The sequence below is a fragment of the Crocodylus siamensis genome, chromosome 8 (genome assembly GCF_052110815.1).
Source record: "Crocodylus siamensis isolate JL-2025a chromosome 8, ASM5211081v1, whole genome shotgun sequence".
NCBI classification, from domain to species: Eukaryota; Metazoa; Chordata; order Crocodylia; family Crocodylidae; genus Crocodylus; species Crocodylus siamensis.
This window is the reverse complement of record NC_143402.1, coordinates 27,329,220-27,401,308: the sequence shown is the minus strand read 5'-3', so window position 1 is coordinate 27,401,308 and position 72,089 is coordinate 27,329,220. Positions and strand designations below refer to the sequence as shown.

Sequence of the window (72,089 nt, the reverse complement as noted above, 5' to 3'; positions counted from 1 at the left end):
ACAACACTCCCAACCTATTTTTTGCCTCTCTTGTTCCCACAATTTTGTTTTTTCATTTATCCATTAGCCCCCATACAATAGGGGACACTAGTTAGTTGGATGGGCCTTTGGGCCCATGGTAATTGAATGAGACAAATAGACAGCAGCCAGTTGGTATCTGGGGATACTAGCACTTGTGCCAGCTGGGCCGCTGAAGCAGCCATGACTTGGAGTGGCCCCTGCCCCCTCTACCCACTGCAGCAGTCTGGCAGTGGAGGCTGCTGCTTGGCTGTGACCTGATGCTACCCACAACAGCATCCATCCCCTTGGACCTGTGGCCCCATGGCTGCATGTCTGCCAGACCTGGATGGGGTGCCCCTGCTCTGCCATCTGGGCAGCTATTGCCCAGAGGATTTGCTTCTTGTGGCCTGATCTGAACTGTCCAAGTGTGTCCTTTTGGCCCCAAATGACCAACAGGTCAGCCACCTCATCTGCCCTCCAGCTGGGTCCCCAGTGCTGGCCCTGACCCTGGTCTGGGTCTCTTCATTTGTCTCACCAGCAGAGACCCTGGTGTTCCCTGTTTACATGTTGCAAATACTCTGATAAGAAACCCCAGTTGTCTCATTAAAATACCCCAAATAGTGTTCTTCTGCTATTAAAATGAAATACCGCTATATATAGAGAAACCAGTTGGGCAATGTTTTATTGATATGTTTACAAGTGTAAAGCAATTTTGAGGGGGGTGGTGCAGAGGGTTGGGGGAGTTTGTGGGTGAGTGTCGGGTTTGTGGGGGTGAGGTTTGGGGATATATTGCTTGCGCGGGGGTTTAAGGTTTGTGGCTGGTTATGTGGGTGAGGGGATTCTGGGGGTGGCTTGGGGATGGGGGTGTATTGTGGGGGGACTATGTAGGGGAGCTGCTCAGGAGGGATGGGTCCTCTGCCCCCCCCATAGGGTGCAGCACCTCCACACAGCACATGGACTGCCTCCCCGTTACAAGGTCACACCCCTGCCCCAACACAGGGCTACAGCTTCCCCCCACAGGGCCCAAACCCCTCCACTCAAGCTCCTCCACAAACCCACCCACAGACCATACCTCCCTCCTGCCCCTACTCCTCACAACCACCCACACCATAGTCCTTCCCCATGCCCACATCCACATCCTTACTTAAGCGTGAAAGCGCCCGGGTCCCAATCCTTGCTATGCTTCTGCTTGCCCCAGCACACTAAGGCATCATGCCTCACATGCTGGGGCAGCAGGAGCACCATGAAAATGTTTTTTGTTCTCAGCGTGCCTCTTGCTGCATCTCAAACTGCTTTGAAACACAACAAGAGGCATGTGCGGGCTCGTCTGGATGTGTCCTTGGATTCCAAGTTTCACACAATGGAGGCAGGAAGAAAAATGAAAAAATATATACCTAATTAGTATGTGCAATTACCATGTCTATCTGTAGAAAATTCACTAAAATATTCATATGCACTTGCAATTACTCAAGCTGAATGCAAATCTTAATATCTCCAAATGTGTGTGTACAAGTATATACCCATGTTTTATAAATTGTAGCAGTACTTTTTTTTACCAATCCCAAATCTTCTAGATTAAAGTGCCTTACATTTTTAATGTGCTTATTTTCAATAAATTGTAAATGAGCTAAATCCACCCAACAGCAAATATACTGAAGTCAATGGTTTGACACCAGTAATAAATTTGGCTCTAAACTTTTTCAAAATAATCTCTTTATAATGTTGTCTTGCAACACCTTAAATACCATGTGAAATATGTAACTGCTAGACTTTATTTTGGCCTTGAATAAAAGAATCACAGATATGCAGGGATGAAAGGAAGCAAAATGAAGAGTGCTGATTTGCTGATTTATTTATATATGCAGTAATCAGATCTAAGACGTAGGTGTAGAATGTTTAGCAGATGCCAGAGAAGACAGAGCAGCAATTTTAGGTGCCACACTGTTCATTAATGACATTATTAATTAGAACTTGAGAACAGCAGTTCTGTATTATGCATAGGACACATTCTGCAGTTGGCAAAGCTACCCAGTTTAATATATTTAGCCGAATGCCTTACTTGGGTAGCGCAGAACTCTTTCCACCTTTTTTTCTGGGCAGACTCCGAAGCCTTATTCCTTTTGTTTTGACTTTTTCCTTGCTCCTGCCCTTCTCTAGAAAAGCTGATTGAAGTGAAGACCTAGTTTCATGTTGATTTTTGTTGGATAATCTTATTAGTTGTAACTTTTGTACTAATGGATATGTTTCCTGAAGGAATTTGTGTCTCATTTTGGGTAACAGAGAGGAAAGATGTATTTGCTTAGGCTTTCCTAAAGCTAAAGAATGATTAACAGAAAAAAGCATTTAAGGGATTTTCAATGGCAAAATCAATAGCAGAATATAAAATAACAAAGTAGAGGGATTTTGAGAGGTGACATTGTGTTGAGTAGGTTCACAAAGATTCTGATAAAAATGTTAAGTCTTTGATTACTGCTTTGGAAATCTTATTTAAATGGCTCCTGTGACTTAATCAACATATCCTGAATCCTTGCTTCTTCTCTTTTCTGGGCATTATGAGCTGCTATTAGAGTATGCCTTACTTTTCCCAGTTATAAGTGTATTTCACAATAATAATCTACTATTATATTTAGACTTGCGTTCCAAAAATTAACTCTGATTCATATGTGCTTTCTGTAGCTTTTCATTCTCAAAATTGATTATGGATTAGTTTTGGATACTTTCTATATGTAAACTATATGTAACTGGAAGACCAGTTGTGTTTAATGTAGGAATAAATACAAAGTAAAATATGTTGGTCCTTCACTGCCTCACCCATTACTCTTTTTGTACAGGTATGCCATTGGTTGTTCTGTGGATGGCATCCTGTTTTTCAAACAATGGCTGTTTCAGATACAACTCTCTCTCATTTCAAAATTAATTTTTATAATACAAGATGCAATTTGCCAGACATTTCAAATATTCTGTAGCAAATTTTCCAAGGATTAACACCTGTAGTACTTGTTTATAGGCAGTAAGACATGAATGACTCTGTGTGCACTATGACAAAAAATATTAAACATCTTAAATGAAAATAGATGGAAAAGTCCTCCTCTGTTTTAAATCAGTGTCAAAATTAAATTTATTTAGTGGGAGTAAGATTAAGCTCCCAATTCTGAGAAAACTGTTCCACTTAAAAACATTTAACAAAAACCATATTTATCCTGAAGAACTTAATGAGCTGGAGCAATGCTGTTGAAATTTGCCCTACAGATGTGCTAAAGACAGTGATTAATTCATGTACTTGTATTTTCAAATGTAGTTGTGGTTTTTAATGGCTTTTAACAAGGGCATAAAATTCTCTCATCTTTTCTGACTTTTATCCAATGAAGAAAGTTGGCTATGGAAATATAAACCAGATCTTTTTCTCTGAGTGGAAGTGACTTTACAAGAATTTATTTTGGCTGGAGGGCCACTTAACAGGTTTTGGTGAATTGCCAAGATCTGCACATATAAAAACTTTCAGAAGATATAATTTTAAGACATTATAGATATAAAACCAATCATATACTAAACTTCAAACATCTACGATAACATTTTAGTTTTATTTAAAAAAATATTTTTTGTCCTGATTTATGTTTTCTGAGTTGTGTATATAGAGGTGATTGCATAACAGCCCGAAAATAAAGTCTTACTCTTGTATATTGTGTGGGTGTATGTGCATGTATATGGGGGGGGGCAGCCCAAGTGTGAGGTCCAGGGAGCTGGCCAGGGAGGGAGGGAGAAAATGAGGGGCAGGTGCAGCAGAGCTCGCCCAAGCTGTGCCATGCAGGTGCAGTTGCCTCCCAACTGGCTGTCCCTGCAGCACTCCATATGGGGCTGAACCCACCCATTTCCACCCGGGGAGCCCATGCCATGCTCCTACATAGACCTGCCTCATGCCCACTGACAGCCTCAGCCAGTGAGCACAGCTTTCTGGCGGGGCTGCTAATCCTGCTGCTGCAGCAGCCACCTGGATACTGCTTGGATCCCCTCGCCTCTGGCAGCTCCTCCTCCTCCCTGTCATCTGGAAAGCAGGTAGTATAAGGCAACACATGCCCAACCAGTCATCGGGGAAGTTGCAGCTGGGTCCTGGGTGGCTCCTGCCCCAGCACATGAGGCTCCAGCTCCAGGTTCTGGTCACCTTCCACCCACTTAGCCACCCAACACAATGAGCAGCCACCTGCAGGTTGCCAAGTGGGTGGAAGGCAGTCCTGCCCAGGAGCTTTGTGCACTGGCTGGGGCTGGGGCTGGGGCAGTGCCATCAGGTGCAGAGCGAGTCCAGGAAGAGGCATGGTGTGGGCTGCCCTGGGGGCAGGGTTCAGCCCCATGTTGAGCACCATGGGGGCAGCCACGGGCCAGATACCATCAAGTGGAAGGCCAAATCCAGCCTGCGGGCTGTATTTTGCCCACCCCTGTAAACCTGAAAAAACAAAACTGTTGCAAAGTCTTTCTTTCTTTTATTTAACTGGACTATCCTATTAATTCCAGGGCTGGGATATAACTGCAGTGACAGTTACCTCATTCATGCCAATATTTATCGTACACTTTATTACTGTTAAAAATGTGTACTGAGTGTTCAAAGAGACTATGAATTTCCAATGCTAATTACTGTAGAGAATCCTTTTTAAAAAAGGGGAATAGCCAAGTGAATCATACAAAGAAAATGCAAACACAGTATCTATCCAACACATTTTCAAACCTAACGTATTAAAGTTAGTAAGGTTTTTTGTTTATTATTACTTTCAGCAGGAACAGGATGCGAATAGAAAACTGGATTTTCTATTTTATCAATATAAACATTCTATAGATATATAAGACAAGTGAAGCATTTCTCTTAGAGCTGTGGTCCTGATCCTGTTCCCATTAAAATTATTTTTGTCTTTGTATTTTTAGAAATTAAATAGTTATTGTTGATAACATTGAGACTTATTTAGCAAGTTTCCTTTATTTGTACTATTTCCAGTTATTAGAAATTATATTTAATTTATAGAGTATATGTATAAATATACTTTTTTCTCATGTGGCTAAAAAATTAATTTTTCAGTACACTGAGGAAATGTTTAACATATTGATGCATATATCAATATCAGAAACAAGGAATATGTGAAAAGATACATACACTATGAACAGTTGTTCCTTTTGGCTTTAATTAGAGCAGTTCCCAACCAAACAATTCTAATTTTCAAATAATCCACGGCATATAACATTCAACTAATTTCTATTATTATTAAATGAGTATACAGAGTCATTTCTGTGCAAACTAAAAATTGGTTAAAGCAAAATTCACCATTTCACTTCTAATTGCAAAACTGTAAGGCATTACCCTCTACAAATGCATTTAACAATAGAGTCTAAACATAATTCATATTGTTATAAAAGACTGACATCTGCAAAAGTCAAACAACTTAAAGAATCAGGGAGAAAAGTTTTTCTATAACTGTTAATTAGCACACATAACATGGGGTTTCGAATTTACATAAATCATTCTAGATACTTTTGGCCACTTATTTGTACTTGCATAAATAGACTGGAATCTACATTCCTTTACTCACACAGAACTTCCATAAAGACCAATTGAGAATCTTTCTTGAATCTTTCATGATTAACATGAGGAGTTAATTCATAACTGCATACATTTGCACTTGATACATATTTTTAAAAATCTTTATTTAACAGTCAACTTAAAGGCACATGAGTTGTTTTAAAAAAATACAATAGCATGCTATTACTTCATCAGTTGTCATCAGTCTACTGTAAGAAATGCAGCAGAATAAATCTTCTTTTTTTGGTTGCTACAGATATTCAAACAAAGTTCAAAAATATATTGATCTTTTCAAGGCAAGTTGGTGTGTTGTTGTACTTGGGATAGTCAGAAAATTAATTACAGCCTATACCTGAAGAGGATCAGACTTTCAGGGCAATATTCCTAACTCCTCTGCTCCTAGCTTTCAATTATTCTCCAAACTTTGACTGGTCATCGTTAGAAACAATATTGCTGCTGATCAATACACATCAAGGAATGCAACCCTGCCTTAAGAATAGATATAAAACCTGTCAATGCATCTCCACTAACACTATCATAAAATCATAGAATCAATGAGTCGGAAGGGACCTAGACAGATCACCTAGTCCGACCCCCTGCCATGGGCAGGAAGGAGCACTTGGGGGTGGGAGAGGTCATAAGACCCCAGCCAGGTGCCTATCCAGTCTCCTCTTGAAGATTTCCAGGGAAGGTAAGAGCACCACCTCTCTGGGAAGCCTATTCCAGGCTCTGGCCACCCTTACAGGGAAATAGTTCTTCCTAATATCTAACCTAAACCTATCCTCCCTCAGCTTGTAGCCATTGTTCCTGGTGACTCCAAGGGGGGGCCCTGGTGAACAGACTTTCCCCGAGTCCCTGCTGGTGGCCCCTGATAAGGTTGTAGGCAGCCACAAGATCCTCCCTCAGTCTCCTCTTGCGGAGACTGAAGAGATTCAGGTCCCTCAGCCTCTCCTCATAGGGCTGGCCCCGGAGGCCCTCAACCATACTAGTGGCCTGTCCTCTGGACCCTCTCCAGGTTCTCCACGTCCTTCTTGACGTGTGGTGCCCAGAACTGGACACAGTACTCCAGCTGAGGCCTGACCAGCGCTGCATAGAGGGGGAACAAGACCTCTCTGGGCTTATTAGTGATGCCCCTGTTGATGTATGACAGGGTGTGGTTGGCTCTGCCTATTGCTTCATCGCGTTGGTGACTCATACTCATCCTGGAGTCAATCCTGACTCCAAGATCCCTCTCTGCCTCTGTGCTGCTGAGAGGGTCAGCCCCTAACCTATAACCATAATGCTGGTTCCCTCTCCCCACGTGCAGCACTCTGCACTTGTCCTTGTTGAACTGCATCCTGTTCAGATCTGCCCACTTCTCTAACCTATCCAGGTCTGCCTGCATGCAGTCCCTGCCTGCCGGTATATTCACTTTACCCCAGAGCTTGGTGTCATCAGCGAACTTGAACAGGGTGCACTCCACACCCTCATCCAGGTCACTAATGAAGATATTAAACAGCACCGGCCCAAGGACCGAGCCCTGGGGTACTCCGCTGCCCACACCCTCCCAGGTTGACATTGACCCGTCCACCACCACCCTCTGGGTGCACCCCTGGAGCCAGTTTGCCATCCATGTGACTGTGCATTCGTCAATGCCACAACCCCTCAGCTAGCCCACCAGAATTGGGTGGGACACTGTGTCAAAGGCCTTCTGCAAGTCCAAGAAGATGACATTGACTTCCTCCTTCCCATCTAAGCTCTTTGTTACCTGGTCACAGAAAGAGACCAGGTTAGTCAGGCAGGATCGGCCTTGCACGAACCCATGTTGGTTACTCCTCAACATCACTTCCCCTGCAGGGCTCTCACAAATGTGGCCCTTGATAATTTTTTCAAAGACCTTCCCCAGGATAGAAGTGAGGCTGACTATAGTTGCCAGGCTCTTCCTTCCTCCCCTTCTTGAAAATAGGGACCACATTGGCCCTTTTCCAGTCCTCAGGGACTTGGCCCGAGAACCAGGAGTCCTCAAACAGCCGTGCCAATGGCTCCACGATGACACCAGCCAATTCCCTCAGCACCCATGGATGAAGTTCATCTAGGCCTGCCAACTTGGACACATCGAAGCCCTCCAGGTAATCCTTAAGTAGGTCTGAACTAACAGTTGGGGGACTCGCATCCTTCCTGGGCCTCTCCATGCTATCACTTGAGAGCACCCCCTTGTGAGCAGACAGGAACACAGATGCAAAGAACTTGTTGAAGAGTTCTGCCTTCTCTCGTGCGTCCATCACCAACTGCCCTGCCCTGCCTTGTAGGGGTCCAATGTTACCCCGAGATTTCTTCTTGCTACCTATATACTTGAAAAAGAACGTTTTGTTATCCTTAATCCCAGAAGCTAATCTAAGCTCTAGTGCTGCTTTAGCCTTCCTCACCAAATCCCTACAAGCTCAGGTCAGGGAGGTGTACTCCTCCTTTGTCCCTGCCCCCTGCTTCCACCGCCAGTATGCTTTTTTCTTTGCCCTCAGGCCAGCCTGGATATCCATGCTCAGCCAAGGAGGTTTCTTGGACCCTTTTCCCGCCTTCCTGCGCAGAGGAATTGTGTCCTGCTGCACCCCAAGGATAGCCTCCTTGAGGAAGAACCACCTTTCCTGGACCCCCATACTAGCTACACCCTGGTGTCCGAGTGCCTCCCTGACTACTGCTCTGAGCACATTGAAGTTGGCTTTCCTAAAGTCAAGCATTTGCGCTGTGATAGTTACCCTCCCCACTTTTCTCTGAATAGCAAACTGGATCATTTCATGGTCACTGTCCCCTAGCCTCCCTTGTACTAGCACCTCCCCCACCAGGTTGTCCCCAGAGGCTAAGACCAGATCCAGTATGGCATTTTCCCTAGTGCGGATGAGTACCTCCTGCATGAGGTGTAGGTCCCGTATGCATGTCAGGAACCTTCATGAGTGGCTAGACCTGGCCGACTGCTCCTCCCAGTTGATGTCAGGGTAATTCATATCACCCATGACCACAACATCCTTTGCACGCACAGCCTCCCCCAGCTGCCTGGAGAATTCCAGATCCAGCTCTTCCTCCTGATGTGGTGGCCTGTAGTAAACACCTACCACTAGATCCCTCTCCCCCCGCCCTCCTTGAAGTTTGATCCACAGGGTCTCAGTTAAGCCTTCTTCTGGTCCCATTTGGAAGGTAGAACTGGTATACTGGTATACTACTATAATCAGCACTCCCCACAACAAAACTGTCAGAAATCTGTGGATCCTACCTGTCTGTCCTAGAATGGGTACACCTTATCTAACACCATAAATGCTCTCACAGAAACTACATGGGTGAAATGAAAAACTCTAGAGGGAGCTTTTCATTCATGCTCTAGAATGAATAATCACAGAAAAAGATAAAGGATGGAGACATTCAATCACCTGTGGGAGAACACTTTTCATAGGACATTCACTCCATTTTGGAACCTCACAATCTTTATACTTAAGGGAAATCTACAGAACACCTTCAGAAGATGAGCCTGAGAATAAAAAATCATAATTTTACTAAACTCTAAATACTCTGCAATAAATATAGACCAGTGATAGTCAAATGTTTAGCCCTGTGGGCCAGATAAGTAGTGCATGGGCTGCTCTGCAGGCTAGATTCTTTGCGAGGTCAGTGTGTGGCATTGGGTCCTGGACTATCTTGACCTGGCAGGAATGGGGAAGAAGAGGCCAAGACAATGGCAGCAGCAGGCAGGTCTCTCTGCTCAAAGAGCCACTTCTGCTCCACTCTAGATGGGGCCATTAGGAGTGCCTGCATAGAGAGTCAGGCTCAGCTGGGGACAGCAACAGTGGCAGGCAGGTTTCTCTGTTCCTGCACATGCTCCCAGGCTATCAGGGAACACCCAGGGGGACCTGGCAAAGTAGAGGGACTCCCTGTGCAGCCTGGATGGAGTGATGCCAGAGCAATTCTGGAGCCCCTTCTCTTCCACCTCTAGGTCAGCCAGGGAGCAAGGGAAGGCAGGGACTGGGAGAGGAGGGATATGCTGCTGAGCATGGAAGGGAAGGGATGGGATGTAGTGGAATTTTTACCTACTTTGGGACTTTAAAAAGTCTCCAGCTGCTGCTCCTCCAGTGATTTCTGAAAGCAGAATGTGATGATACCAGTGCACCCACCTGCTTTGTATCCATCCCTGTTCAATCAATAGCGTACATCTAACAAATGGTATCAAATCTGTACCTTATGCTGAAGTTTAATAATGTGGTTTAAATCAAGACTAAAATCTTTGAAATCTTATCCAGTGATTTCAAGGTGCCATACGAAGCTGGATAAGCATCAGTGTTGTTATTTTTGGTAGAAAGAGAGGTTAAACAATGTTGTTAAATGATTACTGAAACAATACGTGCTTGCAGCAGCTCAAATAGAAGCAGTGCAAATTTGAGCCAGGGCTCTTTGCCTCAGCGCACATGCTCAGACATGCACTTTGTTATGGAGCAAATTGTGCCACTTGGGGCAAAATAACCCTGTCCCAGATCTGCAGCCAGGGGGAGCTAGAGCCTGGGGCCAGCACCTGTGCTGACCTCAACAGTATAAAAAGCTGCCCTGTTCTGGCTCCTTCCATACAAAAAGCTGCCCTGACAAGTAGCTCAGGGCTACTTGCTCTCAGGAGCTTCTGAAGAAGAAGCCTCTAGGAGGAAGTTGTCCATGCCCCTTTCTGTTCCAGGCTGCTGCTGCTGTGGCTGGTTGCTGCATGCTTGGTCTCAGGAGCTTCTGGAGAGAAGATTGCCAGGCCCTTTCCTGTCTCTGGCTACTATTAGCTGCCGGCTTGGTCTCAGAGCTTTTGGAGTAAGTTGGCCACACCCTTTCCTACCTTGGGAAGCTGCTAGAAGAGCTGGGGACCAGGGCAATCCTTGGCTCCATCCCTCCTATATCCCCAATTGGCCCTGCTCCCCCAGCTTGAAACCCTGGGGAGAGTTATTTCCCCAGTGGTGTCCCTCTCACTGGGGTGCCAAGACCCTGGCCTCCGCCACTTGTGCTCTTTCTGTCATCAGGTCATGATCCAGCTGGCAGCAGGAGTGTGGCTGGAGGCTGAGTGGTGCCTGGTAATTCCTTATTAGGAGGCCCTGGTTAGGATTTTCTATACACTGGGGGATATGCGGTGCTTCTGGGGCCATGCCCCAGGGCACTCGCATCATGAGTGCGCCGTGGGCCAGGCGGGGAGGGAATCTTTGGGTCCCACTGGAAAAAGGAGTGCCCCACCCCCCTCAGGCCCCCTGGCACTCCAGTCACAACTATGAACCCACCTGTGAGCTAAAGGGACCCCACCCCCTAACCAAGTCTAGTGGAGTTCCAGGGAGGGCACCAGCAACTGGGGGGGAGAGAGAGAGCATGGCCCCCCTGCCCCTAATCATACCCCTGTCATGGCTGTCCCACCCCCACAACCCTCTCCTTCTCTTGCTGGAGCCTGCTCACACCATGACTGAGTGGGTGCAGGTCCCCTCTGGGCATAAAGGCAAGAAGAAGGCCTGTGTACAGCTGGAGCCCTCTGACGTGGAGGACTCCTCTCTCCCTGCCAAGACCACCACACAGGGGGAAGGAGCGGACCAGCCTCCAGGGGCCTCCCCAGCTGTCCCTGACACTTCACCCCTGGGAAAGATCAAACAGGTGATCCCCATAGAGGAGGTTTTGGGGCTGCTAGCCAGTCCCAAACAAGAACCTATTACAGAGGCCCTGGGGCTTACCTTGGTGAGTTCTGAGGGAGGAGGTCCCCTTTCCCGAGACCCTGAGGCAGATGCCAGAGCCATCCCAGTGCCTGATGGGTCTCTTCCCTCCCCCTCCCAGAAAACCTCACCTGCAGCCTGCCCCATAGTCTCGTATCAGAGGGCGGTCATGGTAGGGTCCCCTAATCAATGGGCTGCTCTCGTTGGGAGCCCTGCACAGACCCCCCAGGGCTCCAGCTCTACCCCACCCCCAGCTATGAGGTTAAGATCACAACCCTCAATGTCCACAGCTGCAGGAAAAGTCTCCGGAAGTGCCGGGTGCTCTTCTTCCTTCAGGAGGGAGAGGTACCCTATGGTATTCTTGCAGGAGACCCTGACGACTCCAGCCAATGAACCAAATTGGCGGCTGGAGTGGGGAGGCAGGGTCTTTTCTAGTCACCTCTCAGCCACCTCGTCTGTGTTGGCCACCCTGTTCTCCCTGGGCCTGGAGCTGAAGGTTCTCCAGGACATTGAGGTGGTGCCGGGCCCCCTGCTGCACCTCTGGGTCCAGGTGCAGGGGCTGGTCCTGTACCTTCTGAAAGTGTATGCCCTGGCAAAGAAACCAGAGTTGGCAGATTTCTTCTACCAGGCAGCCACATACATCTGCACCCTCAACCCTCTTGAGTGTCTGGTCCTTGGTGGGGATTTTAATGTCACCCTAGATGCACAAGACCAGTTAGGCAAGGTGCAGAACCAGGCTGCTGTGGGCATCCTCAGGGACAGCCTGATGGACCACACCCTGGTGGATGTCTGGTGTCCCTGACACCCCACTGAACCCCCTGCCTTCACTTATGTGAAGGTGGAGGAGAAGCAGGCATGCCACTCCCAGTTAGATCAGGTTTATATGTCTTTGCTGCATTTTCCCTGGGCCCACTCTTCTGACATCCAGCCAACCCCTTTCAGTGATCACCACCTTGTCTGGGCCCAGGCCATGCTGGAGCCTGAGCATCTGGGGTTGACCTACTGGCATTTCAGGAAGGCTTTCCAGGAGTTCTGGCTGGCCTGGCGGGAGCAATGGGTAGCTTTCCCCTCGGCTCAGAGATGGTGGGATGTGGGGAAAGTGCACATCTGGCTTTTTTGCTGCGGCTACACTTGGGGGCACACCTGGCAGAGGGAGGCGGTCCAGGAGCAGCTCGAGCGGGAAGTGCTAGAGGTGGAGAGATGCCTGGCTACTGACCCAACCAACCCGTTCCTCTGCAGAGGCGGGAAGAGCTTTGTGCTCTGGACAACCACTGCACCTGTGATGCACTTGTCCACTCGCGCATCCAGCTCCTTCAGCTTCTTCTATGTCCTGGAGAGGAGGTTGGGGGGGCAAGAATTACATAACTTGACATCTGGCTGGTGACAGTACCCCCCTCATGGCTCCAGGTGAGATGTGCCGGTGTGTGCGGACCTTCTACAAAGAGCTCTTCTCTCTGGATCTGACCAATGCCAAGGCCTGTCAGACCCTGTGGGAGGGACTCCCACAGGTAATCATGGGTGACCAGGACAGCCTGAAAGCTCCTCTCACTCTGGCTGAATTTTTGGCTGCCCTCTGCCTGATGCCTGGCAACAACACTCTGGGCATCAACAGGCTGACCTTGGAGTTCTACCGAACTTTCTGGGACGTCCTTGGCCTGGACCTTGCTGTGGTCTGGGCCAAATCTGAGGGAAGTGAGGAGCTCCCCCTATCATGTTGGAGGTCCCTGCTGACCCTCCTGCCAAAGAAAGAAGATTCCCATGACCTAAGGAATTGGTCCTGTGTCCCTCCTCTGCATGGACTACAAGGTGGTAGTGAAGGCCATCTCACTGTGCCTGCAGTCCATGCTGATGGACATGATCCATCCCAACCAGATGTACACTGGCTGCTCCTCAGCCTGTGGGGCTTCTCCCTGCAGGACCTGCGAGGTCTACCAGATTCCTACCAGGACCTTCTCTGGGCCTGGAGGCTGGTCTCCACCTCCAGGTCTCCTGCAACAGTCACCCAGGGTGCTAACCTGCTCGTCAAGCCCCTCCTCTGGAACCTCCAGCTGGAGGTGACAATGGCAGAGGCACCCTGGTTGACAGAGGTTGATCCTGACTGGTGTCACCCATATTGGAGACCTCCTGGACTATGATAGACAGGAGTAGGTGGACCACTCTGCACTGGCCCAGTGCATGGGTCTACCCATGACACGTCCAACATGCCATCTGGTCCAGGAGGTGAAATCTGCCCTATCTCCGCATGCCCTTGCCTTATATTGACCAGCTCCTGCGCAGCAGCGGTCCCTGCCTCCCCCTCATCCCCCCGTGTCCTCCGGCCCATTGGAATTTGTCATGGGGCTGGCGCCTCACCTACCTTCACAGCACTCCCCACTCCACCACCTGTGCCGGCTGGAGGACACCAGACTAGTCCGCTTTTCCACTGTCCATTGCTGTCACCTCTACACACTTGCGTGCCGTACTGTCCATCATGCTGCACTCATGTCCCACCCAGACACCAAGTGGCGGGACCTGCTTGGCGAGGGTGTGGCTGATGCACCACAGTGGCTGAGTGTGTATTCCACCCTCATCCCACAATCCACTGAGGACCTCAGCTGGTGGCTTCTCCATGGAGTCATTGCCATGGGTGTGTACATGGCGATCTTCATGGACACTCTGGTTTCCTGCTCCTTCTGCGGGCAGGGGGAGACTCTGGTGCACATGACCCTCAAGTGCACCAGGCTGCAGCCCCTTCACCTCCACCTCCACCTCCAGAGCCTCCTCTTGAGGTTCTGATTGAACTTAACCACCCCCCTTTTTGTTTTTGGTCACTCCATCCGCAGCCCCACCAAGTCACAGGACCTCCTGGTCAACCTCATGGCCCTGGCCAAGTTGGCCCTGTACTTGACCAGGAAGGAGGCTGTGGCCAGTAATGTGCCCCAAGACTGTGGGCCAGGCAATGTTACCTGGCCTCCCAGCAGCAAAATGCCCTGTTTATATTGGCAGCCCTGAATCCAAAATGACTGCCTTAATCAGGCACCTGCCAGCTGCTGTCTTCAGGCCCTTAAAGTGGCAGGCACAAAAAGTGCCCTGCCACAGAGCTGCATGGATCTGAGCTGGGTCCTCACCCCGCGCAGCCCTGGGGACACCCCTCCTGCCACCCCCACCCATGAATGCCACCCCCCACACTTACTTTGGACAGCGCCTGGGGCCAGGGGCAGCAGGAGCACCAAAGAGATGCTCTGGCCGAAACCAGAGTGTCTCTTTTGGAGAACCAACTCCCTGCTGGCTCTGGGCATGGTCTCGAACCATGCCTTGCTCTGCTGTATTGCAGAGCGGTTTTTTTAGACCCCTGGGTATCCAGAGGTCTAATTTTCTCCCCGTGCTGCAAACTTGTAACGTGGGGAACATTTTTTTGTTCCCGTACATGCCTCTTGCCCCACCTCAAAGGGGTTTGAGGCAGAGCAAGAGGCACGTGCAAGCTCGTCTGGATGTGCCCTATCAGTCCTAATAATAGAATGAGTTTCTCATAACTCCTGGTCCTGTGGTCTAACCACCAGATAATGCCTTCTTGAGTCAGATACTCCTGAGAGCAGTGAATATAAGCTGTGGAACATAATCTCTGTATATTGCGTATCATTTGCTCTGTTCAAGCTGCTCTCCTTGCTTAAGCCCCATAGACTTGTATACAGTGGAGCAATGTAACACTAAACAAAGTAAAACTATAAATACTTGAAAAGTGCTGCACATCATGTAAGTGATGAGTGTCTCCATCCTTTATCTTTTTTCTGTGATTATTCTTTCTAGAGCATGAATGAAAAACTCATTCTTGAGTTTTCCATTTCACCCATATAGTTTCTGTGAGAGCATTTATGGCATTTATTGGAAAAGGATGGACAGGTAGAAGCCACAGATTCTAACTGTTTTGTTTTGGGGAGTGTTGATTGTAGCATCAGTGGAGATCTGTTGACAGGTTTTATATCTATCCTTAAGGCAGTGTTGCATTCCTTGATATGTATTGATCAGCAGGAATTTTGTGTCTAATAATTTCATAGATTTCATAGACATTAGGGCTGGAAGGGACCTCGGGAGATCATCGAGTCCAGTCGTATGATGAGCAGTCATAACCTTTAAGTTTTAGCTATCTGACAGAATAGCTGACTTTAGACCTTCAGCTATGAAACAGTCAAGTGGGAATGTAGATAGTAGCTAATGCAGCTACTGTATTTACTTGAATCCAAGATTAATCTGAATTTAAAATGATTGTAGCACCAGTGGATGCTACACATCAGTGGATGCTCCCCCTCACACAATAATTAGATTCTATACATGGAAAATTCTTAATTTGTTTTAAAATTTCCATACATAGAATCTAATTATTGGAGGGTTATCTTAAATTATGCCCTTCCCCACCCCTACCGCACTGTGGCAAAAAAAGCAGTGGCTGAGGGAAAGGGATCAGATTCCTATCCCTTTCCCACCTTTCCTGCCCCACTCCACCCCATGCCTGTGGCTGCACTCCTGCAGCCTGTCCTTCCTGCCACTTGCCCCCAGCCCTGCCTATGTTTGCTCCCTGCTGCCTGTTCCTAGTGCTTGCCACCTTTCCCCCACTCCCCCACCTGTTCCATGCCTGACCTCCTGCCACGTGTTCTTACCTGGTGCCTGCCCCCTCCACTCCACAGCCAGTGCTGTAGCAAGTGAGGGGAAGGCAAGCAGGGTGACTCCCCCAGGTGCCAAAGTGAAGGGGTGTCAACAGGCGCTGCCCAGCCAGGGTGGGGCAGGGCATGGAATGGAGTCACAAGTGGCTCATTTTGGGAGACACAGGGATGGGGGAGGGCAGCTTCTGCCACTGTGTGTTCTCTTGGGCAAGAAAGGGTGGGGGCATGTCCCCCCCGGATCTGTGCACAGGATGAGGGTGGGCTGCCACTGTAGGCTTTGCCCTGGGTGCCAAAGTTCATTGCTATGGCACTGTCCACGACCATTTATATCTTGTGGTAGCTCTGGGGCAGTCAGTGGCCAGAGCCCAGCCCCGCCCAGTAGAAGCAGCAGCTCCAGGCTTGGCTGGGTTGAGGCCAGAGCTGAAGGTAACAGAGGGTAGAGAGTGGAGACTGAAGGGGTAGAGGGTGGTGGGGGAGGGGTCAGGTTGCACAGTCTCCCACACACTCCCCCCAAGCTGCAAACTGTGGGTCTCCCCCACACTCTCTCTCCACCATAAGCCCTCTGTCCTACTCGGCAGGCAGGTCAACTCCTCACAGAGGGTGGTTCAGCTCCAGCCACTGCCTACTAAGGCTGGGCAAAACTTCAGTCCCTGATTCGGTCTGGCAATGATTTTGCCTGATTCAGTGTCCGAATCTCTGAATCCAAATAGAATCAGAGGACCCTTTAATCTCTCCAAATCAAATTGGAACCTGCCAAATTGATTCAGAAAGATTCAGACATAGATACAGCTGTAATTGTTTTTTCTACATACCTATTGGTACCAGGTGCAGCTTGTGAATGCTGCGATGCTGGGGTGCATGGAGGATCCCACAGGAGTGCAGAGGGCTCCCCAGGGTGCTTGGCAGCAGACGCGGAAGTGAACCAGAAGCACTTCCAGTCCACTTCTGGGTCCACTGGGGAGTGTGCTGGGGGTCCCCCACATCCTCCAGCTTGGCGATTGGTGCCTCCTGGTTCTGGGGAGGGGCACCTGTGTTTTCCTCATTGCCAATTGCTAAGCTGACAGGGTGTGGGGGCTCTCCAGTAGACCTGGAGGTGAACTGGAAGTACTTCTAGTCCACTTCTGGTTTCACTGCCAAGCATATGAAAGCCCCCCCACACACACACTCCTAGTGGACACTCCATGTGCCCCAACATCACAGCGATCACAGACTGCGTTGGTACCTCAAGGTATGTAGAATAAACTTTTAAAGCTGTGTCTATGTCCAAATCACTGATTCTCTGAATCGGCATTGAGTCTTCAGATTTGGATTCGGCAAAATTGAATCGGGGCAGGGATCCGAATCAACGAATCGAATCACTGTCCCTGATGCAAGCCAAATCTGAATTGAATAGGGCCTGCTTCACACACCCCTACTGCCTACCCTAGGCTGGTACTCAGATCTAAGATGAGGTCCCTCATCACCCCCATGGTTTCATAGATTTCACAGACATTAGGGTTGGAAGGGATCTTGTAAGATCATCGGGTCCAGCTCCCTGCCCAAGGGGCAGGAAGTCAGCTGGGGTCAAATGATCCCAGCAAGATAGGTATCCAAATGTTTCTTGAAAGTGTCCAGAGTAGGTGCTTGCGTAGGTAGTAGGTCCAGAGTAGGTCTATTAAAGGCTCTGGGGATATAGACAGTAAAAAAGTGTTTTCTTATGTCCAACCTAAAATGGTCTTCTTGGAGTTTGTGACCGGTAGACCTTGTCTTCCCTTGGGGTGCCTTGGTGAACAGATGTTCTCCCAGTTCCTGATGCATACCCTTTACATACTTATAGGCATCCACAAAACCCACCCTAAGCCTACACTTCTCCAGGCTGAAGAGTCATAGATTCATAGACATTAGGGGCTGGAAGGGACCTCATGAGATCATCGGGTCCAGCCCCTCCCCGCCGCCATAGGCAGGAAGCCAGCTAGGATCAGGTGACCCCAGCAAGAAATAAATCCAGCTGTTTTCTGAAGGAGTCCAGAGCACCACCTCTGAGGGGAATTTGTTCCAGACCCTGGAATTTGTTCCACACCGTACAGAACTTTTTTCTTATTTCCAGTCTAAATCGGCCTTCCTGGAGTTTATACCCATTAAACCTTGCTATCCCTTGGGGAGCTCTGGTGAACAGATATTCTCCCAGGTCCTGATGTACCCCTCTTATGAAGTTGTAGGCTGCCACCATGTCCTCCCTGAGCCTTCTCTTCTCTAGATTGAAGAGTCCCAAGTCCCTCAGCTTCTCCTCATATGGCCCTCCCTCCAGGCCTTGGATCATACAAGTGGCTCTCCTCTGGACCCTCTCAAGCTTCTCCACATCCTTCCTGAAGTGGGGGGCCCAATACTGGATTGCAGTACTCCAGCTGAAGTCTCACCAGGGCTGAGTAAAGTGGGAGGATGACTACTCTGGTTTTGCTCGAGATGCATTGGTGGATGCTTTGCCTGCCACCGCATCACATTGGTGGCTCATATTCATATTGTGGTCAATCAAGACCCCCAAATCCCTTTCAGTCATGGTGCTAGCAAGAGTAGCACTGCCAACCCTGTAAGTATGCTGAGGGTTCTTCCTACCGAGGTGCAGCACCTTGCACTTCTCTGCATTGAAGACCATCCCTTTTTTGGTTGGCCCACCTTGACAGTGTGTCCAAGTCAGCCTGTATTCCCAGCCTGTCCTGGGGTGTGACTGCCCTCCCTCATAATTTGGTATCATCTGCGAACTTTGCCAATTCACACCTGACTCCTGAATCTAGATCGTTGATGAAAATGTTAAAGAGTACGGTCCTTGTTCTTTTTCCTACTTCCCACATATCTTAAGAAGGACTTTTTGTTGTCCTTGATCCCCACAGCTAAAGTTCAGTTTGTGCCTTAGCTTTTCTCAACCTCTCTCTGCATGTGCAGGCAAGTGCAGAGTAATCCTCTTTGGTAATGCTTCCTGCTTTCCAGCTGGTGTAGGCTACTCTTTTGAGCTTAATGAGGTTCAACCAATCCTTAATTCACCCATAGGGGCTTCCTTGCTCATTGATTGCATTTCTTGTGAGAAGGGATGGCTTTGCTCTGTGCTTCAAGGATTACGTTTTTGAGTAATGACCATTCCTCATGTACTCCCTTTTCTGGAGGGGGGCGGTATGGCCTCTGACTGCCTGACTGACCAGTTCCCTCAGTCTGCAGAAGTCAGCCTTCCCAAAGTCTTCCTCTTGTTTTGGGGGAGGGGGGTATCTACAGTAGACTCCTACAAGTAAGTCACCCTCCCCATGTTCTCCTTGTATCTTGACACAGAAGGTCTCAAGATGCTGTTCCTCGTTTGGAAACTCAATCTGCAGGGAGGTGAGCTGATCTTTGATGTAGAGAGCAACACCCCCACCCCTGTTCCCCACATGGTCTCTCCTATACAAGGTGTAACCCTCTACTGCCACCGACCAATCATAGGTGGAGTCCCACCAGGTCTCAATAATTCCTACAAGGTCATAGTCATTATTGCATAGGAGAAGGGCAAGTTCCTCGTGCTTGTTTCCCAAACTCCTGGCATTTGTGTACAAACAGTTAAATGTGCCTTGTGAAGCCCAATTCTTCCCTGAGGGGTTAAGAGGAACCCTTCCTTGGGCTGTCACCAGAATGGGACCCCTTAGGTTGCCCAAGTTATTGGTAGTGTGGCTGATATGACTTGGGCTAGAACTGTTAGTAGACCACCTGTTCCCCAGAAGTCTCAGTTTAAAGCCCTGTCAAGAAGGTCAGCCAGGGCCGGAGACCACCGTCATCCAAGCAACCCCAGGATGGACTTTGTGGTGGTTCTCAGGTTCCACCATTCCATCATGAGCCATCAGATGGAGAGCCTGAAAGTAAGAGTCCAGCTCTTGCTCCGCATCCCAAACGGAGTGCAGCTGCTGGACTGTTGCCTGGAGTTCCTTAATTTGGAACTCCAGGGCCTCCACCATTGAGCACACCCCACAAGGCAGAAGGGGGGGGGTATCAGTGCCCCCAAACCCAACTGCCCCCAGTCTTGCTAGGCAGCCTCCACAAGGAGCCAGGGGCTCTGTCTGAGTGGAGGCCGGGACCAAGGGTCCTGCCCAGGAGCGGGCAGGGACCACAGGCTCCTTCTGGGTATAGACCAGAACCGCGGGCTCCATTTGGGTTGAGACCCCAGTGGTGACAGATCAGGGGAGTCCAGGTGCAAGGGGGAGCCTCAAGGTGTGACGTGTCTCACCCACCATGGTCCTTGTAGTAGTTTGGCTACTACTGTGCAGACCTTTGTCTATGGCTCAGTGCCTGGAGCTTCGGCCCCACCTGCTCACCCTCCCATGTTAACGTCTGCGCTAACTCTTGTGCTAATTCCCATGCCTGGTAGACAAGTCTGCCTTTTTGTGTGTTCTGTTCATGTGGCTCCCTGGGGGGCTGGGAGAAGTAGGAGCTGGGGCAGGGCAAGACCCTTCTAAGCTCCTCTCAGCTGCCTCCCCACAGCTGTGCTAGCCCCCTCCCACTATGGGCCCTGCTGACCTCTGGATATGCTGGGGGTCAGTCAGGGATACACCTATGCATCTCACGCCACTCCAGAGCCCAACTGCAACTTCTTTCCCTTGGCAGGCGAGTCCCATACCTCTCAGGTAATTGGAGGGGAAAAAGCCTCATTTTGGATTCAAGTAAATACAGTAATAAGTCTTCCAGCTGCATCCCATACTTTGCCAGTCATTTTCAGATGAATTTCTAGTTTACCTTTTGCACTTAGAAAATTTCTGGAAGCCACTTACTCATCCAAATGCTGCCTATATAGATAATAGAATTCATTTCCTACTTCCATGATGGTTGCTAACACTGGGAGCATCTACATGAGACACTAGGTTGCCATAGTGATGAGCTATGGCAATGTAGTGCTGGTGGGCATGAACTGTGATCCCGTTGTTACTGCACAGTAGCAATGCTACTGCACAGTAGGGTTGGAAATGACTCATGTGGTGCTAGGACTGCGTAGTAATAGTGGTTAGTACTGTAAGTACTAAATTACTGCACGGTAACAACTGTGCAGTCAGGCGTACATGTAGAAACTCCCACTGAGCACTAACCAATGCTAAAGCTAAAAACTTGAAAGTAAATTACAAGAAAAAATTACATGAAGCCCAGTCTCAGAGAATGGAAATATATTTTTAGAGTGTCTGTCAGGGACTTACATATTCATTCAAGGAGAGGAGCTCATGGGTCACGCCCATGACAAAGACCAAACATAGAAAGAGGAAGTACTATCTTCCATTACTTGGGCAGATAAGTGTCTTGGGGTGTATCTACATGAGATGCTATGTTACCATAGCAACATGCTGTGACATAGCATGGGCAGGCACAAACCATGACACCCTGCTACATCACCATGGCAATGAGCTACCTGGCTATAGCAGATTGCTATGGAGACATAGCTGCTAAAAATAATTGTGTGCCGCTGGGATGGTGCAGTAATGATTTCATAGATTTCATAGACATTAGGGCTGGAAAGGACCTCAGAAGATCATCAAGTCCAGCTCCCCGCCCCAAGGGCAGGAAGTCAGCTGGGGTCATAGGATCTCAGCAAGATAAGCATCCAATTTGCTCTTGAAGGTGTTCAATGTAGGTGCTTGAACCACCTCCGATGGCAGGCTATTCCAGACCTTGGGGGCTTGGACAGTAAAGAAATTCTTATGTCCAGCCTGAAATGGTCTTGTAGTAGTGTATGACCATTCAACCTCGTCATCCCTATGACTGTTACTGTGCTGTCATTTAGTACTTCCTAAAGCAAGTACTAAATGATGGTGCAGTAACAACTGTGCCATGGGGGGCACATGTAATGCACCTAAAAATTCCTGGATAGGTATCTAGGATTCTTATGTTCCAAAGGGCCCTGTATGTACATCAACTGTAACACTGACATGAAAAATAAGGCATTTGGGGGTACCTCTGCATCCAGAGTACCTCCCTGTTAAATGATGTAAGTTTTCCAGTTGAAGAGTGGGTATAGCCTTTTCCAGGTTCTTGAGATATCACTGTTAATGTCTGTAAAGGAAATAATTCATGTGGGAATAGAATTGTCCACTTCTGGCTGTCTCCCAACATTTCTTAGCTGTTCCTGAGTCCCCTCTTTCGGCTACCTGCTTGTTCTTCATCCCCTGAATATTCCATAGCCAAACACTGTTCCATGCTGTGCCCTTACAGATAATAAGCAATACAAGTGTGTGCAGTTGTTGGATGTGTCATTTTACATGGCTAAACCCACTGGGAAGGCAAGAGGAAAATGTAAGACTCAAAAAGTTGTCTAACATCTCTGTACTTCACATTTAGTCCAGTCAAATATATCACTGAAAATACCCATGCTTTTCACATATTTCCTAGACCATCGTGGGTACAACACCACTCCAACCCTACTGAATGAAATGTGAAATGTATTTGTTTGAATGTCTTCAATGTTATCCCAGTTCCTGCATTGATTTAGGATCTCATCTTGAAACTCCTACTTATCCAAACTGTTAGCTGAAGTCAATAGGTATTTGGAGGAAAGAAATGCAAAAAATAGTCCTAAATGGGTTTCTTAACTTTAGAGAAACAGCATTCTGCAGTGTAGATAAAATTAAAATCTGTTATATGTTATTACCTTATACTATCAGAGCCCTTTATTTAATACAATGCTGCTGTAGGAACTTTATTAATGTTTTCTTGCATGGATATTAGGCATAAACATTTGTCAAGATGACTGGATTGACTTAAAATCTTCCTCTATCATTGGTCATCCAGCAGAGGCTGTCCTGTGAGTTCTACCACACTGATACTGTAAGAACAATTACTTTAACTTTTATATATTGCAATAAAATGTAAATGGGTTCTCTGTAAAGCATGATTCTCGCAAAATAGTCAGATTTTCTTCTCTCTATTAATTGGAGAATGTTCATCCTTTGTATTCTGTTTTTCCTTTTAATTTACACTATGTTTTATACTGTCAAACCCCTGTATTGATCTCCTGGTACAAGCAGCATAACTAAATATATTTCCAAGGGAAGTTCAGCAGCTTCAAAGACAATAAAATGGGTATTCTTTATGATGTGTAGATGGAAAGTTTTAGACGTTGACTACTAACAAGTCAATTTGCTGCATCTTTTCTTATATGTGACTGTCAACAGCTTGCTGGAATTTGTGAAGGGAATTCCCTTAGAACAATAAACTGAAATACCAGACAGATGAATCCATAACAAACATTTTACAAATAAATACCAGTGTGCATGCCTGGCACCTCCAAATCCAGCTTGTGTAATGCCTCTTAGCTACTTCTAATTACACTGAAGAGTAATCAAAAAAATAAGCATCAATAACATAGATCTTCTTCACACGACCCAAAAGTACTCAGCTAGGTTATAAGAAAATATTCAAGAGGCGACTGGGCACCAACTGCCACACGGCTCGGAGGTCCAAGAGCCCCCTTTCCAGTCTTGCACTGCTCTGAAACGTTTGATGTTGTGCAGCTACACTACTGTATGTGCTGACTTGCAAGACAGGACAGGCTGGTTGCTGCAAGGGAAAAAAAAGCCTGGAGAAAATATTTGTAGTTGAGAAATACGCTAGTACCTGTATAGGGGAGATCAGGCCCAGGTGTTGGGACAGGGACCCTGAAGAGGTGCAGAGAACTTGCTAGTGACTTGTCATAGACTCATAGATCAGTTGGGCTGGAAGGGACTTCCAGAGGTCATCTAGTCCAACCCCCTACCTGAGGCAGGAATATCCTGATCCAAAGCAGCCTATACAATTCATCGTCTAAACCAGGGCTTGGCAACCCCCTGCATGCATGCCAGTGTGCAGCAAGTGAACCCATTTTGCTTGGCTTGCCACAGCTGGGCTGGGCTCTGGGCAGGCCCCTGCCATCAGCCAGGGAGCCCAGGCTGGTAGTTGTTGGCGCCAGGTGCACACAGACCTCAGGGTGGGCAGTGGGACAGTGGGAAAGGGGCTGGGGCTGCGCTGCCACAAGGATTGGGCCCCTCTTCGCTTCCTCATCATCTGTCCCTGGAATAACATTTTACAAGTGGAGGCTGAGGGGGGTTTTGGCAAATGCCCACTGAGTTAGACGCTACATAAGACCCCCGTCATCCCTGGCACAGGTAAAGCAGGGGACCAGGCAGCCATGTCCTGCATCTATGGCATGGTGGGTGACAATATAGGCTCAAGAAATTAAGGTAGAGAGCTGTGCCCCGTGCTACTGAGGAAGACATGCCCCCTTCCCCATGTCTGTACCAACCTGGCCATGAGGTAAAAGTCCGTCCTCACCCAAGTCCCAGGACCGGTCCGACCCCGAGTGGAGGGGCAAGGCCCTCTAGCTCAGAGCAGCGGGCTTTGAGGCCACGTTGTCCCGACCCCTTCCCGGAGGCAGGGAGCCATTCTCCTCAGAGGCTGGGGCGTAGGGAGGGGGCTGCCAGGGGCCCCTGTTTCAGGGTCAGGCTTAGGATTGGTTTCAGGGGTGCTGGTCTAAGGACATAGGCAAGCACGGTTCTTCGAGTAAATTCGGTATCGTTCATTAGACCGACTCAAATCGTGGGACGAACTCTTTGCAAGCTTTCGGGAACGAGCACCCTTCTTCGGGCTGAGGATGCTGTAGCACGCAGGGGCGCCAGCTCGCTTCGCAGGCTAGAGCCGCCCTCACGGCCCGTACAGGCGGCTCGAGAGCCGGGCCGGCGGTAGGCGACAGACCGCCCCGTCTCCCGCGCCCGCGGCGGGAAAAGCCACCTTGCCCGACGCCGCCCGGCTCTTGGGCGCGGCTCCGGCGCGCCTACATATCCCCGCCCGCCGCCGCGCCTCCGCACTCGGCCGCCGCCATGTACGGGAGCCAGCAGCAGCTGCAGCCGCCGACGCTGCCGCCGCACCTCTGCCACCCGCCGTCCTGCCCCGAGCCGCTGCCGCTGCGCCGCTGCCCGTCGCCATGCCCCGAGCCGCTGCCGCTGCGCCGCTGCCCGTCGCCCTGCCCCGAGCCGCTGCCGCTGCCGCTGCGCCGCCGCTCGCCCTGCCCCGAGCCGCTGCCGCTCGCGCCCCCGCCGCCGGAGCGCACCTACGGGCCGGGCTGCCGCCGGCCGCTGCCGCAGGTGCTGGAGCCACCCGCCTGCTCCCCCTGCGCCCCCTCCCCGCCCGCCTGCACGCCCGGCTGCCAGCACGTCATCTCCAGCTGCGACCCGCCGCAGGTAGGCGCCGCGTCCCGGCACGGCGCGGGGCAGGGGCAGCTTGGCCCGAGCCGCCCTGTCGGCCCGGGGCTCGGCAGGTTTGGCGGCATCCACATGTGTAGGCAACTTGCCTCCGTTTTGCCAGACTTGTTTCTGGGGGGAGGGGGCTGGGAACAGGGAGAAAGGTCCAAGTGGTTTGTTCTGAGGCTTTCAAAACGGAGTGAGTTTTGTTTTCTTCCACATGACTTTACCTTTTGAAATGGCCGTCCCGTGGAAAGGGATGTATTTGGTAGCTGAGTTGGTCCGAGACAAAAAAGAAGTGCAAAACTCTAGCACTCTTGGTTCAGAGAGGATACCTTTATGAGACCAACTAAGAAATTGCAAAAAACCAACAACCTCCCTCCCAGCACACGCACACCTAATAATTGTTTGCAGTTTCTTAGTTGGTCTGATAAAAGGTATCATTTCTGAACCAAGAGCTCTAGAGTGCTGCGTTTCTTCCCTGGAAACACCTTTCAAAACCAAAACACCCTCCCTACCTGCCAGTTCACACTGATTATTCAACTGTTTGTTTGTAACAAAGCAGTTGGGTTTGCTTAGTCTGCATGTAAGAAAACAGTAGATAGTTCAGTTTGGTTGTTCAGTGAACCGTAACATCCACTATTTGCCAAGCTCTAACGCAAATATGAGGTATAGAACTGCTTTGTTGTCTGTCTTGGCGGTTTTTTTTCCTTCTCTCTAACAGATTATTTCTTTTATACACAGTAATTTCTTTTGGTCGGGTGAAAGGAATAAATGCTTGGGGGCTGTTAAGAGGGAGGCTACATTATGGAGGAGAAGGATAGGTGCACCTGAAAAGCTGGTGAAATCAAAACCAAGTAGTATTTTAAGTTATGTTTCTATGTTCTGGTAGTAATTTTTATTACAGTAGTTACACCATAATACATTAGAGATAAAGGTATAATATATTTAATCTTTAAAGTAGGGTGTAACTGAAAGAAGATGTAACTAGCATTTTTTATTAATGCATGAAGTTTTCTGTCACAATATTGGTTTTTCTTAATCCGGAGTGTGTGCTTTTTTATTATTATTATTATTATTATTATTATTATTATTATTATTATCTCTTACATGAACAACAATTTCTTTACTAATTCTAATCTATTACTGTATAAGGCTTAAATTGAAAACCAGCAAAACCCTGCAGATGATTCTACCCTGTTACAACATTTTCTCTCTGTTTCACATTGTCCCAGCAAACTTTTAAAATTCTGTCTGCATTTTTCTGTAAAAAAGAAAATGTTTCTGTAAGATACAGTTGAGCAGAGAGATGTCTGGGATATCAGGTTCAGAACCAGACTAGAGCTTCTTCAAGTACTGAATTTAAGTTTTGGTTAAAGCATATTGCTTCTAGTAAAAAGGAAAGAAAGAAAGAAAAAGAAATGCAAAAGGTGTCTTCTTATGTTTACCTGTCATTAAACTGTCCAGATATTACACAGGTGAGCTTAACTTCTAGCAACTGAGTAGTCCCTTGGATGTCAATAAAACAACCCACAGTTAAATCTAAGCATTATGTACATACATGTTTTGTGGATTCAGGGTATTGTGTGTGTAGGGCTCTGGTATCTTTATAAATTACTTCAAGCACACTTGCCACAGTGCGTTTCAGTCAAATAAGGATTTGAAGACTCACGAGTCCACCAAGGAATCTAAATTGAGATTGATGTACAGTAAGGTAAATAGTCCAGGGAGCAGAACATACAAAAGGAGCAACTGGGGTTAGAAATCAGAAGAAACCAATAGCAATATGCCTTCATCAGGACTCTGGCTGTAAAATCTGAATAAGCACTGCAAGATTTATTCTTGAATTAAGTTTTCCCTCTCATACCTAGACTCCCACTAATTTCAATGGAAGCAGACTAGGGACATGGCAGTCAGAAGGTGGGAAAGGTATGTGGAATTCTGTATTGCCTCTGCCCCTAGTCGTCTTTATTGTTGGGTACCTCTTTTATTGTCTTCTTGTTTGGGCCTTGTTTATTTTGATATGAACATTTTAATATTCAAGAAAGAATAGGGCAAAATACTGACTCCCCCCCGAACCAGTTTTAGTGCAGTTTTACAAGAAACATAGTTAAACTGGTATATAAATATAAGTTTAAGAAATTCTGCTTAGAGCTGAAAATCGTGCACCAGGATGTCACATTAGCCTGGTTTCTAGAAAGGGCAACTAAAACAGCAGCAGAACAGATGAAGAACAAAAAGTCTTAAATAAAGTCACAGGGCAGAGGAAAGATGTTGAATTAATATTGAGTTAAACCAATATAAGGGGGGGAGCGGGCAGCCTGCAGCACAGGTGTCACAAATGGTACCTGCAACCTCTGTGTGTGGTATAAGGCAGATCAGAGAGGGAGCAGGGAGTGGCAGATAGGGCAGGGAGCAGAAGGAAAATAACAGATTGGGAAAGAAATACAGGGAAGGAAGCAGAAAGAGCAGAAGATCAGGCAGGGAACACAGCCTGATAATGAAATAACCAAGTTTCATTGTTTAGCTGTGGTGCTTTTATGTTACTGAAAGTAAAATGTTCACAATAATGGAGTTATTCTGTCTAACTTATAATTGTTTTGTTTTGTCCTCATGCAACTCCACTTGCACTGGCATAAAATGGCTGTCCTAGCCCGTCCTCGCTCTCGAAACAGGGCTCATCAAAACTGTGGAAAGCAGAGTGCATTATGAACAGTGGCATGAATTTATACATGATGCCACATACCCGTAGCTCGCATTTTTGCTGTGCAAGGCTCATAGTATTTGATTTTAAATATGTTTTCGGACATCCTCTTGTTTAGGAAGTTTGACATGGGACACATCTTTAATTGTCCAAGTTAAAACATAAATCTGTACTTTTTTTTTTAATTCTATGGGATTGATTTTACTAGTTTTCCTCGGGCACTCTAACTTCACTGGAATTTTTCTGGGAAAGTGCTGTAGATTTCAGCCCTGTGTCAGTCTTTGCATGAGCGAGTATCAAATGTCATGATTTTCTAGCATGTACTTGTGTGTGTGTGTATATATATACTCGTGCGTTATGGTGTGTTTTTCTACAGAATTCTGCCTCATTTTGATTTAGTTATGGGTAGAAATTACATATGTGTTTTTAAAAAAGAAAAAGTATGATAAAAAAGGATTCTAGCATTTCAGGGGTAAATGTTTAATTTTGCTTGTCTTTTTCTGGTCAGAATCTGTGTTTCTATGGAATTTAATAGCTGACAAATATTTTTATTTGGAGTACAAGATAAACCTACACAGAAGTAAAAGGAGACCCTTTTTGTACTTTACCTGATCATTGACAGGTATCCCACACAATATTAAATGGGTGTTCTGAAGAACGGACAGATTTCAGCTGCCTCACCACATACATAATCTACAGTGCTTTTAATATGGACTAATTCCAGAGGTAACCTGGTCTTTAGTAAAGTCTTCACTGGAGCCAGTTTGTTACAGGCTCTTCTTATGCCAGTCTTCTGAAGGTTTCTTTATAGCTGTTTGTACAGTGTTAGCTTTGTTATTGATATGTCCATAAATACTGGAGATAAATTGGATGGAATATTGTTATTGTTTTTTACATGTCGAAGCATGTAAACTCTCATTTTTTTTTGTACCAAATCTTTTAATATAGAGGCTAATTAAACGTATGTTAGAGTCCAGTGTTAGGACATAACTGCCGTGGGACTACTTTCATGAGTAAAGATACCTGTATACATTGGCATTTACAGAACCTGTTTGCAAACATTAAGGAATTTTCCTTTGCTTGTTACACTGCTAATTATTTATTTCAAAAAATATGTCCCTGAAGAAATACAGACCAGCTCTATTTTTAGTGTTTAATTTTTGCCTGGCTATCTGGAAGAAGCATCAGTTAAAGTTGAAGTTGCATGCAGTGGACTGGTCAAGGGGGCATGCTGAATGCAGTGTCTGTGCCAGATTAGTTTTGCATGCCAGATCTGGTAGCAGTTCAAATTGGGTCCACAGATAAACCCCATGGGCTTGATCTAGCACTCGGAGCCAGTGTGGCATGAGTGCTGCATGCAGCGTGTGCCCTGGACCAACCCTGACTGCTGCATGCAGCAAGTGGGGCTGGGGCCAGTATAGGTTGCATGTGGCGCGTGGGGCTGAAGTAGGCACATGCGCTTCATGCAGCCCTATATGTTGGATCCAACATGTGGGGCCAATCTGTGGGCCTGATTTGGCCTGTAGACCAGCCCTATACCTCTCATCTGACCTGCAAAGCCAGATGAGTTTAATACCCCCTCAGATATATTAACAAGTTTGTTGAATATTTAACCATTCTTTTTAGATTTGGATTATTGATAATATGCATGCATGATGCAAGCTGGTATAATAAATCTTATAAAAATAAAGGGAAAAGTATCTACATGTACAGCACATTCATTTAAGCCTTGTTATTTAGACTTTTAAATTCTTTATTCAATTTCTACTTGGAAGATGTCACTTTTGTATAGTGAAGACATAAAAGGTATGTCCCGATGAGCGGACACATGTGGCATGCAGCATCACAGACCCATTTGCAGTGCCACATGCCACACATGCAGGCATTCCCTGTGCTGCTACTTTGCAGTGCAGGGTTTTTTTTTGATCCTGGGGCTGAGTAGTACTATCGAAGGATTATATTAAAAATAATAATAATCCCTGATGTCATCCTAGAACATCTTAAAGGGAAAGAGGGGAAAACTGCATAACCTTTTTACCTGGTAATTCACATTTTGAAGTGGCTTTTGAACAAATCTGCTCTTCGTTGCATTCTTGCAAGTCCAGAGAGCTCAGTTACACCAGTGAAATCCATGCAAGCATTGCATCAACCCTGCTAACCTCTACTTCTCTATGAAAGTAACTCAGTTACCTCCACTGCAGCATATTCCTCCTCTTCAATATTGCAGAAGTTGCTCTAGCAGGGGCAACAACCTACAGCCCATGGGCTATCTGGCCCAGGGAAACATAGGGGATCAGGTGCTATGCAACTTCACTCTACTGCCCATTCCATCAGCAGTGTGTTCCTTTATAGCCCTCTGCTGCTCTGGTTCCTGTGCTTATTCTTGCTGCAGAGTGGCTGGGGATTGGTGGTGATGGTAAGTGCAGGCAGCTTGAGCTCTCCAGGAGGTGGAGATTTGTGGTCCATGGCAGGGGGCTGGGTCATAAACTTCTGCCCATGCTGACAAAATGCTACCAGCCCCTTCCCCTCCCCCCACATCCGTTGGATTAGGATCTTATTGATTAGGTTTAGGACCTGTGCAGTAGAAAGGAGGATTGTCTCTGAATCAGGCATCAAACTGAGATTAAGGTGAAAACATAGTATTAGCTGTAACTCTGTTGCATTCCTGTAAACTCATTTTCCTACCTTGGACAGGGCATATCCATTAGAGTTGGAAAGGCATGTAGCAAGACGGTGCTGATGGGGAGTTACAGGATTTTTGTATAGAGGGTCCTGGCTTCTGGTCTGTCTCCTAGATGTTTGTGATGCCTAGCTGTACTGCAAGTTTGCCCTACTGGGGAAAAGGGCAGAGAGATCCTGCCTCTGGCACAACTATTAGGAAAAAATCTCAATGAGAAACTACAGAAATTTTCTCCTATTTTGTCCCTTTCACAGGGCTTTTGAGAGAGTGACCAGGGCTAGCACCACTACATTTAAATTAATAGCATTGTTATGAATTTAAAGTACTGTAACTGGGCTCAGCATTTGTGAAAAAGCTTTTTCATATCTTAGGATATGGATGCTGGTGTATTTGGAGCCGTTTTAAAAGGCGAGTGCTTCTAAAGAGCAGTAGATGTTGCAGTCTAACTCGTTGCGTGTGGAGTAATGAGCCAGGAATGATGTAAATGTACATTGTTACATTCATATTATTCTTGGCTTGTTCACACACAACAGTTGGAAGGCAACAGCTTCTGCCTCTTTGGAATGTTCCCTTCTTGAAACGGCTCCAAAAGTATGTGTCTATACCCTTAAAGAGAAATACTCATATTATTATTATTATTATTATTATTATTATTAAAACATTTTCCCAGACTTCTAAGTATCCAGTTCTACATAGGATCTAAAATCTGTCCATATAAGTCTTTGATTAGAGAGGGTTTTCATCTTATTCTACAGCCTTCTCAGAAATGAATTTATGTTTATGAGAGCATATTAGTATTTGACTAAATTATTTTGTATGTTTCTCTCCCAGAGTTAGGTAGCTGTAAGTAGTGTGAGTCACCTGTCCCAAAGGGCAGCAGGAGTTAGTTTAAGCAGGTTTGTACTGCTCTTCAGAAGATTTACTTTTATAAGCCAGCCTGTTAAAAGAATACATTTTTCAATGTACACAGGCGGTTTCAGAAACTAATGGCAATTTCAAAATAAAACTATTTTATGGGCAACAATCATTTACTGTACCACATTGCTTCACTCCTCTATGTAGTCGTGACTGATGGGTGTGTTTGGCAATGCTGCAATCAGCGTTCCGCGCTGCTGTATAGTTTCCCATTTGGTTATAGCTTGGGCAGATTTTTTACCATTAGTTTTTGAAACACTGTCATATCATGCTCCAGTACTGTTCTCTGGATCAAGAGATACCTATCTTCTGTCACTGTTAATCATCCACTATGGTTAATATTATACTTGGCCTACTAGCCCCACTTATGCACCAGAATCCTATTGGGCTAAGCACAACACAGAAAGAAAGTCCTTGACCCAAAGGGTAGCAGCTAAGTAACTATTTTGAATCCAAGAAATACTGAGAGATAGTCTGTATAAAGAAAATGTTCACTAGCATATCAATTTGTAGGCGTTTAGTTTGAAGTCCAGGTAATTTTGAAACTGGGTTATGGTATATGGATTTCTATAATCTTTTTTTTTGCTTTTGTTTTGCAAAGAATCTTACTGACTTACTTGCATGGTTACAACTTGCAGGATCTGACTCAAATTATGTAAAAATTCAACCAAAAAAATCTAGCCAATGACAAGTGTTTCACTCTTAAATTCCCTAATTACTATAATTGATGCTTAGTCAGATTACTTCTTTTTTATTTTGGTTTATTTTTCCTGAGGGTAATTTATGATTCATCTTTTTTCTGCAAGAGCATTGAAAACCTTTTGTAGGCTTCTTACATCACAACAAAGATGTGTCCATTCGAGAGTGGAGATCTGATATAGTTTGCAGTGGCTCTTATCCAGTGCTGAATGCTCTCTACGGTTAATAACTGCAACAAAAACCTGCTAGTGTTGCTGAGAGGTTAGGTGAGGAAATGCCTGTGCTTGGTCTCCAAATTTTAAAATTGCAGTATAGTACGATTGTAGATTACAACAGAATGCAGTCTGCAGATTGCACCTTTTGTGGTAGAGTAATAGGAACAGTCTTCAAACTGATTTCTTTGGGAATTTTGCATGTTGGGGAAAGTAGTGCTGGTCTCAGTGGGCACTTTTTTGATAACATTAATGTTGCAGGCCCATGCATGGAATGTTAAGGGTTCATTAGGGGGTGCAGTGCTTGAAAAAGAAATATTTGCCGAAAGAAAGTGAACATAAAAAAATAAACAACTGAAAGGAAAAGTTAAACTTCCTTTGTTGGCATCTTGATTCATAATTGAAAGTTACAAGTTTTATGCCATCTTGTGAAGGAATTTACAATAAGATATGGGGCCAGATGGTCTGAGAGTGACCATCTAGTATGGGATTTTTATGTTGCTGTCATTTTGCTGTTTAAGCAAAGTATAGATTTTTATCTACATTTTATCACAGAAGTGAGGTATTGAAAAAATAAAAGCACTTTAATTAATAAGAAAATAATTTATGAACTATGCCCTCAGCTAGTTAAAACTGGTGTAGCTCTGACTTCGTTGTAGTTACACTGATTGACAATACATGAGGAACTACCTCAATAAATTACCACTTACTGCAATTTCTATTCCCATTTTGCACATGGGCACATAGGCTAAGGGATATCTCCATCATTTTGTTGGGTACAGATGAAATAATAGAGAAAAATGAAATTATTATTCAAATTTAACTCAGCAACTACATAACTAAATTTAACTCTGCAACATACATACCATGCAGTAAGAGGTAATTTATTGAGGTAGTTCCTCATGTATTGCCAAGAATGTCTTATGTAGTGTGTAGGAAAACGTGCAGGTGGTCTAAAATGCTAATGAACTGCATGAAAATGAGCTCTGGTGGTCAAGATGAGTGGAAACATGATGTGGGGTAACAGCAGGACAGAAGTGTTTTAGTACAATACATACAGTAAGTATATCTTTGTTTTAGGATACTTGTGCAGTTGCCCTGAAGTACTGGTTAATTTAATTGTGTGGAAGACCTGAGTTTTAGGTTGAAGTGAAAATGGAGGCCTCCCTGAATGCCTGCCCCCAGTCTTAGAATATACTCGGTATTGTTTGTGTTTATTATCTGTATTTTCACAGATGAAATAGTATCTCTTGCAGCCAGCTCTTCAAAATATGCCGGGGAAATTATTGTAGCTAGCCCTAAAGCCCGGGGCCCCTCTGTGTATTTATTATTGCTAGATCTGAAAATGGATTCCACATTTGAAAGTCTGGCTCTTCATCTCTTGACTGCAAAGAAAAAAAATAGTTCTGTGATGATAAATTCTTTAATGAAGATGAGGATAGGTACTCTGGTGTTGAGCATTGTAGGAAACTTATGCAGTAAATTAATTTTAAAAGCACTGTGCTTAGCAGAAATGGTATGTTGCATGAGTGTCCAGTGGATTAGTTTTGCTAACTTTGGGTTGGCAACATGTCCATATCATATAGTCCCTGCCAGACTCTAAGTGATGTCAGAGTGGCATGTATAGTGCCAAAGTCTGTACACAAAATAGGTACACTTTAAGTATAAGTTTTTTAACTCTGTGTGTGTGTGCACGCGTGCACATGTGCATGAATGCCTAAGAGGGCACATCTATATGTTCATTAATGCACTATGGTTATTGTGCATTAAGTTTAGTACCTTTAATAACAGGTCCTAACTGAATGAGCAGTAACCAGCACTACTGCACAGTAGCACCAGCACAGAGTTTTTTGTGATGCTAACGTGCAGTAAAATAATTTTACTAAGCATTAGTGCATTAGCACAGCTTTTGCCCTGACATGCTGATGCGCAGTAGAATTAGTTTACTGAGCATTTAGCATCTTGTGTAGACACACCCAAAGTGACTTTTAGCATTTTTTAGCGTCTGTGTGTGTTTGTGCAACCAAATCTTCAGCCATGGCATTATTAAACTACAAAACCCATTCACTGATCAAATATTAATTATATTAACCATAGTCTGTGTTTAGCTGCTTAACAAATGTTTCTTGTTTACATACTTCCTGTTGCCTATTTTTAAATAAATTGCTTATTTTTTACTATTGTGGAGTTTATTTAACCAATGCATTAATTTGTCAAGATGAAGTACTATAAACTCATTTATTTTGAAGTTTGCCTCTTAAAAAAAACCCCAGAACAACCCCCCCCAAAGCATAAACCCCCCCCCCCCAAGCCTTGGGAGAATCTAATAACAATAATAATAATAATTATTACTATTATAAATATCATGCTCCATAACATTAAAAAGTATGGACCTGCATTTCCAAAAGTAACTTTAGGTGTTTCAGTTTTTAGCTGTTTAATTTGAGATGCTTTAAAGAGGCTTTAAGTTCTTAGTTTTGGAACATCAAAATGAAGATACAGTATAACCTCATAAATCCAGCACGCTTGGAACCGAGCACCTGGCAGAAATTTGAAAATTCCAGATTTTTGAAACCAGAGTGTGGGATGGGGAGCAGCAACACAGGGTGGTACACGAAGGCACCCGCTGTATGCAAGCTTCCCCCTCTGCTGCTCTGGGACTGGCCACCGTTACTCCCTGCTGTAATGTATTTTTAAAAAGTGCTGGATTTTCAAGAATTCTGGATTTTTGGTATCCGGATTTATGAGGTTATAGTGTACAACCAATTCTAGCAATTTTTTAAAGCAGGGGTGTCAAGCTTACAGCCTCAGTTCTCCTAGGAAAGCTGAGAAATTGAGGTTGGGATGAGTTGGGGCAAGGCCTGCTGCCAGAGTCCAGGGTACCAAACACCAGTGGGAATATGTGTTCTGGCAGGGGGTAAGCAATGACTACATTAACCCCCTCCCCTCCTGGTCCCTGATTCAAGGGCCCCACTGACCTGGTTGGGTCTGGATCCAGCCACAAGGAGCTCTGCAGTCTGTATCTGGCCCAGGAAGCCAGATGAGTTTGACACCCTTCTTTTAAAGTTTAGGCAATGACTTAAAGTATTTCTAAAGATTTCTTCTTTTCATTTCATAATACATTTATAGCTGATTTTTAGTACACATCTTTCTGTGTAAATTTGGCAATGTTTAAAAATTGGGGTATTTAGGATCATACCAAAGACCTTAGAGTAAATAGTAGTAATTGCTGATTCTTTTTATTTTCTTCTTTCTTATAGGAAATCCAGTCTCCAAACATAAAAATATCTCCCTGTTCACAGGGTACTGTTCGGAGGATTATAATAGAGAATCCTGACCAGGTAGGAGAATTGCATAAAAACTGGAATGGTCTTTTTTCATGTTTCTCACTCTCCAAATGCCTGGTCTTCTGAAATGTTGAGTAACTCCTTGTTATGTTTCGAGCATCTTAAATTCTCATGGCCTTGGGCATGATTCTGTAAATTTAGATGTAAATATTGAAAACTGAAATCAACAGGAATTGGAGGTACTAAGCACCTCCCAGGATCTGTCTCTATAGTCAGATCTATTTAAGGTAGTGTAAACATTGCTGCTGTTAGGGATAAGTTCTTGACTATGGTTGTATAAAAGGACATTATCTAGGATTAGGGACAGCTGCTTTGCTCCCAACTACAGGAGGGCAGTTGTATACAAAAGGTTTTGAAAACATATCTGTCCAAGTTAATCTTCTATGACACAATCCTTGGTAAAAACTTTTTAGGTTAAAACATTTAAAACTGACAATATGAAACTTGATTCTTATCTTCCATGATATGTTCTATTCATGGTAATTCTATTTATTATTGTTATTGGAACATGTATTGTTCACTTATGGAACTTGTAACATGCGGTTTAGAATATCATGGAAATATTTGGACCTTGACACACAGATCTTACATTTTCTCATATACTTAGATTTCTAGAACAGTTTTATGGCTTGTCATCATCTTCACTTACTTGTCCTGTCTAAATGAGGTTGCTGTTGTGGATCCTGGCTTTCCACTGACTTTGGTCATGCATATCTTCTTTCAACTACTCCTCTCATGTCCCGCTCCACTATATCTCTCCATCTCTTCCTTTTCCCTTCGCCCTGGTAATGTCATTCTGATAACTTCTTTTCCCATGTATTCTTCCAGACTCCTTTGAACATGACCATACCATGCCAGTCTTCTCTTCTGTACTTTTCTTAGATGCCTCCACTACCTTCACCGGTCCTCAGATGTAAGCATTCCTTACTTTATCCCTCTTCATTGCTCCACACATCCATTGGAGCATTCTTGTCTGTCACATTCCATTTCCTTTCGTGAGTTTTCTTCAGGGGCCATGTCTCCGCTCCGTACAATAGTGAAGAATGTACACGTCTTGCTGACTTTTCCCTTCATCTTCACTTATACTCTCCTGTTGCATAATACAGGGTCTTCATAAAGTCCTTGTACACAACCTAAGTTATTAAAGTTTAAAAGTGCACAAGGACTTTATGAAGACCCTGTATTCCTGTCACCTATATCCAGTTTGTCCACCCTGCTGTTATTTGATGGCTCATGTTATTCGATGGATCATGATGCAGATCCAAGTTTTATGGCTTGTAAAGCTATTAAAATTAGCAGGAGGTGTGGGGAGAGGGTGTGGGGGAGAAATGTTGCTGACTTTAGCCTAAGCTTCAGAACTATATAACTATAGAATCTTTATTTGGGCAGTTAAGCTGGGATTTGATGTGAATGCCAAGAGATGCAGGTAAAATGTTCTTGCTTTCTGTATCAGTTTATGAAACATGTTTTGTAAACAGGAAGAACTTTGCACAGATAGTATATTTAAAGTTGCAAAACATGCAAGATACTTTCTTAGCACTAAGATTTTTAAGCTATTTTACGCAGCTGTTCTGCTAGACTTATTGAAAGGTACAATTCTTCTGTTCAACAGGCCTACCTCAAAGGAAAATAAATTATTTGTCCTAGGTGAGGAAGCAATAGATATTGTAAGTTTGAACTCTGGTAACCTTTTAAATGTATTTGAATACTGCATTATGATTTGTACACTCAAGGAAACTTCAGTGTCCAGTGTGTACATGGACCCTCTGAGACGTTTGATCTCTTCCCCCTCCTTTCCCTTTGATGCCATTAATGCTTATGAGACAATAAAAAAGAAATGAAATAAGATTTTCTTATGCAGAGACAGCATCTTACCATGTTGTATATAATTTCCTTTCTCCAGCATATTTTTGCTCTGTTTGAATAACTGACTTGTTAATCTTGTTGTAGGTCTGTCTCTGTCCTCTGGAATTGATCAAGCAGTTCAGATTGCTTGTATTCTGATGCACAATTTATATTATAACAATAATAAAATAGAGAACTTGGTGTATTGGGACAGGGCTTGATCCATTGAAATTAATGAGTCTTCAATTTCAGTGAAACCGAGCTGCTTTCGTGAATTCAATCTATCTTGGTGTGGAACTCAAATTTAACATTATTTCCTCTTTTGTTTAATTATATGAAGATGGGGATAATCCCAGAGAGTCTTCACATGAAAGTTCCCTGGATTTAGATCTTGAATTGTTGTGGTATAAACATACCTGTGGTATAATATGAGATCCTTAGTTCTATGTGAGGAATAGATAGTATTCAACCTAGATTACCTTTTGCAAATGAAGCAGACCAAACTGCCCGGAGTTTGAAGTGTACTTATTAACTGTTTTGGCTAACCAGTAAAGGGGCAGATAGTATTTTCCCACTCAGATTCTTAAGGTATAACTAAAGTATTCCTAGCAATAGGAGAGCTGGTCCTAGGTTGGCATATGAATTTAGTTGGATCTCTGATGTACCACACCACATTTGTCAATGGTAATAACCTTTTTATTTCTATCACGTTGTAAATAAGGGTGAAGAGGGCTCAAAGGCTCTTATAATGGATGTCAGCACATTGTTTTTCACCCAGAAAAATTAGCAGGTCTCTATAGACACACCTGAAATTCCTGGAAAAGCTGAGTACTCAGTTTTGCGTAAACCAATGTATGCACCTAGTGATATGTTTCTCAAAACCTCATGCATCCAGGATGGAAGTACTGCTCCATATCTGAATGCAAGACTTGACTTGGCTTACTCCTTTTTAAGGGACAAAACTAGTTGGGTCGGGCGTCAGCAACCTACAGTTTGCAGGCCAGATCCAGCCCGTGAAGCCAGTTGGTTCAGCACATAGACATGGGGGGGCTTCAGTGGCATTTGGCCTTGTGTGGCTTTGGCAGCAGTTGCCTTCCTGTGCCACAGCCATGTGGAAGAATGTGCAGTGTCCACTTTCCCCCGGTCACCATATAGTAAAACACTGTCAGTGGCTGGGTTCTAGCACCCACCCACTTATTATCCGAACTGGGTCCATCCAAGCCACAGCCCGAAAGGTCACTGGCTGATGTAGGTAATTTCCTTAGCCCTTTGTGGACCAGATAAAGGGTAAACAGTTTCCACCTACAGCCTTTGATTTCCAGACTGTGAGAACAGGCTTTGCAAATAATCTAGTCTAGTTGAGTGTACTTCACTAGAGCTCCAAGTAAGCTTCAAGGCATGACTGAAAAATGTATCCATCACAGAAATTTTATGAAGTGGCTGCCTGAAATTCCCTTCACAAATTCACAAGAAGTTGTATAGTTTCTAAAGTTTCCAGATCACTTTTTTTTTTTTTGATAGAACAGTGTCTCAAATCACTGTTCTTTGGTGAGACTGAGATTTTGTTTCCAAATGGACTGGTCTTTTCTTTAGGGTTGTCCACGGTGGAATGTGTCTGTGGTCACTTAGGCAAAGGAAACAGAGAAATTACTTTGAGAACTAATGTCCACATGCTCATTTTGCAGTCTACTTTTCATTCTTCCTTTCTCATGCTGTGGGTCTGCAGTTGAGGAATATGGCATGGTAGATGGGACCTGCCCTTTATGTCCACAGTGCATATGCACTGTCTATCTATAGCGCTTATACACATTTTGGAGCTACTGCTGATCAGAAATGCTCAAGCTCTTGAGTTTTCTTGCTAGTATATCTTATTTATTCAATGTACGTAGTCCTGTGTCATACCTAAATAAAACCTTTTTTCAGTCTGCAGGGTACTAATTCATAATGGGCCAAATGTATGTGTGGCATAGCCAGGAAGATGGTATATTAATGTTTTGTGGTCGTTTGTTTTTTTTTCTTACCTACTGTACAGGAGCCATTGTCTCCATTTCTGAGAGGAGGAAGCTTTTGCCCAGGAAATAATGTTATTTATGAAAAGACCATAAGAAAATATGAATTGTTAAATCCCCAAAAGGTAGGCAATTTTTTGTTTTGTTTGTTTATACTTAGCTGTTTTGCAATAAAATTGTTAAGTTCTACAGTTGTCTCAAGATTTTGCTTTTTATGGCATTAATGTCCAATCTGATAGGGTTTTTTGTATAAAATCAGGTTAAAAACTTGAAGTTGATGGAGGTATTTTTATGAGTGAGATGAGCAGGATTCAGCATGTTTAACTGTGTTTTTGCCCTAAAACTCCCTTTTTAAAATTCACCTTAGTAAACACACATTTGTAGTGATAGACCCCTCTAGCTTGTCTGTAATTGGAAAATGAGGATAGTCAAACATTGGAACACATTACTGCAGTCTGAGGGAGTGGCATGGGTAGTGTTACCCAAGTCTGAGCTCCCCCAGCACAGGTGATGGTGTGGGCATAGGCTCCCTAGAGGTTGCTATTCTGACATTGCCTCTGAATCTGTACCCAAATTACTCTGTTGTCGCCTAGAAAAGCTGTGGGATCTTCATCCTTCAATGTTTTAAGAACGGGTTAGATGAGCTCTTGTATGGGATGATTTGGATATGAATAATCTTGCCTCAGAGCAGGGGTTGGATTAGATCAAGGGTTCCCAAAATGTATACCCACAGGGGTACGCAAGACATCTCTGGGGGGGGTACAAGAGAGAAATTGTGTAATGACAAATTTTAATTTTCATTATAATAATAATAATTGACATTTTAAGGGGTTAAGATACAAATTTTATCTGGTAGGGGTACACAGGCCGCTGGTAAATTTGGAAGGGGGTATGCAATAAGAAAGAAATTTGGGAACCTTTGGACAAAGTGGCTTTTTGGAGTATTTTCCAGCCTACTTTTCTGCTTCTGTGAGTTCTAATTTTTGAAACTCTGCAGTGTAGAAGGAGGTGAGGAGCAAACTTTTCCCCCTCTCATTGGCCACTCATGGCCTAGGAGGAAAACAAGAAAAAAGAGGTCGAGGAAAGGGCACTTGCGAGAACAGACTGAACTGAGAGAACAGACCCTTGAAATGTGTAGCAGGGAAAAAAAATCAAAAACCCCCAAAATTCCAATCTATGTATAGTCCATGTTGAGAGCAGCAAAACAATTGCTAAAAATTGTATTTCTCATTTCAGTTGAGCCTTTTTTGTTTGTTTAAATATGTTTATAAAGGCACATTTGTCAGTGTAATTCAACTATTTGAAAAGGCAGTAGTCAATATAAACTATGATTTTTAGGTCTTTCTATGTAAAATATATATTTTATTTATGTGTACAGTACTTCTATACTGAGTAGAGGGTGGTTCTTGGTGTAAAGTAATTTTGAATTCTTGTTCTTTTTTTTATATACCAGGTTTCCTACCAAATTCCTCTGCAATCTAACCAGTGCCATGTTCCCCAGACGTGCCAGCAAACTGAACAGTCACAAATCACTCAGCAGTGCCAACAAACCCAAACTGGTAGTCCCTGTGAAATAATCCCAATCCCTGTGTGTGGTGATAGTAGAGAAAGGAGCAGGGTAACTGTCCAGACATGTGAACCGGTAAGAAAAGCTTCTACTAAGTATTTTTCTTTTCATAATATATTGTTATGACCTTGAGAGTGGTTTCAAAAAGGTTAAGATACCTTGCTACATTTCTAGATTCAAAAGTTCGAACAGCAGCTTCAGAACTGTGCCACAGGCCACCCCCAGTTGTCCCTGCTGTAAATGGGTCATTCAGGCTGCAGAAGGTAGGACAGTTGGACATGATGCTGACCATGTCATGTCTTCTATGCCATTGGCTATAGAAACTGCTCTAGCCCCATGGGCTACTAGGCTCCAGAGGACCTTTTGTCTTATCTTATCTTATAGGATAGTGCTTTACAGAGAAGCTGTGTTCTAAGTTGTTCCTCCTTGAAGTGCTCTATCTAAATAATGTGATGTGGTGACTTTAAGTTCCTCACCTCCTTTTGGAAAATGCACAAAATAAATAAACAAAATGTGTATGTATGTGTTTTACTGCTGAACAATGACAACTTTCTCTCTTTTGCAATCTCAGCATAGTGTGATTCTTTTGTGATTTGTTCAGAGTTGTCAAAGCGCACACTTATGGGCTTATTGAGCCAGCTGTATATATTTTAAGGGGCCTAAGTGGAAGGAGATTTTTTGACTGGAGTGCAGACAAAATACATTTCAAAATTACTCGGTAGCTTTATGATCATGTCACTGGCAGATAGAGACGATGATTTTACCTGTTTTCCCTATATCCTGTTTATGGCATTTTGAGGGTAATTTTAAACCAAAACCCATGCTGTCCAAAACTGTGTGTTTGACCATTGCACTTGTCAAATTGATAGTTACTCTAGAAACACATTTACTAAGCAGTAGTTGGAAATTTGACTCTTAGGCCTATTCCATCTAAAATAGAAAAGACTAGAAAACTTATCCTGTCTTAGAAGATTACTTTGTTTTCAGAACGTGTGGTACATAGGCTTATTCATGCCTCCTTTTACATTTTGTGGGAATTTACTACCTTTTTCTCAGAAGTAAGATGTTTGTGTATGATCTTCCTGTTGCAGTACTCTCATAAGCATGCCACACTTCGCTAATCTGTTTACCTGTATGTAGTCTTAGCAGCACACAATATCCTCTAAGGTGGCTTTTTTGGCTGTTATCCGTTAGTGTGTGATGTCAAGCCAGTCTTTTTAGCACTATCTATTTCCATTTTTTTTTATTATCTAAGGGGCAGATTTTTAATTGTCTTGGGGCATGTTTGGCACTTGTGTACAAGTAGGAATTTCATTTCTTGACTATGTAACTCTGCATGCTGAGAAGACTATGTATGCACATGTCAGAGATCAAGTCTTGGAAATAAAATGATAGAGGAGAAGGGCACTCCTGTATGTTTAACCCCAGTAGCTGAGTGATCGAGACACTTGTCCAGAAAGCTGGAGACATAGGTTCCAGGTGACCCCTGATCGAAGAGAGTTAAAACCTCTATCTTTCTGATATCTCATCACAGTACTCTAATGACCATTTTAGATATGTGTCTCCCCAGTGTTTCTTTTGAGGATAAGCCATTGTGCCTTGCATTGAATAGTTAATGGAAAAGGTGGACAGAAAGCAGTTTTTGCCTCACTGGGAGCGGGCTCTAGGCTGAAATCCATGGCTTGTGCTGTCTTGTTGAGTTACACTTCCTCTAGCTTGCTTTCTTCCACTTGTACCCAAATCTTTCTCTCTTGGTTGCCTGGGGAGAGGGGTGGAAGTAGTATCAAAGAAAAACTCTTGTAAAAGTAGATGGGTAAGGCTTGATCTGTGGTGTGGTTAGAGTGCTGTGCTGGGAAGTCAGAGAGATGCAAGTTCAAGCACACTGTGGGAAAAGGGCCTAGAAACTGGGCACATATAGATGTGCCCTGGGAAGTAGAGGTGGCACTGTATTTAGCTGAGCTCCAAGAGCCACACTAAATAAGTGTCACATATATCAGGATTCCCATGCTGAAAAATGGTGGTGGGGCACTTATCAAACCAGCTTTGATTTTAAAGTACCCCACCACCATTTTCAGTGTGGGGATGCTAATGCATGTGGCACTGGAGTCTGCTGGAGCTTGGTAATTGCCATGCTCCAAGAGGCTCAATTAATCAAGTCTGCTCCAACACGCTGTAATTACAACACATTGGGGCAGCCTTCCTGCACATATATAGGAGCCCTGTGTTTCTGGAGGAGTGCCCTCACTCAGCTAAAATTTGGTAAAGTGGTCTTCCCTCCTCTCTCCCATCATAGTTTTGGGCTGCCTACACTTTTGGACTTTAGCTATCAGCATGCTTCACAAGCATGTACAGTGCCTATAGCCACTTATGTCTCCTGAACACACTAATTCTGTGCACAAACTGTGTATGCCCATACGTTTCTCACACTGCCAGGAAACAGAATCTGCCACTTAGACCATCAGAGGGAAATACAGAATGCCACCCTTAGTGTGACAGTAATTTCCTCAAACTTTGTAACAGAATTCCTTACATTATACTGTAGATACTTCTGCTAATATGATTTTGCTTGGAGAAGTGCAAAGAAAGAGATTTCCTTTCTTGTGTCTAATTTCTCCCTATTCCTTCCACAAATTCTGTACTGGTGGACTTCCCTGCTTAATTTAAAAACACTTCATATATCAGTCTTGCTGCTCTGTTCTTAATTTTTTTTTCTCTCTATCTCCTCTCCAGTTCCTTCCCTGAGATTTCCTTGAGACTTCTCTTGTCTCGTAGTGCTCTAACTTCATGCTTTTTTCCAGACCATCTGGAAAAAAACTCCAAAACTTCCAAACTGCTTGGAAAAATTTCTCCACCCTTTGTCTCTGGGACTGTAGTCAGGTATGCACATACATAGTCTTGTATGAATGCACAGTTATGTGCCCAAGAAATGAAATGCATATCTGTGAGTAAGTGCCAAATATATCACTTATGGCACAAAGACTGAATTGGAGAGAAGGTAAGTCTGAAACAGAGCACCTAACATTTTGCTTCAGCTATGACAGGAGAAGTGTGTGTTTTGCATTTCATAAGTTATCACAAAGATGGAGCTCATGGGAGAGGGAGTCTTTTAATTTGTTTATACCAGAATTATACATCTGATGCTCTTCGTAGTGCTACACATGAATGTCTAGCCTAGCCCGATATACTTGCAGATGCATGTAGGAGCACAGAGAAGCAATGACGACACAGTAATATGTGCATAGCTTTGCAGTGGGGAATCTCATGCTTACGCCAGGCCAACCTGGGTGCCACCCCTGTGGATTAACTGTGAAGACAAAGCCACAGGGATGTGTGCTGTTCATTAAATATATTTAAAAAGAGAGCTTAATTCCCAATTCTTAGCACCTTCCTTTCTGGAACAGTGACCACACTGGTACAGTAGAAAGATGTTTTCAGTGAGAAGTCTTTGGAATAAGGTTAGTATAATGAGACTGATTTTGCTTCTTTATTTTATCGTTGTGGTATAGTAAAGGAATTACTTGGCTTTTACAGCACTTTATTGAAAAAATGATGAAATAGATGGTGTAGTATTACTGTAGCCAGGGTGGTCCAAGGTATACATGAAAGCAAGATTTGTTTGGTGCTTTTTTTTTTTTTTTTTTTTTTTTTTTTTTTTTTTTTTTTTTGCAATCATTGCCTGAAGTGCATAATTGGGAGAGACATTGGATGAGCTTTTGGACTTGAAGGGTATTTTGTGTCCAAAGAGTTATCTAACATACCTCTTCAAGTTATACAGTAGGTTCGGTAAAAGATTATTACCAAAACAAGTCTTGCTTTTTTCAAAATACAAAAACTTTTGTAAATAATAAGAGCAAACAAATAATAATGCGTATCATAAACCTTCCGAAATTCAGTCATCGCTTTTTTTTTAAGGTAAAAATGTTCATATTATTTTTTCATATTAATCGGGATATTGGTTTGCCTTTCTCACCCCTGCCCCACTTCTAGGTGCCATGTCCTCAGCAATGTGTGCCATGTCCTCAGCAATGTGTGCCATGTCCTCAGCAATGTAACGACCAGCTGGACTGCCGATATTTTGGAGAACTGCTTGCTGAACTGAACTGCAAGAGTAATGACCTGTACAGCTGTTTACTGCAGCATGTGGACAAGCTAGGAAGCAGGTACTACAGGAATAGCTGTCCCATCCTTCTGGTATTCTAAAAATCTTAGGATTGCATACCATAGTTATACCATGCCTGAGCAACCCGATTGCCTTTTATGATGAGATAACTGGCTCTGTGGCTGCAGGGAGAGAAGTAGCTTATACCTTGAGTCTAGCAAAGCTTTTGATTTAGTTTCCTACAACATTCATGCAAGAGTAATCAATGGCTTGAGGTCTAGTTGGCAGCCAGTATCAAGTGGAGTGCCTCAGGGGTCAGTCCTGGGGCTGGTTTTCTTCAGTACCTTCATCAATGATCTGGAATATAAGAAGGAGTGCACCCTTAGCAAATTTGCCAATGACACCGATCTGTGGGGAGTAGTAGATATCCTGGAGGGTATGGCTGGGATTTGGAGAGATCTTGCCAACTGGAAGACTGGACCAAAAGAAATTTCATGAGGTTCAGTAAGGACAAGTGTGAAGTCCTACACTTAGGATGGAACAATCCCATGCACTGGGTACTGGCTGGGAACTGACTGGCCAAATAACAGATCTGTAGAAAAGCACCTGGGGTTTACAGTGAACAATAAGTTGAATATGAACCAACAGTGTGCCCTTGTTGCCAAGAAGGCTAATGGCATACTGGGCTGCATTAGTAGGAGTGTTGCCAGCAGATTGAAGGAAGTGATTATTCCTCTCTATTTGGCATTGGTGAGGCCACATTTGGAGTACTGTGTCCAGTTTTGGGGCCCTGCACCACAGAAAAGACATAGACAAATTGGATAGAGTCCAGAAGAGGGTAACAAAAATGGTTAGATGACTGGGGAACATGACTTCTGAGGAAAAGCTGAGGGAACTGGTCTTATTTAGTCTGGAGAAGAGGAGACTGAGGTGAGGGGGGATTATTTTCAGCCTTCAGCTACCTGAAGGTTGGTTCCAAAGAGGATGGAACTAGACTGTTTTCAGTCATGGCAGATGAGAGAGCAAGGAACAATGGTCTCAAGTTGCAGCAATAGAAGTTTCAGTTAGATGTTAGGAAAAACTTTCTCGCTAGAAGGATGTTCACAGATTATGCACTCAGTGACTTGCATACAGATACGAGAGATGGCCATAACCACGCAACTTTATTGAATCCAGTATATTTCGCATTGTCTGTGATTAAATGCTCAAAGCACTTAAGAGTTACATATTTTCACTCTTGTTGAGATATTTAGACAGCATAAGAAGTATACTGCAGTGTGTGAGCAGCATGCTGTGACATGTTGCTCAAAGAAACAATTACATTACTCAACTGGAAGTGTTAAGAAAAATTACCTTTATGTTAACATTGTAGCTTTATTCCTTATATTACGGCATATTTTGGATTATGAGATCAGCTTCATGCATTGTAATGTACAGCACCTAAATGAAAATTAAGCTGCATGGATTAATAGTATTTGAAAGATTTATATGGTACCTAATCTCGCCAGGTTGCATTTATTTTTCAAAATAAACTTTTCAACTCTTTTAAAACTATTGTTCCTTCCCTCCCCACCGTGTTTTTTCTTGCTCTCACTCACCCATGTTTATTTTTCCCTAAAGCAGTAAAGGTACTCATCAATTTTAGTGACTATTTAATAATTTTCTGTTGCAAGAAATCAGAATTAACTATGAATTAACTTATTCTGGTAACTGTTGAAGTGTTGGTAATGCTTTGAAATGTTTTAATAGTTCCCAAATGTTGCCTTTCATAAAGGAAAAGTCTGTGCTGGGGTTAACCCTCCTTTGCTTCTGGTACAAAGTTTTTAAAAGGTGGGAGAGAACAAAGGCTTGCCTTGTACCATTTTTGAGTATTGGGTCAGTTTTTCTATTCTGCATTAAAATCAGCAGGAAGTACTCTCTCTCAATCTGTCATTATGTGTATCTTACAGGAAACCCAACATTGAATATCGTAGTGAAGTAAGTGTCCAGTGCAATCCAGTCTGGTCTGTCACTGACTTCCATTGGTGATGGGAATGAAATGGACCCTCTGTTTTGAATGCAGTGAAGCTATATGAACTTTCATCAGCTGAAGATCTGGAGCAGCCTACTGAATCTATGATAATAGAAGATTCTTAGTTATTAATAGGGTTCTGAATCTACAGCTGTAGAGTTGTAAATATGATGTTGATAAAGGCCTTAATTTTTTTAAGGCTTTTGGGTCAGAAGGTCAAGTAATACTTCCATAGTAAGCAGCAGAAAAGAGGGCCACTTATTGAAATACTTGTAGTGCTTTTTTCAGCTTGTTGGTCTTTCTGGTGCCTATAACTCTGTCTATACTTAGCAATGGAAATTTGATCAGATTCTCTTACAAACTGATAGTGACAATTTTAATATAACTTTTTTATTTCTCCGTAACAGGAGGCTAATTAACCATTTGGGTCTCTTTAAATGCAAGACCCACTTTAATGCTAAAAAATGTTTTTAGCATATTCATCAATCAAAAGTTTAAATAATGTAACTTAATTTAGTGTTATATAGAGTGTAAAACACAGATTTCTGGATGGGGTGTGATCTATTCACATTCCATTTGTTATATCACAGTAACCATGTTTCTTCATAGTGATGTGTAATTAATGAAGAGATATTATGAAACTTCTCAGTTTTTTAAAGATAACCAATTGTATTTGGTTTGACTTTTTATTCCCTTCATTCCACTTCTAGATTGAAGACATTGAATGTTTGATTCCTAAAGGATTATCAGAATCGACAAAGCAGTTAATTCGCTATATCCTTCAGGTATGCAAATAAAATAAACCACTAAAAGAGATGGGGATAAGGGGAAAAGTTAAGTTGAAGCAGCTAGTAATTGCCTTGATTTCCTGAAACACATGTGAACATACGCATTAGATATTTTATTTTATCCTAATGCCTTATACTTCTTAGAATCTTACTATGGGCTTAGTCTCAATGGTATGCCATCACAGTTGTTTCAGCAGACTACTTACTTTTTACACAATGCACTTTTTTCTCTTTAAAATATTTAATTCTGTCTTTCAATTTTGCTGGAAACTATTTTTAGTTTTATACGGAAAGATTAAATAGCACCTGCTTTACGTCTTTAGACCTTTTGTTAGTAGTTCTTTGTATTAAGATTCTAACTGTAAAGGTTTAAAAAGTCATTAATGGTTTTAACAAATGTCTAATTGTCATACTTCGACAAGTCCCTTAATTTCTTACAACCATTCAACTCCTGTTGATATGCTAAGAACCATCTATGACACCCAGCATGCATGTCTGTTTTATACTGATGATGTTATCTTAGTCATTTTACAATTTTATAAGCTTTATAACTTTTCATGTAAAAGTGTGCCCTGTTGCTTTATATCTCTGTATTCTCTTGATCTTCTCCTAACAAGTGCAGTCTCTCCTCAGCCAGGTTTGCACATTTTTAGATCGGAGGTGATCAGAAAAAGAAAAAAAAGAAGCCTCAAAATGAAGCAGGCTGGGTCATCTAATGGCCTCATAATAGTTACATTATTACTTTTCTTACCATCTTTTGATGCATATTAGTATGGTATTCTCATTTTATAAAGTGTCTTGATACCAGCTACTGAAAAGTGCTATATTAGAGAAAGGGGCCAGATTCAGAACAGGATATGTAGCCCTCAGTGGCATCTAGAACCCTAATTTAGGTGCTTAGACTCTCTTCATGGACTGTATAAAGAGCACTTCTCAGCAGCTAATATCAAGACAACTCAAAATGGTAACGAAGATGGCTGTCTAAGCCAGCCAATAGGTATTGCAGATTACCAGGGTGAATTTTAGATCCTGTCCCTCTCTCTAAATCTCACACACTGCAATCTAGTTGGCATCCACAGCCTGGAATCCTCTCTTTAGGGTAGAGTCTGAGGCCTACAACTATTCTTTAAAAGAACTGAATAGGAATCAGTCTCTTCTTTTTAAAGTTAAAGCATTTGCCCAGAAAATCAGGGACCTGCATTTAATTCCACCTTCTGATTTATAAGGGGTCCAAACCTGCATCTTACAACACCCAGGAAACTGCCCTAACAATACCTCCCTCTCCACCCAGTGTAATACAAGAAAACAGTCACAATTGTATTTATTTTGTCAACATATGCTCAATATAGTTAAAAACAGCTTTCTCCCCAGGGGACTTTGAGAGAAGAAAGTCTGTTTTCCAGATCCTGGTTGAACTTGGGCAAGAGTTAAATGCCAGGCACCAAGGTGCTCATAGGGGCATGTGCAAATATATCTTTATGTGTATAGGGAATAAAGTAAAATAAAAAAAAAATACTAGTATAGTCAATACAGGCCCCTGGCAGACTTGTGTTAATTGCATGATAAATGGCAACATGCCACACGTGCAAGAAATTTATGAAGTGAGTAAAATGCCAAATCAGTGACAGAGATGTTCCTCTTTTAAATTGATAAAAGTGAACTGGTTTACATCATGCTGTAATTTGAACATGTGGCTTGCTGGCATGTTCAAAGGGTAGCAGGTGCAGCTGGGCTATATCCATGGTTTTTAAAGGTCCCAGGGCGCCAGATATCCAACATCAGGGAGAAGGTTCTTGGTGTCGGACTCCCAGTACCCCAAGCTTTTAAAAACCCAACAGTCATTAAGGATCAGATGACACTTATGACAGATCCCCAAAATCAGACTTCCTGCCTTGCAAGTATGGCATAGTAGGATGCACAGGTTTTGGGAGCTAGTGTAAAATTTGTCAGATCGTATAACTAAATTTAGCATCTGCCAGTGACCGCTGGGTTAGGCAGTCAAGTTTCTTTCTAGTCAATGCAGCTTCAGAACAAGGGTTAGCAAGTGAGCATTTAAAAAAAAATTTTTTTTTGGATTTCAATTTTGGACTCGGGTACCCAAATGCTTTATAAGTTCTTTATTGAAAATCTCTTGGTGTAGATGTTTTGTTTACCTTTTTGGCCATACCTGTGAAATATCTTAAGTTAAAACTGGAATTCTATCATATTCTACCTTAATTAAAAATGAGAAATTCTAATTTCTAACTAAAATCTAATTCTGTTTTCTAATAGAAATTTACCTTCCATAGCTTTAGAATTGCATTTTTGAAGGCCCAGGTACAGATGGTGTAAAAATGGAGCACTTGTGTGTATTCATAAATACAAAATGGTATTTTGATACTTGTAATTCCAGCCAGTTCTGACTTTAGTGTAAAATACATTATTTAATACTAATAATGTAAACTGAAATGCATCTTGTATGTTATAAAAGTGCTTTGGTTTTTAACTGACTAACATTGTAAGTCCTGCAAAAGAAGGTTTCAACAGTATTGTGTGTTGGTAATTTATATCCTATTAATATAATCCATACAAATATGGAAACAGACAATTTTATAGTAGATAATGTAGCCCTGTTCTTTTTATATTTAGATTAGTGATAAGCAGTTGTTTATCATCTCAGGATCTATAGCACTTATCTGTAGCTGTTCTTATATTTGGCAAAAAAAACCTTGATGCTCCTTCCCAGGATTTTAAGTTGGGTCATACAATACTGCAACAAAAAATCACTTTAATATAAACTGACACACAGCTGTTTGAATGTATTAATGATGGAGGTGGGGGGGAATGAAAATGGGTACAGTTGCATCTACCAGCACTACTGGTTTTATTTAATGTTCAGTTAAATCCTTTTAATCTTTTTGGTTTTGTACTTTGAAGGGAGGAGCTGGTTTTTTGGGTTTTGTTTTGTTTTGTTTAATGGCTTTGTCCTTGGGCTAAAGGCTTAGTTTCACAAACCTCAGAGATGAATCACTGCCATGTAGTTTCCTAGGAGTGGTGGTTATTAAATTGCTATAAACTCAAAAAGCACTAAACTTGCAAACTAGCTGAAAATATTAAATACTAGCATATTTATTTATTTCATTAAGTTCATGCTTCCAGTTCCTCTTTATTCCTCTTGCTCTTTATTAATCTGAATATATGTTTTGTCCTGTGAGGCAAGAACTAATAACTGTAATTTGCAGTGAGCATAAATCTCACATTTGTAGACAGTGATTGAAGTTTCAGAGCTGAATGATGTGAGCAGCGCTTTTTAGCTAGCTACAGAGTGAGTTTATTTTCCTCTTTACTGCCATTATTAAGTCACTAAGTATATTTCAAACAAAATATGTACCATTTAAGCTAGAATAAAAATGGTTTTATTACTGATATTGACTCTCTCTAATTGTGGTAAGAGATTATATTCCACAAAATACTGAAAATTGATCCTTTTCTTCCCAGATGAGAGTGACATCAGATAAATCACTGAGACTCGTGCTTTCTACTTTCAGCGGTTTGCGAGAGGAACTTTGCCATCTACAAAGTGATTTCGGGGTAGGTCATTGCCTTTTCTTTCCTTTTTTTTTTTTTTTTTTAGTTTTCATTGGCTTATCTGAATTATTTGTAACAATGCAGGTGTAACTTTTGATCACTGAGTCTATTTTCTTACACAAATCAGGCCTCTGGTATGTGCCTCTCACTGCTTTAAATGTCTGCAAGAAGTTGAGATATTGGCTTTAATCTTAAGGAAACTGTAGTTGCAGATAGACAGTATATTTGCTATGGAGTACATTGACACTTAATGTACAGCCTTATTCTAGTGTAAGCCACTCTGCTTCAGGGTAAACTTACCGCTCAGTGGGTGCAGACACGGAGCAAGTGAGCTATTCTAACATTTCACTGATCGGGAACCAATCTGTAAAGGTTGCAGGACAGGGTACAGACGCATAACAATTGAAGCATTCTCATATGTCGCTGATTGAGAACCAGTTCAAAATTGTGCACCCCAACACAAGGGAGTGGGAGGGAGCACCCAGCCCAGCATGCCTTACAGTTGTATGTGCTTGCACTGATGCTTTAGAGGCTCCAGGGACTGGGTGACCTGTGGCTGAGGGCTCTTTCACTTTTCTGCTTTCCCTTCTCTCCTAAAACCCTTCAATAGTCTGCAGTTGACTGAAGTCTGCTGTGTACTTCACTGACTTGTGGGGGGGAGTGCTTGGACCCATATTGTTTGGGTCCCAGAGGCTGGGAGGCATAATATGGGGTTCCAGTTCAGGAGCAAGGACTCAACTGATTTACTGAACCAGCAACTTGTTGATTTAAAAACTGGAGGGGCAGTAGTGACCTGTCTGTGTACCAGAGCACCCAGTTGCAGCAGTGGGGGAAAATTGAGGGGTGAGAAATGATGCAGTGGGAGATGCCTGGGAGACCAACTAGTTCTGTCATGAAATCCTTTGTGTCCACCCTTCACACTGAACCATTTCTCAGTGCACTGGTTCAAAATAGTTCTTGATTTTCCAGGTAGAATTTTTGACCATTCCATGCATCTTTAAATCAGCTTGACAGACTTGTATGTCTGTCTGCTTGTGGCTTAAACTGCATTTAAACCATTCTAGGTGTTATGTATGTCCATGTCGAGTGAGGAGGAACTATACACCAGTTTAAGGTTTTATTCCTGTGTATTGGTTATGTGTTCACTCCTCAAGCTAAACTGGTTTTCTCCCACGTAGTTTGTTTAGGACCTATTAGAGGTAGCCAGCACAGAACTGTCTTTAAACTACAGAATAATATCTGGGGTAAGTTACTCATGTCCTGTATCTGCAACCTCATATGCTGTGCTGTCTTCCCCTCCTCTCCACCCGTTGTTGAGAATGAAGAGGGGCCACTATGGGAGATGCCTGCCCTGCTCCCCAGCACAAGGAGTGTCTGCAAGTGGGGGATTATCAGGGACAGGTCTGGGTGAGCAGGTAACCCCTATTTTTCTCCATGTCTGGAGAGACTTCTAGGGTGGTTTTCTGTAAGTGGGGCAAGCCAGTCAGGTGCTCCAGGAGTTAGAGGAACTGTGAAACCTCCATAGCACCTGCCTGGGGTCTCTGGAGAGAGTAAGCAGCTTATGCTGCTTGTGTTCTCCTGCCACAGAGTAAGAGATGTCTGTCACAAAAAAGCAGCAGAGTCTGGTACTACCTTTTGTCATTTCACTTTTTCTCTCATGTGGCATAACAAACAGTAGCAAAGTATATTAGCTCACCATTTGAGGCATCAGGAGATGTGTTTCTACCCTTATATATAGATTTCATAGACATTAGGGCTGGAAGGGACCTCGGAAGATCATCAAGTCCAGCCCCCCGACCTGAAGGGCAGGAAGTCAGCTGGGGTCATAGGATCCCAGCAAGATAAGCATCCAATTTATTCTTGAAGGTGTTCAATGTAGTGTAACAGCATGGAGTTGTAGAGGTGGCCGTGAACTCCCTAGGCCCCCTACCATGCCAATATGATATTAAAAGCACTCTCACATCTCGCCCACCACGTCTTTGATGTCAACAATGTATAAGGGAGGCTGCCCTTAGTCCTCTCTGACCCGGTGCTCTGATGTATTTCGGTCTTTGTTCTATCTTGGGTGACTCAGTGCACCCCAGCCTTATGGCCTATGCGTGGCTCCAGCCACCCCTGTACCACGCCCCAAGCCTCGTGGGTGTACTGGATGTTGTTTAGTCAATGTCACTCTCTTGAGCCCCACCCACACTTCTGGCTGCCTTGCAACCATGCTCCCTGGCACTCATGAACAATCTTCGCCCCCTTTCTGGGGCTTCTCGCCACTGCCCGCTCCGGGGCTGGGGTCGACGCATCCCTGAATGTTGTGCCCTCTTTGGCACTGGGATCCCTACGCTACCATGGAGCATCTATGAGGCCTCCTCCAACCCCTAATAGCCTTACCCGGTCATAGTTTCATAGTTTCATAGTAGCTAGAGTCGGAAGGGACCTAGGTAGATCATCTAGTCCGACCCCCTGCCTTGGCAGGAAAGAGCACTGGGGTCAGATGACCCCGGCAAGGTGCTCATCTAACTTCCTTTTAAAAATCCCCAGGCTAGGAGCCTGCACCACTTCCCCTGGAAGCCGGTTCCAGGCCCTAGCCGCCCTGACTGTGAAGTAGCGCCTCCTAATATCTAATCTAAACCTACCCTCCGCCAGCTTGTGATCGTTATTCCTGGTCACTCCTGGCAGCACACGGGGGAACAGGGACTCCCCCAGTACCTGCTGATCCCCCCTGACCAGTTTGTAGCAGGCCACAAGGTCCCCCCTTAACCTTCTCTTGTGGAGGCTAAACAGGTTCAGGTTCTGTAGCCTCTCCTCATAAGGCCTGCCCTGCTGACCCCTGATCATACGAGTGGCCCTCCTCTGGACTCTTTCCGTATCGTCCACGTCCCTCTTGAAGTGTGGCGCCCAGAACTGGACACAGTACTCCAGCTGCAGCCTGACCAGTGCCGCATAGAGGGGGAGGATCACCTCCCTGGACCTGCTCGAGATGCATCTGTGGATGCATGACAGGGTACGGTTGGCCTTCCTGGCTGCCTCCCCACACTGCTGGCCCATGTTCATCGTGGAGTCAATCCAAGATCCTTTTCCGTCTCCGTGCTGGCAAGAGGGGAGTTCCCCAACCTGTAAGTGTGGTGCCGGTTCTTCCTCCCCATGTGCAACACCTTGCACTTATCAGTGTTAAACCCCATCCTATTCTCATCCGCCCACCGTTGCAACCTGTCAAGGTCAGCTTGTAGCCTATTGCACCCTTCTAGTGCACCCACATCCCCCCACATCTTAGTGTCATCAGCAAACTTGAACAGGGTGCTTTCTACCCCCTCATCCAAGTCACTGATGAAGATGTTGAACAGTGCGGGTCCTCCAGTCTAACAACAACAACAAACTAGCCCCTGGGCTATAACACAAAGTTAATCCTCCTGGCTAAATGTTCTCCAAACCACACCACATCTCTCACCTATGTAACTAGCGGCTGGTACATTCAGGCCTTATTCCCTTTCCCACATTCAGGGCCGATCTCTTTCCCTTAGTCAGGCAGTACTCCATCCTCCTGGCTGCCAGCAGAGAGAGAGCACTCAGCTTCCAGTCTGGGTCTTGTAGTAGTCAGCCCTGCCCCTTCCGGTCAGCTGACTCACCAGGTGTGGGCCCTTAGTTCATCCTGGTTGCCCCTAGCAACCAACACCTGAGCCCCTACTGCTGCCTTTCGGGTAGCAGGCACCTTTGTGCCCTGCTACAGTAGGTGCTTGAACCACCTCTAGATTTTATATTTTTGTCTCCTTTTGTATAGATGCTGACTTCAAGATGAGCTGATTTTTTTTTTCATTCATTTGTATCTTAAAAGAAAGTGTCCATTATTTCAGTAGAGAAATTGCAGTAGTTATTGATTTTTTTTTTTTTTTTTTTTTCCAGAAACTAGAAACTGAAAATATGTTGCTCAAGAAAGACCTTGCTTTTAAAGAATCTCAGGCAAAGGAATATGAAACACTGCTGGCTTCTCTGAGAGAGAATAATCGTCAACAGCAGGTAAGTTGGAAGACTTATTGCATAACAAAATAACTACCACCCAAAACTAACATACAGAATACCATTGAGCTTTATAAATAAAATAAAAAGCACTAATCTATTCTTCATGATCTTATCAATTTCCAACATAAATCTGCATTCTCTGTAATGCGTGAATACATTTTACTGAATTATACTAAATTTATGCTGTTAAAGTAATTATACTATTTTAAAGTGTATGTATAATGTGGAGAACTTACCACTCATTACAGCAGAGCAACTGACATGCTCATAGCCATGTGCTCTTATTTTACTAAGTGAAGGTTAAAGCTCAATAATTCATCCCATATAAAACAATGGACAAACTAAACTGTAAGTAGATTTGGCTAAACTGTAGTGTAATTGAAGCCATATGATTGTTTCATCTCAACTTCCATGTAATACTAAAGCCAACTGATAGTTCTCTGACAACCTAAGTAGATCTTAAAGTGGGCATAAACTTTTTTCTAAATGTATTTAAGTATTGACTCATGTCTGGTTGCATGTGAATAACAGGTAATGTGTCCTGTGTGGGATGTGGTAGTTCACAAAAAAGATTATTCTTCACTTAATGCTTTGGCAGAAATAATTAGCGCAGCATGCTAGCACTTTATTTTTTTTCCCCTTCACTAAAGTTCTGTGTACAATAGTTGCCATTGTTTAGAAAAATTAAAATTAGCAGTTCAGCCTAATGAATAAAATTAGTTTGAAATCAGAGCTGGGTAGTTGTCAGAGGGAAAGAAGATTGTTTAAAACAAAAATGTGAAGAACACTTTTTAGTCCAATGCTTGGTAAAGTTTTATAATGTGTTTTAGAGTGAATTTGCCTAGTTCTTAGCATGCCCACTTGTTCCAGGAACAATAAATACAAAAGCCTATTTCCAGTCTTGAGTGTGCAGCCAAGCCTCCGTGAAATTGCATAGTAAGGATCTGATCTTGGAAGGTGTCTTTAGTTCCCATTGGCTACAAAGAAAGTTGAATTTCTGAAACACCTCTCATTATCTGGGCCTACATCAGAGCTGAATAAAGAAATGGCTGTGTATAAATAACTGTATGTTCCCAAATATTGAGCACTACTCAAAGACAGACTTCGAGACTACCACGCTGCTCCATAACTAATTTTACTTTCTTGTGCACTGCTTTCATAGCAAGGACTCCGAGAAAATATTGCAAAATGTCGCTCACTGGAAGAACAGATCCTTTCTCTCCGCCATGGTGAGGGAGAGAAGGAGTGTCACTTAAAGGAACTAGAGTACAGTAAACGTGCTTTGGAACAAGAGATCCAGAACCTGAGAAGGCAGGTAATGGACTTCTTTGTTATCTCAAAATATTACTGTTTACTAATTACTGGCAGTAGATATTTTAAAGAAAAAATGGACATTCTAGTAAGCATATGAATTCAGAATAAACTTGTTTTTATCAGCTACTGAGACCCTGTTATAGCCTTACAACTGTGATAAATTATATTGTAATCAATATTGCATTTAATTTTGTAACATTTGTTTTCTAGACATGTTCTAGTTCAGCGGTACAGTCTGCCACAGATGAGCTCTCCAGCCGTTACGTGGAAATGATTAACAACTTAAGAGAAGAGAAAGATAGAGTGATCTGCAATCTTAGGGTATGCTGATTATCTTATAGATTTGTAGAATAATACAGAATTCTGAGTAATATATAGGCATTATTAAAAGGTAAATTCCATTTTCTGAACTAAAAAGTAAGAAGCATAGAATAAATTTACTGCAACTACAGAATTTTTTTTTTAAGTTAATTTAATGGGAACCTGATGATCCATCTATCTTGTTTTGTATTGTTTATCCAGGGTTATTAGTTTTTGGAGTTGTGACCAGAATATCACACAGACCAGAGGATCAGACTTATTACATTCATATTTATGTGGTCTAAATCTTGTGCCACAGTAATGCAAACAGTAAACGGCAAAAACTAGTGACAAAATATGTGAGGGGTTAGTACATAGAGTAAATATACAAACGTATGTAAAATAAGTTTAAATATGACCAGCAAATGAATAGATCAAAAAGGTCATCAAGCCCAAGTATTAAAGACACGAAAGTGTGCGTGTTGTTGTCTTGTTTTTTCCTCTTTTTAACTGTTTTTAAATTATGTATTTCTGTGGATTTAATGACAGATTATTTTGGGTCTAACATAACCATTTTTCCTTTTTTTGCCTGTGAAAAAACAGGTATAGGTGTCTATTTAAAAGCAAGCAGTCAGAGTTGTAAACAGTTTGAATAAAAAATTTCTTCCTCTAATATTCAAATTTAATTGCATCAGTTCTCTGCTATGAAGTTAAAGCAGTAATAAAGGGATTTCATTTTCTGATAACCTTCTAGGTGCACAGATTGCAGAACTTATTCCTATGAAATTCTTTTAGAATATGTACGATTGTGCCTTTTTGGGGTTTTTTTTTAGTCTCAATTAAGTCAGTGCCAGCAAGATGTTTCAAGAAGAAATGGAAGTAACAGTGAGTTACAGATAAAGCTGCATGAACTGACTTCAAAGTTGGAAGACAAAGAAGTTTTTATTAAACAGCAGGAAGAGGTAAGGAATGAGCTTTTGTTCTGTGTAGGTTTTTATAATAATTCTGTTTATTCTTCCCCTGTTTAGAGCTACAAGAGAATCCAAATGTCAGTGGCATAAATAATTTACAATTAAAAGAGACAATAGAATGAAAAGGGATGGACAAGAGAAGTCCTGCCACAGCACCATTCCAATAGTTCAATTTTCTATAATTCCTCTTCCACCTATATGTTTTAACAAGGCTCTTTTCTTGCGCTTTTGTCAACATATCAAGGTCAAATACATCTTTAGGAAACAGTTTATAAGTATAAAAAAATGTAATGTGCTCCAAGACTGCTTTGTAAGATGCTTTGTATATGTAAAGCATATGTCTCCTTCTCCACGGTCAATAGATGCCAGATGCTTTGTATATGTAAAGCATTTGTGTCTCCTTCTCCACGGTCAATAGATGCCAGAGGAATCTGAGCATACTTCAGAGCTTTGAGAGAGGAGTTCTGTACCCCATTCAAATGTTTTTCCTCCTTTAAAGAGTATTTTATTTTGCCCAACTTATTGTAGTTCCACTGACTGCTAAGTAGAGGCCTTCCCTTGTCCCAGGCTGTTGGAATGACAAACTTTATTTCATAGTACCTTCTGAAAGGAGTTTAAACTCCCTAATGACCTTTCCAGAAGAGTTCACTTTTTTTATTTTTGGCTTCCTCAGGAACTCTTCAGATTGAAAAATGAAAGACTGTCATGCAATCACTGTCCAGGTGTAACAAGGACTGTCAATATCACCAGGTATGGGGTTAAAACTCTTTAAGAAATATGTCCTTTTAAAATTTTAAGTGGATACAGCTCTTCAAAGGAATAGCCTCTTGCAGTCAGTGATATACAACATCCTGTTTTAAAAATTTCAACTGAATTATGAAAATTCCAATTAAGAAAACCTTTCTGGAGAGAACGCAATCCATATGGTCTCACTGACTATGTTAATACTGTTTAAAAGAAATAACAGAAAAAAAATCAGTATTTGTGTTATCTAAATTTTCATTTTGATAAAACATTGGCAGGCTGCATATTTCCTGAAAAATGACAATGTTCTTTGTCTTACTCCATGCAAGAAGAAGTTTGCCAATTATTTTGAAGAAAAGCACATGTATGCCTAGAGGACTATAAAAATGGCAAGATCTTTCATTTGCTTCTGAGTACACGGAGGAGGTTTACATTTGCTTTCTTTAAGGACAGGCAACAGTGATCCTGTTTTTTAAAACACTGGGGGCTTTTAAAGGCTCATAAGCCTGTCAGTGAGCCTATGCAGCTCACTGACCAGAGGTACAGATCATCTCTCTATCACACCTTGATTAGAGAAGGGCCTTTGCCCTCCAGTCAGGGTGTTGTGAACGTGTGGCTGCCCATAGCACTTTATTTTCTGTTGTACTACAAAGATTACAGCTTGACAAAATAATGTCTCCCAGGGGCCTACATATATCTATGTATTTTCACTTCCAAAGAGATGTGAAACCTTAATGCTGGCCTAACTCGTTACTCCTCAAAGTGGGTGTCTTCTACTCAGTGATTGCTGCCTGGGCTTGACAGAAGTCCTAGTGAGGGGGCAGAGCCAATCCAGGCCCAGCAGTGTATAAAAGGAGACTGACCAGGGAGCCAGTGAACAGGGGCTGGAAACAGGGTAAGCAGTTTGCAGGCAGTTCACAGGTCACTTCCTAAGTCAGTTCATGGGCCCTCCCTCTCCCCTCCTCCCCCTGCTTTTTGAGGGGCTTGAAGAAGCAGGAAAAAAAGGAACCCATTGGGGCCGACAAGTAATAAACATGCCAGCTTCCAGGTAAGTTTGCTAGGGAAGATGTGCTTGGAAGAAGGGCAGTAAGAGAGAAGAGGCAGATTAAGAGACCCAAGGAACTGGCTGGAGCAATATCAGAACCACTGCCACTGCCTCTGATTGTACCTGTGAGGTTTCTGTCCAGGCAGCACTGCTCACTATTGAGGCTTCCACCCAGGTCCAGACTTGGCACTATAGAAACTTCAGCTTGCAGGTTCCTTCCAAACAGCCAGGTCAGGGAGTGTCTGCAGTGTAAGCGATGCCTTCCTGTGGTGTCTTAGGGAACAGGCAAGAGAACTACAGGAGGACATGGCAAGGCTCTGAAGCATTCTTTGTCATGAGGAGTTCATCAGTTCAGTGCTGGAGGAGACCTCTGGGCCTGTGAAAGAAGAGATGCCAGGACACAGTGCTAGACAAGAGAGAGGATGTGAACACCCAAGAGGGTGGAAGCTGGAGGCTTGTGACTTCTGGCAGCAATCAGAGATCTTGATCTCGACTTGCATTCGTTTGTCTGGAGAACAGATATGCAGCCCTAGCATCAGAGGGAGGACCACGTTCCACTGGTGAAGGAAGATGGGCCAGGCCTCACCAAGGTGGCAAGGATCAAGATGACCACCATCAAGAAGAAGCGACGGGCGGTGATGATTAGAGGCTCCCTTCGGCAGGAGACTGAGGGAGCCATCTGCCGACCTGACCTGTTGTCTGAGGAGGTCTTTTGCTTGCCTGGAGGCCAGATCTGAGTTGTCATGGAGGTTACTAACAAGGCTCATTCAGCCCTCTGACTACTACCCCATGCTGATCATTTATGTGGGCAGCAATGATACTGCCAGGGGAGCCCCTGAGCATATCAAAAATGACTACAGGGTTCTGGGTGCAAGGGTGAGGGGGTCTGGGGCTCAGGTTGTGTTCTGGTTGTTCCTTCTGATGAAAGGGCCTGAACAGCTGACATGAAGCTGGGAGTAGTAGATAGGGGTAGGATTCAGAGTGCGTTCTGCAGATCAACACCTGGCTGCACAGGTGGTGTCTCAGAAGGGATTTGGCTTCTTCAACTATGGGATGCTCTTCCAAGGAGAAGGATTGCTAGGAAGAGATGTGATCCACCTGACAAAGAGAAGAAAGAGCATCTTCACAGACAGGCTGGCTAACCTTGTGAAAGAGGGCTTTAAATTGAATTGAATTGGGAGACTCTTTAAAAGCTCTGGATTGAATTGGAAGCCTCTGAATTGATTTGGAAAAGATTTGGCACCGATTCAGAGATTCGGCCATAGATTAAACAGCCAGCAGTCCTCAAGGATGCTGGACACAGCTGTCTTCTAGTTGGGGATGGTCTTGCTTTGAGCAGCAGTTGAACTAGATGACCTTCTGAGGTCCCTTCCAAACCTAATTTTCTACTGTTTTATGAATTAGCTTGAATTAACTGGTATCTCTGTTTGTTCCCCTCCAGAAGAGACTGGGGACCTTCCTTCTGGGTGCCAGACTGCTTGTGCATCAGGCACTGTGGGCAGTTGCTTGATCCCAGGCTGATCACATGCTCTTTAATGTGCCCAGCCCAAGGAAAGTTTAAAGGGTGCATGCATACCTCAGGACTAGGGCTGCTTCTAGGATGCTGAGAGTGTCAAAGGTTGATGGGAAGGTTTCTACCTCCCCGTCAATCCCTACCAACACCGTGGCTGCCATATCCTCTATTACTGGGTTATAGGAGGGGCAGTGCTTTGTGCAAGCCTCCCTGCCAACTTTTAATGAGTACCTTCTTTGAGGCAGGTTTGCCCTTTTTTATCATGTCATAATTTTTTTGAATGTCTGACATGTTACTATTTAATGCATATATCTCGCATTAATCATATGATAAATATAATATTTGCCAGGGACCACGTGGATTATTTATTCTGTTAAGAACGTCTCAGGTTTTGCTCTTCCTATTATTTAAATAAAACAATGGTTACTTACTGTTAAAGGAAACTGTCAGGTTATTGTTTGTCCCCAACAAACTGTTCCCAAACAAACTGGTGGGTGCCAAAACTAGTGTGGCCTGCTGAGAAATTTACAGTTGGTACACAGTTACCCTAGCTGAAACCCGATCAAGGAGCAGGAGAATTGGGGGATTTCTGTTAGGGAGTTAAAGACACAAAGGCTAACAACTCAGTGGTTATACTGAGAGAGACTTAAGAAGGTTGGGCTGCCATTAGTGAGAGATGTGCCAGAATGTAGTTCTCACATCCCAAGTTCAAAGGCACGGAGTTTTAAAAAAAGGAAAAAACAAACCAACCCCCCACCCCCCAACTAAGTAGTTCCATCTAAATGACTGCTAAATTATGCCCAATGCCATTTCTAGAACTTGCTTGCAGAATAAAACTTTTTCAAGTATTCTCAAATTGATTTTTGTATTGTAACAATTCACCTAATTTTAACCCAATTTTCTTAGAGATCAGCCCCCAAACATCTAAAACTAGGAATAGTTTTAAGGATTGGGTGTCCTTTTCAAGTTTTGTTTTCTTGCTAATTAACAGCTGCTATAAAAACATGGATTCTGTAATTAACAACCCCCCTGATATATACAGGTTACAATTATTTAAAAACATATTCTGCATTGATCATAATTGAGTTTATCTCTACAAATGTGAGCTTCTTAAAATCCATTTACTCTTTCATAAATACACAGGCTGCCATATTTTTTTTTTTTATCATGTAGCACCCTCCTCCCCAGCCCCCCAATCAGCCCTTGCTGGACTCTGCTCCTCCCTCCATATAGTTGCTGGAGGGAAGAGAAGGAAAAGGAGCAGCAATTATCTTAGTATTTCCATGCCTCTATAATGGTCAGAAAAATCAGCTTCCTTACTTAACGCTACTTTTGTGAGGGAGGGATACAAGTAAATACAGTAATGGAATTTTGTCTAGTAACCAATTAAATGGAGCCTTTAAATGTTTATGTTACTATTTTTTCACAGGTACAGGAACAAGTATCCAATTCTTGGTCTCTTGTCCGATGACTACAAAGCTACCTTACCAGGCAATCAATCTTGCACTACTGTAGTTGAGAGGGCTGGAGATAGTTGGAAACATGTAAGTTATCCATGTTGCTTCCCCCTGAACATGTGCAGATTCCATATTCCAAAATCCATTGATTATGTGTTTAGACTTTAATAGCAAACATGTGGTAAAAGAGGTAAAGTAGCAGTGTGACAACTGAGAATCTCTCTTGGGCTGCATCCAGATGTGCCACTACATGTGGTTTGTGGCACCACAGACCTCTTTACAATTCCACAAACTGCACACCCCACACATTAAAATATGCCCCATGTTGCAAATATGCAGTAGGGAACAACATTTGCTACCAGGGAAACCTAGTAGCAAAAAAAGAGCATTGCAAAAAACCCCCAACAGAACACTGGCAAACAGGGAGACTTGATCCTCCCAGTAGTTGCTCTGGCTGCTGACCAGAGCCTATCCTAGCTCCTTTAGCACATCAGGAGGAGGGGGAAAATGATAGTTTCCCTGAGGAAGGGCATTTTGTCCTGCATCGCAGTGGATGCACATCAGCAGAATAGCACAAATTTGCTCTCTTATGTGGAGATGTGCTCTTGGAGTACTTCTCCATTTCTATAAATTAAAATAGTGAAGCAAGCAATAAGTCACTAAGAAGAGCCCAGAGAATGTATTACTAGTGTGTGAAATTATACTCTCTCTAAAAATGGGCTGTGTTTCTTAATAAAGTATTAACAGAACAGCCTCTGATTTTTCCCCTCACATCGTTTGTGCCTCAGATATGATAATCCCTCCTAAATTTGCCTCTGTACCATTCTTTTTCATGTGTAAAAGTTTAAATGTGGTACAATAAAGAAAAAGTACCTGCTAAAGTCTAGCCCTAAAAATTAGTTCTTAGTCAAGGTACCACACATTCAACAATGGCTAGAATGAAGAGGCATTCAGGAGGACACCTACCCAGCCTGACCTAAAGTCATGTTTTTCTTCTTTAGAACCTGGGGTATGTTCTCTGACTAGTGGAAAAACTGATCCAAGTTATGGAAGCCATTTAGGGTTTTAGCCTCTTCCCTACCACCAGACAAGTACTAGGGTTGGCAAAAGGGTCATCCACAGGTAGCCACTTTTGACTGTCTTTCAAAATGCTTGCAATAGGAAGATTGTACTCTAAGAATTTTAAACAGGAACTGCTTCATAGCCCTATCTTTTGTAATACCACATAGCACTGCAGGGGCCTCTGTCAGTAGCACAGTGGACTTTGATCTCCCAACCCTTCTTCAGAGCTGCTGTTCTGCTTCCTGCCATGGCTGTTTATAAAACTGCTGTTGAGCTGGGGTGGGGGGTAACAGCTGATGAGAGACAAAGACTGCTCATCAGCTGCTGCTACCATAGAGGGCTTGTCACAGGGTGCAACAGCTGATGAGGCTGCCAGGAGTAGCAACTCCTGATTGGATAGGGACAAGTCAATCAGTGGTTGCCATCTCAAGGAAGCCTGCAAGGAGTGGCATCAGCTGTTGCCACAGAGTGGCAAAGGGGCTGCCAATACTAGCAACTGCTGATTAACTGTAGCACTTTGTGACCTTGTAGCATTCCAGCTAGGGGGCTGTGCACATGTGTACACCCGCATAGCACTTCGTTTTTTAAATGCTGCAAAAGTAACTCAGGATTTTGCACTAAAAATGACTGTGTGCACATATATAGGTGAAATTTAAAGCATTCTGTGCCCCTTTCTTTTACCTTGGGTGAAAGTACAGTTCTTACCCTAGGTTTCTGATATAAACAGATAAGTTTAAGGTGAGCAGTACTTTTTTTAACCTTGAACATACATTTATTTCATCATATTAATAAAAATATTTTGCACCATAAACCCACCTGACAATTTACACAGGTTTTTTTTTCAATTTGAAAGAACTTTACACTAAACAAGTGATTGTTAGGCTTTCAGCAAAAACAATTAAATTCAAATCTGAGGCCTAAGATATTCAGAAGTGCCTCAGGTGGGTAGAATCAGAGTGAAAAGCAAGGAGACCACACAAGCATATGCTACATTGCATTGTTAATCTCTCCCATTCTTCTTTTCACAAGAAAGTTACAGGATCTAAAATGAGAAGACTAAAATAAGTGAGAAATGTAAAAGGATTAGGAAGAAAAATAAAATATGAATTTTGCAAGGAATGAGTTTCTGATAATAGCTGAGCAACAAGCAGTTTGAGATGTGTGACTGAACAGAAAAAGAGGAGAAAATGTTAAACATTTTATTATCCCATTTGCTACTGGGAAATGTGAGTGATTTGCCAATCATAAAGATACAGAAGATAGCAAGAGACAGCTTTGAGACTCATCCATTTGTAATGCAATTCAACAGGAAATCCCAGCTGTAACAACACTACCTTCTTATGTTCAAACCTTGGTGAACAGAACTGTTATGAAAGTTAAATGCTATTTTAAAAGCCAAAGTATAGCATCATGGCCTTTTTAAAAATTTTTTTCAGCTACTGTAGAGAAATAATCATGATGAACTATAAGCTAAGAAAAATGATGATAATTTCTCTCTCAAAATAACAGCACAACTTAAGAATTACATGAAAAGTCTGTACAAGACTTAAAGATGAAATCCTGGTCCCATTTAAGTCATCCCAAAACATTAAGCAAATTTCAGCTGGAAATGGATTGTGTTGTTATGGTGAAACTTGTCAGAAGTCTTAATTCATCCTTACTTCTCCAGCATCAGAATAGTTACTCTAATGACACTTGATAATGTTTCAGTTTGTATGGGTTACCGGAAAATAGTCAACATATAAGCATATTTTTGTCATTGGATAGTGGATGTGTTTATAGGTAAAACTTTGAAAACTATCTATGGACTCAAATTACTGTAGCATATAAATGTGTAGCACCCATGGCATGCTAAATATCACTAATTGAATAACAGAGCCAAAATATTTATATTTGAGAGTGTAAAAGATTTGTTGTTTTGAGGTTTTTTCCCAGCATTGTTGAGTAGAAACTGTGAATGCTCAGTGCCTCTGAAAATCAGGCCATTCATTTGTAGACATCTAAACTTTAAACAACCAAGTTTATAGAATATTAAGCATTTTAAGACAGATATCTAAAACAGTGGTTCTCAACCTTTTTTGTACCAGGACCCATTTGTAAACATCGATGGCAAGTCCGGACCCAGTGGTCCTCACTCCTGACCCACTGCCCCCCGCCCCAGCCCTAGAGTGTTTGGGGTAGGGACTGGGTATGTGGGGTGGGGAGGTGTGCATGGGACATGGGGAGGCACCGAGCAGCCCCTTCCAGGCTGGAACTGCCAGCCTGCAAAGGAAAAGCCACAGTTTTCCATGTTTTGTCTTGTTTTCTCCCCATCCCCTGCCCCCAGGCTGCCAACGTGGCACCTGCAGGCGGGCCCTGCTTGCTGACGCCAACAGCATGTGGCAGCTACAGGCAGTCCCCACTCACCGCCATGGTGCCCCCCCAGTTGTGGGAGGCACCAGCCGTTCATGATTCTTGTGACCCATTTTTGTGTTGCGACCCATGGGTTGAGAAACCTTGATCTAAACTATATTGTTATATTCTAACAATTTAAATTCTGTATTCTTTTCTGAGCATGAAAATAAGTATAAATGATACCCTTGTTCCCTTGGTTTCAGAGAGATGGTGAATCATCCCCTTTTTGGGATTTGCTCTGTGCTTAATAACATTGTTTACAGCTTCATGATTTGACTTTGTCTGTGATAGCACCAGCTGCTGTAAGGGTGGTAGCCTTCACGATTGGCACATACTAATGAGCTGGAAGACTTGACGGTCTCCCTCAGTTATAAAACAGAAGTTAGATATTGCCTAAAAATAAATCGGTATAAGAAACATGGTAAATGATTTGTTAATTACAAAAATATAATGAGAGTGTTTTATTTTGTGACAGGAATACTTCACTTCCACTTAAAGAACTACTTCATTCAGGAATAGAACAAATCCGTTTGGAGGTTGCAGCTGCTCAAAGGAGTTCTCACCAAATGATCATCCTTGCTTTGATTTCTGCTGTCTTTCAGCCAGTAAAAGGTTCAACATGAAATTCAGAAGTAGGTGTTAGGGGAAGACATTAAAGAGAAGGAAATAACAGATTTAAAGGAGGCATGAGCTTTCATTGGAGCAATTGATTAACTTCTGCTGAAGAACATGCATTTTTCATCTACCGAAAAGCACAAATTTAGTGGGAGGAAAAGGGGGGCAGTGCGTGGCAGTGGCATCTAACTCCCTGTGTCATACTGAGAAGCTTTGTGGGCTGGATGATCCACTTCCACAGTGCCCTGATTTAGTGTGTTGATCTCTATGGTGAATTATAAAGACCATTCAGTCTTTCCTGATTATAACTGAGTAGTTTCTGTTGCTCTTTTTTACTACTTACCTTTACATGTATTAAATTTGAGGCATAAAAAATATTGTGCTTTTGCTGAACATATACAAGATTTTTCGACTAGTGAAATCTCATAACCCTTATTTGAAAATATTTTCATTTCACTAACCTTATGTTGGTTCCAGTCCTGCATTTGTTTACCCTATCAATATTGAGATAAAATGTCAAGTTAACAAGAAGCACAGATTATAGAACTACTTGAAATTTTAATTAGTGGCATTTATATAAACCTTGTATCTATCCAACATTATCTACAAAACAAACACATCTGAATTAGAAATTATAGGTTGCCAAAGTCATTATATTCTTTGCTTTGTGTAAATTCACTTGTAATTACTTCTGGCCTGTATTTCATCAGCTGCTGAGGGTTTTTTTTGTCCAAAACATATAATATTTAGCAAAATAATCCTATAAGCAGTTAAAGAAATATATATTTGAGATTGTGTTAGAATAGAGATTTTTGGATTGAACCTTTACTGAAAAACTGTGACTATCCTTACCTTACCTTATATATCTTTTGCTTAATATAAAAAAAAAAGTTATATATTACTTATAAATTTCAAGAGCATGGTTTATGGTTTCTTTCTATATAGAAACATTTAGAATAAATATAGCTCTTGGGCTAAATTCTGTAAGTGGAGCAAAACTTCCTCTTAATTCACTGGAAAGTTTTCCTTCATTCAGAACTACAGTGTGTGTCCCAATTTATATATCATTTTAAAAAGTAGGCAATATTGTTAGTTTTAGAAAATGATGTAGTAGTTGTATAAGATTTAGGGGGATTTAAGGAGATGTAGAGTACTTTCAATGGGTGCTACTACTGTATCACATTTATAAAAGTTTGCTTTTCTATACAAGTACATTCACTTCAAGAAATATTCATTTGGAAACTGTTTTGTATCTGACATGTAGGTTGGTGAAAGAGCCCTTGTGAGCTAGTGATGATAAAAGCTTTGAAATAAACATTCCTGAGTACTAAGATGTATAGTTTGCCTGAGTTCAATTTTTTGCTTCGTGTATCTGCCTGCCTTTGAAACCTCCAGTGTTTGTCTATTCATTTTCTTTCATGTAATGTTGTTATATTTTTATTTATTTTTTCAAAGATTAGGCACTTTAAATATGTTAAAAGACTACTACTAGATACCAATTTGCTCTGATAAGGCCCCCAAATTTTGCATGTAGACTCTGAGAGTAGCGTGGTAAAGATGGCATTATAGTCTTGAGTACAGCGGGCAAAGAACCAGCCATACAGCATCACTGTTTCCAAGTCCCTCGGATGCCGGGTGCAGGATTTGACGGTCCCACTGCACCACTGGAATAATAGGGAAATCATTGTTATTTTTAATTCCATTGTTTTTCTCCTTCAAAATCATGAAGCAGCAATTATACTATTAAAATAATAAGGTGCAGATTCAAAGTATTACCATTTATGTGCTTCCTTAGTTGTCCTTAGACTCCACCCTTTCTCAGACAAATGCCCAGCTAAAAATAATAGGCCAGAACTTACACAGTTCTTCAAAGGCTGGACTCCTATATAGGAAATTCCTGAAAATTAAATCTAAAATGTTGACCATGAACAGGTAGGAATGTACTAAACAGTGTGGTCTGCATCTGTTTTGTGACACTCGCAGCCAAAAAAACCTGAACTGCTACCAGGGTTGTGGCATGAAAGCCTGAGTGAAAAGTGGGCAGTCTGATTTTTCTGCACCCCTTTAATCGACATGTCCTTTTAAAATAAATGGTGTACGTGTGTGCACATATCTTTGAAAGAGAAAAATTATATATCAAGAGTATGTATGTATATATGGCTGGAAGCAAGTAAATAGGCAGTTTGGAAGAAACAAAAACTCTACAGGCAACGGGAAAACCAGATGTAAACACATGCGTTTTATAGTCTGTTTAGGCACTGCAAAAAGCTTGTATGGTAACAGTGCCAAATGACTGGTGTATGATGCATTTGTTGAGCATTAATAACTCTATATGGCTAGGTTTTACAGGAAAGTAAATGTATAAAAATACTACACAAGTTTGTTAAATGTAGAAGGCAGGACAGGGAGGCACCGTAGAGGCTACCTTGTTCAGACCCCATCTGGGTTCTCACTTCAGTCTGTGAGGTTGGAGTGGCTGTATCCTTGGAGAAGAGGAGAGCGGGCAGGTACCTTACGGCTGGGAGGCCTGAGAGGCTGCCAACCCAAAAATGTGTGCGGGCAGAGTGGAGTCACCATTGCCTTTGTGGTACAGCAACAGGCTTCTGTGCTTGTGAAGCAGAAAATCCTGGGTTCCAAATCTGAGTCTGGCTGAATTGTCGGTTGTGACTGCCTGCAACTTTTAAATCTGATCCTGGTCCCTCAGCCATCACCAATCAAGGGGTCTGACAAAGCAAACTGCCAGCTCCAGAGCCTGTGTCAGTGCAGTGGCCACCAGGCGCTGGGATCAGAGCCTCAGTCTGGATTGGCTGCTGACTTCTAAATTTTCCCCAATGTATTAGACTCTTCAGCCTGGAAAAGCGCAGGCTCAGGGGTGATCTGATGGCCACCTATAAGTTTATCAGGGGTGAGCACCAGTATCTGGGGGAATGTCTGTTCAACAGAGAGCCCCAAGGGATGACAAGATTGAAGGGTGTCAAACTCCTCCATGGCCGTTTCAGGCTGGATATAAGGAAAAACTTCTTTACTGTCTGAGCCCCCGAGGCTTTGAACAGATTGCTGCTGGAGGTGGTTCAAGCACCTACTTTGCCTTCAAGAGACATTTGGATGTTTATCTTGCTGGGATCCTATGATCCCTGCTGACTTCCTGCCCCTGGGGCAGGGGGCTGGACTTGATGATCCTCCAGGGTCCCTTCCAACCCTAATGTCTATGAAGCTATGAAAACGCTAGTCCTTGCTCCAGTGGTACAGGAAACACAACATGACATTTGCAGACAACCAAGAGCTGGGCGGGGGTATGGGGCAGGTCTTGTAACTGTCTAATCCAGTGGTACTTGACCTTCTTGCCTGAGGAGTAGGGGGAGTGGATGGGCAGTGCCCAGTCCGTCTATGAACTGGATCCTGCTGGAGGTCCCAATCTGGCACCCGGGGTGGATACAGTGGAGTCTCATCCAGAGGCCAATGGGCAGCCCAGCCCCAACCTGACACCACTGGAGATGCTGATGGGGGAAGGGAGAGGCAGGGAAAGGGGGCTTCATGTAGCTTCAACCCTGCCTGGCAGAGTTGGGGGAAAGGGGATGTGGCTTGGCTCCAACCCAGTCCTGTGGGGCCAGGGGAGGGAAGGCGGGGAGTGGCTTGGTCCCCAGCCCAACCCTGTGGAAGGAAGGGGGTCTGGGTCCGGCTCTGACCTACCACAAGGCTTGTCCTCTGGGTATTTGGCAGTAGGGGAGGGTGGCCGTATTGATTGCTACTGCTCCCCCACTGCCAGGTTTCCCAACCCATGGGGAACCCCATGGCTCTGAGGGATGCCTTTGGTCTGCAGGTCAGAGGTTGAGTGCCCCTGGTCTAGCTGAAATGTGATGCTAGAAGCATTCCTATTTAAAAATGATAATGCTTTGGGGAAAGGCTGAATCCTTGCTGCATGGCCTAGTTACCCACCTTATCCATTACAATCAGAGAGGTTTAGATAGGATGAACCACCTAAACTCTTTCACTAGCCTCTCATAAATGAGGGGTTTTTTTGTCCATTTACTACAGCATTCCTAGAGTCGTCCTGTGTGCCCCTAACCCAGTAAATGTAGCTTTTATCTGGGTGACCAATACTACACACTGATTTAAATGAAGGCTCCCCAGTGTCAGGTATAATGGTACTAACACATCCATGTCTCTAATAAAAACACTTTGCCTGGTACTGATTAAAATCACATCAGTTCATTTCACAAACACACCACATGGAAAGTTCTTCGGCATCTGGCACCTGCCTTTTACACCCAGAGCTTTCTGCTCTGGTGCTTCCAACTGATCAGCCCTGAGCTTATAGCAATAGTTCTTGTTAATAGTCCTACACTACCTGACCTTCTTGGTGCTGGCAATAGTGGACATCAGCACCAAATTTCAGGACACGAGGTTCTTGCATCAAAAGCACTTATGCAAATATTAAACAGGAGTCCCTCTAACACAATCCCCAAGGAGAATGCTAGAAATGTCCCTCCAGCTGGATAATTACCCTTTCAATACAGCACAGGGAAGTCTTCCCTTTAGCCTGTTCCTCACCCACCTCACAGTTCTAGTATCCTTTCCATCTTTTTTGCCTAAAAATAAAATGGGGGACATATTTAAAATTAGGTAGTGCCCTAAGACTTCCAGTTAGCATTCCGCAAATAAATAATAAAATAAAGTGTACAAATAAAAAAAAATAATAGCATAGCGTATGCTACCTAAACAAAGATAAGGAAGAAAAATATGCAAAATAATTGTGTAAAAGGTAGCATAGGCATAAAAGGATGGCATAAATGACCAGTTGCTATGGTGTCACACACCTATGGATACTTAGTGATTTCAACTAGAACATAGTAGTCTCCCCAAAGTCTTCTATTTGTTATACAAAATCCACTTTCTGTTAGTCTATGACAAGTGCAGTAAGACTTCTTTTTCCTGCAGAAAAAAAACCAATAGTAGAACTTCACGGCATATGGAGCAGCAAAATCTTGTCGCCCGTATGCTATGAACCTTTTCTTTTTTATTCCAGTTTTCTCCTAAGCAGCCCTCCGTAAACACCAGCCAATGCACATACTGAAAATCAAGTACCGATCACTATTAATTTTTCCTTCAGGTTTTCAACTTTATGCTGCAAGTTGATAATAAAGTACATACATAAAT

General features: G+C 43.1%; 1 protein-coding gene across 1 annotated transcript; it reads left to right on the top strand.

The window, feature by feature from the left end:
* Nucleotides 1-24,706: 24,706 nt before the first annotated feature.
* Nucleotides 24,707-68,254, top strand: POF1B (POF1B actin binding protein). The gene is made up of 15 exons (XM_090059869.1): nt 24,707-25,066; nt 35,537-35,617; nt 39,501-39,602; nt 40,931-41,119; nt 45,032-45,204; nt 47,093-47,120; nt 47,865-47,939; nt 51,420-51,512; nt 55,401-55,514; nt 56,680-56,832; nt 57,042-57,152; nt 57,965-58,093; nt 58,776-58,852; nt 62,834-62,948; nt 66,793-68,254. The coding sequence occupies exons 1-15, from the start codon at nt 24,707-24,709 to the stop codon at nt 66,811-66,813; spliced, it is 1,821 nt and encodes a 606-aa protein (XP_089915995.1). The 3' UTR covers nt 66,814-68,254.
* The last annotated feature ends 3,835 nt before the right edge of the window (nt 68,255-72,089 follow it).

Bases quoted from the DNA above. Each gene is read 5' to 3' on its own strand.
- POF1B (XM_090059869.1), top strand. From the start codon at position 24,707: ATGTACGGGAGCCAGCAGCAGCTGCAGCCGCCGACGCTGCCGCCGCAC. The intron at 45,205-47,092 runs GTACTACAGGAA...TGTATCTTACAG, and splicing joins GTGGACAAGCTAGGAAGCAG to GAAACCCAACATTGAATATC. The intron at 47,121-47,864 runs GTAAGTGTCCAG...TTCCACTTCTAG, and splicing joins ACATTGAATATCGTAGTGAA to ATTGAAGACATTGAATGTTT.